Source organism: Manacus candei, unplaced genomic scaffold (assembly GCF_025592945.1).
Source record: "Manacus candei isolate 608988 ecotype Guabito, Panama unplaced genomic scaffold, ASM2559294v1 h1tg000061l, whole genome shotgun sequence".
Taxonomy (NCBI): domain Eukaryota; kingdom Metazoa; phylum Chordata; class Aves; order Passeriformes; family Pipridae; genus Manacus; species Manacus candei.
Genome location: NW_026138109.1, coordinates 3,122,069 through 3,194,157, shown reverse-complemented (window position 1 = coordinate 3,194,157; position 72,089 = coordinate 3,122,069). Strand labels below are relative to the sequence as shown.

At 39.1% G+C, this 72,089-nt stretch overlaps 1 protein-coding gene across 1 annotated transcript; it reads left to right on the top strand.

The window, feature by feature from the left end:
- The first annotated feature begins 39,916 nt into the window (after positions 1 to 39,916).
- On the top strand, positions 39,917 to 45,362 carry MRPS30 (mitochondrial ribosomal protein S30). The gene is made up of 5 exons (XM_051804800.1): positions 39,917 to 40,624; positions 40,871 to 41,016; positions 42,087 to 42,189; positions 43,490 to 43,666; positions 45,055 to 45,362. The coding sequence occupies exons 1-5, from the start codon at positions 39,949 to 39,951 to the stop codon at positions 45,321 to 45,323; spliced, it is 1,371 nt and encodes a 456-aa protein (XP_051660760.1). The 5' UTR covers positions 39,917 to 39,948; the 3' UTR covers positions 45,324 to 45,362.
- The last annotated feature ends 26,727 nt before the right edge of the window (positions 45,363 to 72,089 follow it).

Sequence of the window (72,089 nt, the reverse complement as noted above, 5' to 3'; positions counted from 1 at the left end):
ATTTTGAGTTCTTCAGCCAATGGAACTGGTGCTTGGTTTTGTTTTCCTCTGTAAACAAATGCTTACAAGCTTTAATTTAACACTTCTTTTACAGGGGTTTAAGTAAAATGGGAGAGCCAGCTGTTTATGGCTTCCATAGAGTAATTATTATCTAAGTGCCTGAGGTTTAGTAATGATGTCATGTGTTCTTTTCACCTTTTTTTTGATCAAGTTCTGTGTTTGTACAGTATCAAATCAGAAGAAAGAGAAAGATTAGCATAAGACATGGCAAGGCATGACATCTGAATCAGAAATATCTATTGATGGACCTCTGCACTACATCAGTCCATGGAGACCCAAAATGCAGTTTGAAACAGTCAAACCTAGTTGAGTCACCTGTGAGAGATTGTTGAGAAGCATAATTATGCAGTTGCCCATGCAATGTGAGGTAAATCTGAGCCAAAGAGAGATGCTGAGTAATAATCAGTTAAGTAAATTACTATCTCATATTTTTACCACCATTTTGCTTCAGGCAGTCATTTGCACAGAGCATTCTGTGTTACTCATTTCTGTTTGCCATTATGATTTAGATCTGCCCATACAAGTAAAAAAAGCAATTTTCCATATCTTCTCTGGAACTAGAGTCTGCCACTCTACAGATGCTGTCACATGAAAGAGGGGTTTCCTCAAACCCTTTATGTTTGATCAGTCTATCAATGTGCCAAGACGGACAAAACTCTTGTGCCCAACCAAGCATGTCTGCATCCTATTATGGAGACCCCACTGCACAGCCCACTGTATAGGAGGGTGGTTTGACTAGCCTGTTCAGGGACATGCACTGACAGCATATCAGAGTCAAATCCTTTATTTACTTTAGAAAGATCCCCTTTCGGGATCTGCACACTCTTAGATGGTATATTATCAGTTTTGTCAAGTATGTTATCCACTGCCAAGGGCTGCTAATGCCCTTGAAGGACTCACTAAACAATTTACAGAATAACACACAAACACAGTGATAACAGTAAACTGTGGCAGATTAAGCTCAAAGATTGATATTGATAGTATACTGACTGGCAAAAAAGAATTTGAAGCAATTTACAGACAAGTTCTAATCACCAACGAAAGCCAGCTCAAAATAATTATTTAGCATACATAGAATAAGGTTCTTACCCAATAGATGTCCCTGTGGAGAGAGAAGACAGGTTCAGCCCGTTGACCGATCCCAGAAGTTAGAGAGCAGTCTCCTCTGACCTCCCTTCCCACTTAAAAGTATATTTATATAATTTTTCTTTTAGCAAGAGGAAAGGTAAATTTCGAGTTGATGTTGTTTCATATTTAGGTGGATTCTGAGTGATTTTAGTTGTTAGCATACGTAGGGCATGCAGAGTAATATGTATATTCAAGTTAAACAAAGTTCAGCTTTCAGTCACCATCTGGCACATTCCTATGGCTTAGTTCCCATTAGGTGCATTGTTTTCCACAGAATGTGATCACAAGACCATTGTGTTGCTCCAGTCTCTGTTCCGTATATGCATTAATTTCAACAGAGCATGACCACAGCACCTCCGTCCTTTGATTCATGTCTCCCTTAGAGTAGTACACCAAGCTCCCTCAGTGTTCCTGCTTCTGAGGTGTACAGACAGTTTGTCCCTGGTGAGCTATAGCCAACACATGCACTCCTTCTTGCTGAACTTTGTTTGTCAGTACTCTCCCCATAGCTGAACACTTTAATTTTCATCATCCCTTCTCATTGTTCCAGTAAAACTGAATTAGTAGACTGTGGGAGTCTGGCAGTGCACATTGAGAGCAGTGTAGCAGTTGGGCACATATATAAAATTATGTACTGGAAATGGATGACTGAAGGTGAGAAATCACTGGTGTACCTAACACATAGGGAGTTACTGGGAGAATGGAGTGGCTGTCCTGAATATTTGTTTTGGATCTGTGAATAAAAGGTAGGAACAGATGCTCAGAATGCTTTAGCACTTTGAAGTGTAGGAAGTGGGTTTTTCTATTAAAAAAAAAAGTTACTGTCTATTGGCACAAGAGATAGTATTTTTACATAAAAGGACCCCAAATATGAAGAGCAGTGGTTGATGGTTTGGCATCAAAACCCAAAGAGTGTAATTAAACCTGTATGTATACAAAGTGTACGCATGCAAATATAAATACATTCATAGAAACACGTTTCCACCTGTACTCCAAACAAAGTCTGATTGATATGCTATTGAAGACAACTCATGCTTTGCTTATGTTGGTCTGTATTTGAAGAAATTCTACATGTGCAAACAATGCACTGTGCATTTTGTATGGATGAATGGATGAATGCAGATTACAGGAATTACTGTTAAATTTCTGAATCTGAACACTGTAATTTGTCTTATTATCAGTGGAGCTAACCCAGCAATACTACAGGAAACCCTGATCTCTATATGATGAAATGAACTTATCATCATCATTATATGGAAACATTCCTTCCTTTGCTGCTAAACAGTGATTTCAGGCCTGGGAAGCAGAACAGCAGTAGCTAATTCCTCTCTCCAGAAGTCAACAGATCACTCTCTTTTGCCCACTCACTGATAGCCCTGGATCCTACTATCCTGTATTACAAGATGTGATAAAGTGCAAGAATTTCTTCCTTAAAGCTTAAGCAGTTGACATTGGTTTCTTATGCTTGAGACAATACTGTTGCCAGAATCTGTCCCCAGAATTCCTTCTGCTGCTGTTGACTTTAGCTTTGACTCAGACCTATGGAGTCTCCAATTTTCCTTCCCTGTGGCTATTGTTCAGTCTTCTGCACTTCCTCACTAGAAGTCTAATTAATGAAGTCTCAATTATTTCCATTGTTTTCTTGATTTTAGACTTAATATTGTTAGCTAAATTTTAGACTAAATATTTGATTTCAGCCACTTACTTCACTATTGTGCCCAACAAGTTTGTCTACATTGAAATCCCTTACTATCCAGGACACTAAATTGTTTCATTCCAGGGAGAGATAGCATCAGACATTGTCCAAATTCCACTAGTGCCCAATCTGATTAGGTGAGAAACAGATAAATCAACAAACAATCCATGCTTAGCAGTGCAGAGGAAGGCAAAAAGTCTTACCAATCTGACTTGACAGTGAATTCCTTCAGAGCTGCAAATCTAGCAATTTAAATTGAAATACGTGAGCAGAAGATGTTGATTAGGAGTCTCAGGGAAAGAATTATTCGCATTGCCTTAGACTAGTTACCAACTAATTACTGAAGAAGATTGAAAAAAATTACAATGTTGATCACTTTTAGAAAACACTTAGGAAAAGACATCTTCTCTAATCTTACCAGCCAATGAACTTGAAACCTTAAAGGCTGGGACTTCATTATCTTACAGTTTCCAGGAAAAATGGCTCTTCATGAAATAAGGGTTAAAATGTGGGATTTAGTGAATCTAAGCTCAAGTATCAGACAAACTGCCTATACTCATGGGTTAGAAAACTTGTCACAAAAAATTAATATAAGCATGTTTAAAAAAGATTAGTAATAAAGACTCCATGAACTGGTAACTTCATCTCTTTTTATTTCAATTCAAATTATGCTCACTGTCTTTTATATTCTGGTTAAATTAAAATCTTAGCATCTTACTGATCTAACTAGGATTTTTTTTCCAGCTAGAATGAACCTTCTGGAAACAGGTATGCAAGGACCTACACACAGGATTCCTATTATCCCTTAATTTTATCGCTGATGATCTAGATACACTGAATATCATATCATAATGAGTATTTTCTAGTTTCTCCAACATTTTTATGTTGTTCTTTTCTTACCTACTGTCTTTAAAATTTCCATATTTTACTTTACATTTGAGTACCAGATCTAGAAATGGCACAATATCCTAATTTTGTTTGTATCAATATTATGTCAAGAATTTCCTGTTTCTATTGCGCATTCTTCTCTTTAAGTAAGTAAGAATCAATGATACTCTCATCTATGAGAGTACAAGCCCTGTCCAAATCAATTGTTTTCAAATCAAATTCTCATTCTCTGTAGATATAAATTGTGGACTTCAAGTATGTTGTCTTGCACTGGTACTGATCGACTATATGTTAATGAACTGTTTCTTTCTGGAGCTATTATATTTTTTGGAGGTGGGAAAGGCAATTATTTTTTAGTCTTGATACAGTTAGAAATAGTTCAAAAATCTTGTTTAATTTGGAATCAGTTTCCTAAGTATTTATAAATCAGATTCACTCAGTTCTTCTGTCCAGAAATTATTCCAAATAATTATGCAATTTTGAAAATTTTGGCTAATGTTTATGGCTTTCATTTGAGGCTTTGCACCAAAATACTTGGATTAGATGAAAAAATCAATTATATAAAAAACCTTTAAAATGTCTGAGAGAAGGACAGAAACCAGACCAAAATTTCAGTGAGCCCATTAGACTCTCATGTCTTTGACCTAATTTTGACTGGGAATTCTGATGAATGGGAGTCCCCACCATATGCCAACAGCTCATCGCTGATGTGTTGCCTTTCCTAATACCTGCTCACAGAAAAATGTTCTCAAATGGGGAAGGAAGGAGAGAAACAAAAAAGCCCAATCTTAAATCTCAAATTCAAATCATGGTTGTATCTGCCCACTTCAAACTGCATTCTTCAGTCCTGGGAGAAGCAGTTGCTGCTTTTAAAGGCAGGAGAATTGGTTGTAATTGAACTTGACTTTTTGTTTTAAGTCCTTACTCTTTTGTTGCTAATATCTCTTTGGACCACCTAACATAACTCAGCTATCTTTCTTTGGTGTTTATGTACTCAGAATCCGTGCAAATATTGTCCCTATTAGTCATTGCTTGGCCCAGCTACAACTGGCAAATTGAGGGGTTTGGAGTATATTTTTAATTTGCAGTCAGTTCCTTTTGAGTCTTGGACCTGAGACCAAAGACAGGATATCATACACTAAATCAGGGTAATAATTAGCTTGATATATGCTTCTTAATTGTAATTGGCAAAAACCCATTAAATTCTCATGACACAGGAGTTAATGATGTATATAAATTATGGTGTTGCTGTCCCATTAGTTGGAGTCCCAAAGCCATCACTGTGGAGGGCATATATAGCAGAGCTATAATTCTTGCAGTGATCTAGCTCTATAGAGGAGTTCTAGCATCTCACTAACTTGCAAGAGCCTGGGTGGCCCAAAACCACCATTTGGGTGGCCCATGGAGCAGAATTTCCCTGTTCTGAGTAGCCATGGTGTGTTTAGCCTAACAATGTAAATGAATACAAAAGTTCATCACCCTGTATATGGGAGCAAGGCACAGAAGATTGGGATAGCATGCAACTGAAAGCACATTGCTACTCCAGGATTTAAAAATTTCCAATTTAGTACATTGTCTACTTCTAATCCTGAATGCAGATGGCGTCAGAAATAGTTGTGCTTAAATTAGAACTAAGACAAGATGTACAAGCTGAGTGAAGGCTCCTGCAGTCCTCCTCCATTCAGAGTTGCATATAGACAGAACTAAATGCATGTGGTTCTATTTCTGCCTCTCCTCCTTGCTAGCTGAAACCCATATGTTAAGCACAGCATGCTTGAGATGTTCTGCTAATATATATCATTGTTCCAAGTGCTATGTGTGCACTTTAAATCTCTGTGTTCCTTAAAGGATTGTGTCCTTAAGGGATTAGCTTAACAATGTTTTCTTTTTGATAGTTCATTTAAAAGTTGAGAGAAATAAGAACTTCCTAAATGTGATCTATTCATGTATTTCCAGATGGACTGGCAGATATGGTAAGCATTTTGATTAGAACTGAAGTCTAACACAAGGCTTCTGAAAGCCAAGTGGATGATTTGCAAGTTATCAGCACTATTTGGATCAGACTCCATAATAAAAGAGGAATATGCCATGTCAGTTCCTAATGGTACTAAAGGATATCGATACGCTTCTGGAAAGATCAAGCAGTGAGACATCAGAACTGATTTTGCGTAGAATGGAAATAAGACACCAGAAGATTGCACAGATAGCAAGAAGATAGGTTTTCCCAAATAAATGGTATAGTCTGAATATATGTGGAAATATCTGACTTAGTCTAATCTTTAAAAGCACAAAGTGCTCTGATATTACAGAATCACAGAATCACAGAATATGCTGAATTGGAAGGGACCCACAAGGATAATAAAGTCCAACTCTTAGCCTTTGCCAGGACCATCCCCAAGAGAGTATAGTATTGTCTAAATGCCTCTTGAACTCTCTGAGGCTTGGTGCTGTGACAACTTCTCTGGGCAGCCTGTTCCAGTATCCAACCATCCTCTAAGTGAAGAGCCTTTTTCTAATACTCAACATAGGCCTCCCCTGACACAATTTCAGGCCATTCCTTTGGGTTCTGTCACTGGTCACCACAGAGAAGAGATCGGTGTCTTACTCTCTTTTTCCTGCAATGAGGAAGTTGTGACTGCAATGAGGTCTCCCCTCAGTCTCCTCTTCTCCAGGCTGAACACACCAAGTGACCTCAGCTGCTCCTCATACAGCTTCCCCTCAAGGCCCTTCACCATCTATGTTACTCTCCTTTGGACACTCTCTAATAGCTTCATGTCTTTTTTGTATTGTGATGCCCAAAACTGCACACAATATTCCAGCTGAGGCCACCCCAGTGCAGAACAGAGCAGGACAGTCTCTTCCCTTGACTGGCTGGTGATGCTTTGCCTGATGCCCCCCCTGGACACAGTTGGCCCTTCCGGCTGCCAGGGCACTGCTGACTCATATTCAGCTTGCCATTAACCAGGACCCCCAGGTCCCTTTCCATGGCACTGCTTCCCAGCATCTCATTCCCCAGCCTATATGAACATCCAGGGTTGCTCCATCCCAGGTGCAGAATCTGACAGTTTTCCTTGTTTAACTTCATCTGGTTGGTGATTTCCCAGTTCTCTAATTTGTCAAGGTCTCTCTGCAGGGCCTCCCTGCCTTTGAGGGAGTAGTCAACAACTCCTCCCAGTTTTGTACAGTTTGCAAATTTGCCTTTGTAAAAGAGCAAAATATATCTGGCCATTTTTATAGTTTTTAATTGGTGATGAAAGTAGGAGTACATTGCTATAAATATGCTCAATTATTTCCTTCATGTCCTACATATTTTGCATTTTTCAGAAATGTGGCTTCTCTTAAATTACGAAAGTCAAGGCTCTACAGACAACCTTTTTGCATGGAGAGAGCCATTTAGCTTCCTTGGTATAACACATATCTCCCTAGGACAAAAATCAGAGAAAAATTTAAACTGACAAGCATCATTTATCTGTCAGGAATAACTTTTTCTTTGAGGTTGCTATAGAGGAAACCAAGCTGTATGTTACATATTTTGTTGTTGTTGTTATTACACTGTTTTTCAAAAGCTGTGAATTTTCAGAATAATTGTATGTGGTGCGATTTTCATTGCAGCAAACCAAAAGTTCTGTTAAAAAAAAGTAAAGAAAGCCAACTAGCCAACGTACTTAAAATTGGTTTACTATGACTGTATGGGGTCTTTGAAGCGCTTTTAAAATGGCAAAATGGCAACATAACTGTGTTTCTATTGCTCTATATGGGTATTGGCTCCAATTCACAAATCCTAAATTCCACACAATTCCCTGTGTCTGTTTTTTTCTATTGGCAGGGTACTTCCTGCAGCCTAGAGCCAATCAACACAAAATACTAGGTGAAAGGGCTTAAATGGATTTAAGATGCCTGAATCTACTTTTGTTGAAATTCTTGGCCTAGGTCACCTGCCTTTCAGACTCAGGTGTGAAACAGAAAGACATTAAATTCTATCCCTCCCGCTCCTGTCTCCTATCCCTTCTTCCTCTTTTAGCATGTAATTTACTTGCTTCATTGAAAGAGCACCAAGTTGGAGGGCAGTGATTGACATAACAGCACATATAAATAGTGGTCCAGAACATACCAGTACGTTTGCTGCTGCTGCTGTTGAGAGACTGAGCCAGTTACACGCTCTATTTTAGTATAAACCTTTGCCAGTATTCATGGCAAAGATTCACGAACAAAGATTTGGGAAGGGCTCTACCCACATTTGCTACAAGTGTGCTGGTGGCTAAAGAGGTCAATGTGAGATAGACAAATCTGGTTGCAAAAGGCACAGCAGAAGGACTCCTTAGGTGGTATAAGCAAGACACAATTCCTTCTGCATTGTCTTTTCTCCTCGAGAGTGATCCTGTGTCTGTTCTCAAAGGCATCAGCAGTGTTATAGATGGTGTGTCTCCCAACCTGCCGATTGGAGGCCAGAGTAGACCAGTTATGTTGATCAATGTGGCAAAGGCTGAGATGTTGTTTCAGGGAGTCCTTGTATCTTCTCTTCGGGGCTCCTCTCATGCGGCAGCCAGTGGCAAGTTCACCATAAAGCAGGATCTTAGGGAGGCGGTGGTCCTTCATCCTTGAGACGTGTCCTGCCCAGTGCAGCTGTGTTCTCAGCAACATGGCCTCAATACTCGTAACTGCTGCCTGTTCTAGAACAGACGTATTAGTCACATAATCTGACCAGTGGATGTTTAGGATCGTATGGAGACAGCGCTGATAGAAGTGTTCTAGGAGACACAGATGGTGGCGGTAGATGACCTGTGATTCGGACCCATATAAAAGAGTAGACAGCACTATGGCTCTGTAAACACTGATCTTTGTACTTTTCTTCAGGTGTTCATTTCGTGAAACTCTTTTATGGAGTTTTCCAAAAGCTCTATATGCCTTTGCTAACTTGTTGTCTATCTCTCCGTTGATCCACCATCCGAGGAGATCATGCTTTCCAGGTAACTAAAACTACTGGACTGATTTGAGCTCTGATTGGTCAATGGTGATATGGGGATGATGGAAGACTTCCTGAGGTACAGGTTGATAGAGAACTTCTGTCTTCTTTAAACTGACTTCCAGCCCCAAAAGCTCATCAGCCCCAGCAAAGCAGGATGTTAAACGCTGCAGAGCTGCTTCTGTGTGGGCAATGAGGGTGACGGCGTCAGCATAAAGCAGCTCCTGGATAAGACGGTTTAAGGTCTTAGTGTGGGCCTTCAGTCGCCTTAGGTTGAATAGGCTTCTATCGGTACGATATCTTCATCAGGGTCTGCTGTGGCCCTTTGGGGCATCGTGCTGAAAAAGACTGTGAATAGGGTTGGTGCAAGAACGCAGCCTTGTTTCACACCATTCTTTATTAGAAAGGGCTCAGAAAGTGCATTGCCATACCTGACTTGGCTGTACTGATCCTCGTGAAGTGAGATGATCATTTTAAGGAACCTGGGTGGACATCCTAAACGTTCCAAAATCTGCCATAGACCGTTTCTGCTCACAGTATCAAAAGCCTTGGTGAGATCAACAAAGAGACCTTTGTTGTGTTCCCTACACTTCTCTTGCAGTTGTCTGAGAACAAATACCATGTCTGTGGTACTCCTGTTGGCTCTGAAACCACATTGGCTTTCAGGTAGGATTCCTTCTGCTATAGTGGGTATTAGTCTGTTCAAGAGTATTCTTGCCAGGATTTTGCCAGCAATGGAGAGCAGAGTAATACCTTGGTAATTTGAGCTGTCTGATTTATCTCCTTTCTTCTTATACAAAGTGATGATGACTGCATCACGAAGGTCTGATGGTAGTTTACCTAGTTCCCAACAGCGCACCACAAACTCGTGAAATTTAGCATGGAGTGCTTGGCTCCCATGCTTCCAGACTTCAGATGGAATTCCATCAACCCCAGCTGCCTTGCCAGTTTTCACCTGCTGTATGGCCTTAAGAATTTCTCCCATAGTAGGGGTAATATCCAATTCATTCTTCACTGGTTGTTGTGTAGTGTACTGAATTGCTGAGTCTTGCGCTACATGGCTAGTGCTGAAAAGAGTCTGAAAGTGTTCAGACCAATGATTCAGAATGGAGGTTTTATCTGTCAGAAGCATTTGACCATCTGCGCTGAGTAGAGGGCTTTGGACCTGCTATGTAGGCCCATATGCTGTTTTCAAGGCCTCACAGAATCCTTTGTGATCACTCATATCTGCACATAATTGTGTTTTTTCAGCTAGATTGATCCACCACTTGTTCTGGATGTCACGAAGTTTCTGTTGAAGCTTGCTGTATGCAAGATGAAAGGAAGCTTTTCTTACACGACAAGATGGCTGTGCAAGGTGTGCTTGGTGAGCAGTTCTCTTCTTCCTCAACAATTCCTGGATCTCTTGATTATTTTCATCAAACCAATTCTTGTTCTTCTTGGAGGAGAATCCCAAGGATTCTCCAGAGGACTGCAGGATGCTGTTTTTAATATGGTGCCAAAGTGTTTCAGGAGAGGGATCTATGGAATGATCTTCGAGTCCAGTTTGAAGATTTGCCTGGAATCTGTCTCTCACTGTAGCTGTTTGAAGACTGTTAACTTGGAGTCTCCTCCTTGGGATACTGCCCCTTTTAGGTTTGAACTTAAGGTTGAAGTTAAGTTTACAGCGCACAAGCCGATGGTCTGTTTGACATTCTGCACTGGGCATCATGCGGGTATGGTGGACATTGTGAAACATCTCTCTGTCCCACCAAGACATAATCAATGAGGTGCCAATGCTTAGATCTGGGGTGCATCCAGGTTGTCTTCAGACTATTTTTCTACTGAAAGATAGTATTAGTGATGGTGAGCTGTTGCTCCGCACAGAATTCTAGCAGAAGTCGACCATTATCATTGCAGTTTCCAACGCTATGCTTGCCTAATACTCCTTTCCAGACTTCAAAGTTCTTTCCTACTCTGGCGTTGAAATCACCAAGGATAATGATCTTATCATCTGCGGGAATCTTTTGGATAAAGCGGTGCAGGTCAGTGTAAAACTTATCTTTTTCGTCAGGGTCAGCTTGGAGAGTTGAGGCATATATACTAAAGAGGACAACATGTTGGTTGTTGTGGAGTGGAAGGTGTAGGGAGATAATGTGATCAGAATGACCTGTCGGCAGATTTTCGAGTTTAGGAACAATAGGGTTTTTAATCATGAAGCCAACTCCTGAAAGATGCCTTTTGGTTCTGGGTTTACCTGACCAAAAGAGTGTGTAACCAGCACCATGTTCTCTAAGGCTGCCTTCCTCATGGAGACGAACTTCACTGAAAGCAGCAATGTTGATGTCGAGACATGACAGTTTGTGGAAAATTAGGGCAGAACGACGCTCAGGATGTCCACTATCTGCAGTATCAAGCATGATTCTGATGTTCCAGCATGCAAGAGTCGATTTGGGTACACCTTTGAAGGCAAGTGTATACCTTTGTCTCTTAATCTTTGTTTGACCGCATCAGAAGATGCCTCTTGGCTGCGGTTAACCAGCCGGGTGAAGGGTGGAGATGAGCTTTGGTTAGGCCACCTTTTCTAGGCCCCTCTCCGTGTGGAGCAAGCAGTGCTCTCCTTGAAAAAGGCTGCTTGGTCATTGAGGATGCTGCCGAATGAGACTGTCATCTCCGGGGTCAGTCTCAGGTGACCAATGTCCTGAACCGCCTGCATGCAGGGTTGGGTCTGCGGCTTCCAGTGCATCTTATCACCTGCCGTTTCGACCCTCGCCTGTCACTGCAGGGCTTTGCAAATGTGGGTAAAGCCTTCGAGCCTGTGCAATGGGTTTTTTTAGGTGAGACGCAGCATGAGCAGAACTGGACCCACCCTTTAATCCTAAGGTTCATCTGCCACGGCCTAGTGAGCTTGGACTTCTCTTAGCCTTACAGGGTTAAGTGAGCTCCATCTGCCCAGGTTTGGAATTAGAGTTGTCCTTCTCCTAGGATGACTGCTGGAAGGCTAGTGAGCCCATCACGCCCATGGACACATTTTATCTGACCCTTCAGTTTTGACCTGTCTGGCATGGGAAATCATGCCGAAGGCATGTACCATCTCCAGCATAGCTCACAACCTCATAGGGGCACACAAGCTACTTCCCCATTAAAATGGTTAGGACAAGTCTTTCACTCCCTACTTTTCTGCCAGCCACCTATACTCGGACTCAGGGATGTTCCCAGGGACATTCCCTTGCCCTGAGCACCCTTTCAGGACGCTATAGTTCCAAAGCAAACCGTTGCTGGACAGCAGCCACAGGTGAGCCAAAAGTGAACCGTTGCAGTCCCCTCACCCACCTGGGGTTCGGGTACCTCCCATGGCCCCAGCCCAGCCTAAACTGCTCAATCCCCTAGAAGAAGCCCCTATCCACCCTGACCTTACCCTCCTCCCACTGTGTTACCACAGATCTTCCATCGCACTGCTTACCCGTGACACCCCACTCAGGACTGCCCCGCCTGCCTTCCTGCCAGTCCGGGGACCCCACGGCCCACCCATCCCTCTCCCCTTCCCCCAAATTGGACTGGCAAACCTCTGTGAGCTCCAAAGTTCCTGCTCTCCTCTCCCTCGAGGGCACAACCCCGGGCACTGCCAGGCAGTGCAGCACGGCGCAACCAGTATTATATTTGCTTTATTATATGAAAGTTTCTAACAAGCCTTTAAAGCTGTTACAATAGGATATTACTTTTTCTTCAGATAAAATATAAATGTTCTGCTAAGAAAGGAGTAAAACCCATGCTATAAGGTTATATGTTAAACAATTTCTGCATACTTCCAAGCACTGTAAGTTAATCTTAGCATAGTAAGGGCACAGGTTTGCTATGTTGCAAGATGTGAAATGTTTATACAAACCACAGTTAAAAGAATTTCTATGCTCAAGTTCAAGAGTTTACACTTTCGAAGTCATTTCACCAGGGCATTCATCATGATCACACAGTTGCTTTGTCTGAGTTCTTTAATTCTTTCACCCCTCTGAAAACTCTGTATTTAAAAACCTGTCACAAGGATTCCTAAACAGAGAAGGTCAACTAGGCGTTGTAATTGCATCTCTTCACCGAGAAAGCCATATGTAATCAGCTGAGCTGTGGCTCCAAATTGTTTTAAACTACCAACTCATATGAGTATTACTGGAAAGAGACCTAGTGCAACTGTCTGTAATGTCTACTATCTCTGTAATAAACAGAGTTATATCTATCATTAGCACTTAAGCTAATAAACACTGATGCTTTTATGGTACCTAAATATTTTTTTTTCTAATGGTCGCCAGGACTGCTGCTCAAAGAGCTTGGGCACCCTGGCCTTGGTGCTTGGAAGTGGGGGGTGGGAGAGTAGGAGTGATACCGGCTCTCTGGCAGCACTTACGTTAACGTATTGTGTTTGAGAGGCAAGGTTGTGGTAGCAGAGGTGCTGCAGGGGTGGCTTCTGTGAGAAGGTGCCAGAAACTGCCTCTATGTCTGACAGACCCAGCACCAGCCAACTCCAAGACAGACACGCTGCTGACCAAACTGAGCCAATTGATGATGCTGGCATGCCTCTGAGATAACATATTTAAGAAAGGTTGAAATCTGCTGCATAAGAGCAGCTAGGAGAGAGGAGTGAGGGTATGTGAAAGAAAGAGCCCTGCATACACCATGGTCAGTGAAGGAGAAATTGAGGAAGTGCTCCACAAGCCAGAGCAGAGATTCTTCTGATCCCATAGTGATGATGATGCTGAGGCAGGCTGTCCCTCCAGCTCAGAGGACAAAGCAATCCAAGGTCTGTCAGTGTTATTAAAATCTGAGGGGGGGAAAAAATCATTGAATGGCTCCACTTTTTCTTCATCCTGATTTCCCAGGTGATCATTTTCAGCAAGTAATCTCCCAATCTTTTCTTTAGACTTCCTTTACTATTAATGTACTTTAAAAAGGCCTTCTTGTTGTGTGACACAGCACTGGCCAGTCTCAACTCTTAACTGAGCTTTGGTCTTTCATGTCTTCTCCCTGCATATATGAACCATAGCTCTGTAACTTTTCTGCAAAGCCTGACCTTACTTCCACACGTATAATTTCCTTTTCTGCTTGAGTTCCAAGACAAGTTCCCTGTTCAGCCTGATGCTGAACATGGTGGAATTGCCTGGTCCTATGCTTTTAAAAGGTGCTTCTTAAGAACTGATCAGCAGTCACGGACACAGAAGCCCTCAGAGGTAGATTTCATTGGGACACTGCTAAGTAGCTCCCTGAGTAGCTTGAACCTTGTCCTCTTGAAATCCAGGGTAACAACTCTGTTGACCTCTTTTTCTCATTACACTGAAAAGTTAAACACAACCACTTCATGATCACTGTGGCCAAGACATACCATCACAGCCCCCACGAGTCCTTCTCTATTCACAAAGAGCAATAATGTAATTTTTTTATTACCTCTCTATGTTGAAACACCATATAAACAGATTGTGGCATATTGAAAATCTTGGTTTAATGTAATTTTGAAATTATCGATAGAATAAAATTTAAAATCAAGTTTTCTATATCCTAAAATTAAAAAAATCCGAGACTATAATTACAAAGGTTACTTTTGTAAAAAGTCACATTTGGTTTGAACTGTCTGGTGTTACAGAATTTACCTATTTAGTAATCCTAAATAATTTCTTTTTTTTCCATTGCAATATATATATATATACAGATGATAGTAGAACTACTTAAAGAAATTTCAGTGTAAAGTAATGATAGGTACTAGAACAATGCAACCAGAAATGGACTGAAACCAATAATTCTGTTGTCATATCTTGTCTGATTTCTTTTTAATTATATTAAATAATCAGTATATTAATTTAAAGGTATTTAATTTAGTTTTACAGCAAAATGTTGCTCTTCTGGGTGCTCTTAAAGGAATGAAAATGATTTTTAATATCAGCTTGGTATATTCATTAACCTTGGTTTTCTTCTTCTAATACATGAAGGAATACAATCTCTAATTGTGATGTAAATGTTGTTTTTCCTTTCAATATTTTCAAATTAAAGAGTTCAATGCTGATCTCATCTTTGGGTGCCCTGCCCTAACAAAGTTAAATCTGTGCAAATGAAAACATCTCTTTAGGCTACATTAATGTCTTGAATTAAATACAGTAAGTTCTGTGTTGGTTTATAGCCTGCATAATGAAGTCACCTTCCATGGGGACTTCTCAGGTTGTAATTCAGCATAGAATCTAGCCTGACTAAGATGCATAGGATAAATGTTGTCTTATCAAACTCACAATTCAAAATTTTTAGTTAGGTGAAAATTTGTTCATATAAGCCATTTATAGCAAAATATCTAGTTTTAAAATATGTCTTTACTTCAGTGAATGTGACAAAATGTGTTTACTGTGTAGAATAATTTTAAAGTAGTTATTTTTTCTGATATAGAGCTTCTAATGGGCATTCTTGCTCACCTTGAGGAGATTATCTAATCACATAAATATATTTTATATATATATATTTGTAAATATTTCAATGCAGTTTGTAATATTTTAAAGGTTATGGAGTGTTTGGGTTGTTTGTTGGATTTTGGTTTTTTTTCTAATGCAGTGATAAATTGAAAAATCTTTTAAGTTTCCTATTTGATTTTTCAGACTTGGTGTTAAAAGCACCCACACTGTAACTGAATATACTGCATCTATAAGTCTGAAGATATCTAATTTTCCTATATTACCCAGTTTTTGGATAATTCATTTATTACCAGCTTCTACTTTTCTTCCAGATTTCCCCTGATTGAATGACATGAATCTTTTAGTTTGTAAATTTGCAGGATACAAGTATCATCATATTCCAAACAATTTACAGTTTACCTAGAGTGATGGCTAAAGATCAGCATGTATTACATCTATCACATAGCCCATGCTAGAGTTCATCTTAATTTGTTCTTGATGTCTCCTCCCTCAGCCTACCCTTCTCCTTCTTCTGGCAGTTTAGGCACCTGCAGGGAAAGATGTACATGCGTCCAACCTCTGTTGACTGAAGCCTCCAGCTGGGGTCCTATAATTGTCTGGTCAAACAGGGCATACTTGTTGCTCTTGGAGTGGAGCTGGATGTGATCTTTTCTGCTTGTTCTGAACTTCTGACATTTTTGAGGCTGTGGCTGCATGATGCATCTGTGTCAAAGAAAAAGGTTTTGTCACTCTTTCCTTTGCAGTCATTTAATTGCTTGAACTATTCAATGGGCACAGGAATACGAGTAATTTCTTCTCTGTTTCTCAGGGTGGAAGATGTAGGTAGCTGAACCATCTGATTCAAAAGCAAACACACAAGTAACTATGTTCACCATTTTATATAGTGAAAACTCTGCAGTAAATGAACTGAAAGGAACAAGAAAGATATTTTAGAGGAGAAACTGTTTCTTGGCATAATCTAGGTAAAAGAGCTGCTTTACTGTCACTGGCTCGTACATAAAGGTGAAGAGGTCCTCTGGTATGTTTGTAACATCAACCCTCTCTTTGTCTATTTTTCTTTTCTGCACAGAGCTTTTCCTAAAAGCAGATAGTATAAGTCTCAAGGTTACAGCATGTCGCTTTACTGTGTTATGTGTTCATGTGGGCTGAGGCAAGAGATATTTGAATTCCTTGGTGTTCACTGATTTCTCCTCATCAGCAGAGCTGAGAGAAGTACAGCACCTTAGCATTCAATGGTGCCTGTAACATAACAGATCATCTGCTTTGAACAAGTACTATCAACGCAAAGTAACACCTTCAAGTGTCAACAGTATTACTCATAAGAGAATACATTAAGTATGTCAGTCCACCACCTGTGCTTCAACATTGAAAAACCAGTATCAAAGTATTATATTTAAGAAGGACAGTGCCAGATGTTGGCTCATTGTTGGCTTATTGTATGTAAATAAGATAAATTCCTTGTGCTTAATTAAAACAAAAACAAAACCCAAAAAAAACCCACACAAAACCCGCAACACTGTTCTCAAAGGATTTGAAAACTGAAATCCATTTCTTTTACTAGCCAAGACAGAGAGGAGGGCAGTGGATAAAGATTACCAACTTTTGCATCCGCACTGATAAACTTGCAGGCCTTTGTATGCCTTCCCCCATTAAAAACTTCTGCTGCTGAGACCATAAGCACCTCAAATTGACACTTATTTCTTAAGGGAGGTGAGCATAATGCTCTGGATCAGTTTATAGGTACACTACTAGAGAGACAATCAACTAGAGACAAGTTCTGTCATATCTTTTTTCCACTTTTCCTCTTTTTTTTTTTTTTTTCTGCCAAAGTACCTTACACTATGATGAATAATAATGAACTACAAAACTAATTATTAACAAACCCAGTTAACTGATGCTCCAAAGTGGACTGCAGCAGATTCAAGTGCACTGGCTGAGAAAAAGCCATTTATGCCAAGGAATACTGACTATGAACTTGCTTATGATCATCCAAATTACTACAAAACTAACTAATCAAAATGTCTGCATACTTTTTATAACTTTCTGAAAGTCAGCCATTTGTTTTTTTTTACCCAGTTTGATCAGATTAATAAAGACTGAAAAATGTTGGAAGGCAGTAAAATTTTAAACCAGAAATTTCATCATATTCTACACCATTTGTACCATTTTAACCAAGACCAAACAGATTTTTATTACATTACTTAATCTTGCTTTTCTTTAAAAATCTTTAACAGTATTTTCCAATGTTTTTCTAGAGATTGAGGTAGCTCTAACCAGCAAAGTCACTCAAAATATAACATGATTCAATCTGACAGAATGATCCTGCTGACTCAGTGGGATTCATCTTGGAAGTTCAGACAAAGTTAGTACACTCAAAAGAGAGTATAAGGACACAACTGATTTCCAGCAAAGTAGTTGAGTGACACTTACGTGTGTATCTGACCGGTTCTTCATTTCATTTCACATATTGCACCAGTGAACTGCCCTCTGGATATTTCTCTCATAGTCCATAGACTAGAAGGCTTAAACTTCATCTCCCTGAATGGGGAGAGCATAAAATACACAAATTAGGAGAAATAAATCGGTATAGAAGAAGGAATCAGAAATTTGTCCCATGACCCAATAACCAGAGCAACTAAATCCACAGAAATTGTAGTGGTCCTCATTTATCTGTCTGTTTATCTGATATATTCAGTGAATCTTCAATTTGCTTATAAGGCAGATATCACATGTTCGAAAACAAAGGCCAGTGAACTATTTCAGATGTGAGCAGATTTATGTTTTATCAAGACTGACTAACAAAGTTAGCTCCCAAAAGGCAGGATTTTAGATTCCAGAAACATTAAGAATATTCAAAACTTTTTGAAGAACAGACAAAATATCATTGTGAGAGTCTCGATAATTGAGAAATGTCTGGCAGATGTCTTTACAAACTTTCCAGAACAATGTACTGCCAACTCAAGGTAAATGATTATAATACTTTATCCAATTTTTAGTAGTGGGAACACCAAAATATGTTCCATAATGAGAAACAAACTTATTTTTTTATGATATAATATTTTAGTTGTGGTTTGTCTTTTGGACAGTCAGTGTTTGCTCTATTTAGTATTTAAGATTTATAAGCAGTTACTGTAATTCGCCTACACAATTATTATTGGTGAAACATTTCTATTGTGCATTCATTTCAAAATAATACTTATTTAAAACATCTTGCTTTTTCTTATCCCTAATGTCAGAACCTTAAAATATTCCACTATATTAATTTTTCTTCTTTATATTGCTTCCAATTGCTTACTGAAAATTCATGGAATTATACCAATAGGTTGCTTTAAAAGCTCAGACTCAGACAGTTCCGAAAGCTTTGTACTAGTATGATATGTAATAGTATGATTACGTATCATATGTATATAAGATATATATATATATATATGATACTTGTTAGTATCATTGTAGATAAGTGCTCTCTGCCTGCTTAGGAGTTGGGGAGCTGAATATGCACTAATGCTTAATCATGGCTATAACTGCTCCTATGGAAATGTCTGCACCTATTTTTAATTATTTACTAATAGGCTGTCTTTTTTTTTTTTTTTTGGTTGGTTGGTTGATTTTGTTGCTTTGTTTGGTTTTGGTTTTGTTTTTTTAATGTAATGGACACCTACCCATTATATTATTTTTCAGAGATGAACTTTACTACTGTGGAAAATAAACATGGTCAGCTACTTTTTCCACTTACTGCCCTGGTCATTCACAACAATATTAAATATTCCCATGAAGTAGTTTTTGTTTGTTTGGAGTTTTTTTGTTGTTTTTTTTTTTCCCCCTCAAATGTTGTTCCTCAGCTCTGTGATCTTGTTTATAGGAGAAACTGCAGAAGTAAAGTCTGTTTTCTTTGTGAAAAGGTAACTATGAGTTGTGCTGACTGAAGTATACAAAATTCAGAAGGAAATAAGAGGGCAGATGTGTGGTTTTGTCAAATGTGCAAGAACTCAGGAGTATGGTTTACAGTAAAGAGTAGGTCAAGCCTGCAAGGAACTCAAGTGGGATTTCTCTGGGGATCATAGAAAATAGACAGAACAGACACCAGTCAGCAATAAAAGTAATTAAAACAGAGGAAGGTAAAAAAACATATAAGATATAGAGAAAATGTTGTACAAAAATTTTATGCTCAAACACAGGAAGAACTGGCCCATCTGCCACCTGCACACTGTGGACCTGAGAGAGAAGTGACCTTCTTGAATTCTTTTATCTGTATGCAAACTTAAAAATGGCTTTATAAACTCCCCCCAAAAATTAACATTAATAAAACAGAGAGATTTGTTCAAAGCCCTGCAAAGCCTACATGAATTTTTCAATAGACTTTGATTAGGTAAGTGCATGTGACGGTAACAAACAATATATACAGAAATGCCTGAAATGTTTTTGTGCCATATAACATTTTTTTTTCCCTCTCATTTCCTGGGTATGTGGTAAATCTAAGTATATTTATTTATTAGCAATATTTATGACTATTTTTCCTCATTTATATCAGTTTGCACGCAGTCCTAAGTATTATTATTATTTCTAAGTCACCTTTAACATGAAAAATGCTTCGCAATGTAAAAAGTGTACAGTCTTTTTTCAGGGAGATTGTACAAGAAGACTGTAATGTAGGAAGGCAACACATGAATAAATTGTGGGAGGGAGAAAAGGATTATGACAGAGCACAGCATATCACATCCTTATTCAGGGGAAAATACTGTTGGCAAATTTGATCAGGCGAGTGTAGCGAAGAAAAGGTGAAAGCAGGTTAACTCACAGAAAAGTCTGCTTCTTGGGTACAAGCACTACTGTAATTTCTCTTGGATACAAGCACTAATCCAAGTTTTATCATACTTCAACTTTTAAAAAAAGGGACTATTAAAACAATATTTCTGGCTTCTAACATGTGGCACAGTTCATGCATTTGAGATTTTCCTTTCCATGAAGCTTCTAATAGAGATTGAACCTTATAAAACTTGGAAAAATAATAACATGGAACTAATTGGATAGAGAGCATAGTGAGAGGGTAGAAGGAATGTTGTTGCTAAGTTCCTGAAAGGGAAGTTAATAATCCTAATAAGAGCACTGCTTTGAGGTCCTTATGAGTATATTCTGGCAAACGGGAAAAAAATTTGGATTCAGAGACAATAGGGAGGGGAGGGGAGGAGAGGGAAGGGAGGGGAGGGGAATACTGTGGGTCTAAATCATCATGGGATGAATCAAAAGACAGCTCATTTAAGTGTCTGACTTTCCAAGCTCTGCCAGTGACTTACAGAAGGAAATAGCCTTAACCTTCTTTACAATGCCAAAAGGATAGACATAGAAATTTATGGAAAAAAATGAATGTGTCCCTTCCTCCAGCTTCAGGCCTTCTCAATTAGAAAGCTGGAGGGATTCACGCCCACTTGAGGCATGTAGTTTAGCCAGCTATATGAATAAGTCTCCCTGAGATCCCTCACTGATCATGGGAGACATGTAGTTTTCTGCAAAAGCAAGGCAAAGAGTTTAAGTTCAGTGCCCAGTTAAGAGGAGTCTCAAGAACAAGTTGTCTAACCCATAGCTGCCGGTGGTAATATTCCTTGTGTGAACTGAAATGCAACAGATTTTATGTTACTTGACATACAAACAGGCATTTTTTAAGCTGAAATCAGAGATCTTCACTACTGGAGTTAGGGTCAAACTAATGAGCTGAATATTTTTGCAAACTCATCTACCAAACACAGCTGTGGCATCATAAACGCCAATCCGTTAGGCATAATAACAAAACACAACATCACATTAGGACCTAGCAAAAAAGTGAAGTATTTAGAGTTCTAAGGCACTAAGCTATAGAAACTATTAATCATGCTAAGAAATACATAGGAAGACTGAATTGGACGCACTGATGTGAGGCACAATCTTACAACAAAAATGCATTAACACTACTAGAATTGTGCCACTAGAGCTTTCTCTGAGGGAGGCAAGCTTTAGAAGTTACTTCAGGACAGAATGCCACAAGGTTTGTGACCTGATAAATCCAAGTCTACCAGCAGCTTACCTGATGGATTCTTAAAACTGCAGACTAAGTGTCTAATGCATGATGACCACAAATTCTAATCATTTCATAATGGATGTCTGCCTTTAACTTGAGTGACATAATGAACTAAAGCTGTAACTTCCAACTGTGGTCTACTTCCCAGTAAACTGAATTCATCTTGACTTGTGACTGTTTTCAAGGGATAGATATTGCCTTTGATTTGTGCCATGCTTGCAAAATCCTTTATGGAATATAATAAAACAGGTCCAGCAGAAGCTGAGAACCATTATATTAAAAACTATAGAGGTTGAGTTCTAGTTTTGCTTTTTAATGGAGCTTTTATGGAGACCTGTGCCAGCAAAATTCCAATGCATGTGCCACATGTCATAATTACTTGTAATCTGCTTTAAAAGAATGTTCTATTTTCAACTGATCAAAACCTTTGTCTTCGATCCATTTTGGATCTGTATCCTGCAACTGCGCAGGAGACTGCATGTATCTCCCCAGTAATAAAATAATGAATTTAGTCCCAAGAAAAACACTGAGCTGGAAAGAAATACAAAAGAACGTTTAACATTTATGATCTGAGTCACAAAGAAATATTTCATAACAATGGACGTGCTTTTTTAATGTAAGGAGGAGATAATTTCTTGCACTCTGTGCCAGAAGACAGTAATAGTAGAGCACAAATTACTGCCACGTCCCCTGTCATATAGTAACCACACTGTGCATTGCTCTGAGCATGGCCACATGTAGGGGAGACCTTGTTCTTTTCTTTCCTAGCATGGGCTTCTGCATGAGGACACCCGTCTCAGGGAGTACAGGATTCAATAATGCCTGAGTAGAATCTGCATTAGAAGCCTGTACAGGCCCAGCAAGAGGTTGGCCACAGACTGGTAAAAGCCAGTTAGAGCAGCACACAATATCTAGCTTTCATTTAAGCAATATATTAAATATCACAGGTCAATTTTCTTCTTTCTTTTTTTAAATTTGTTTATTTAATAGCAATATTCCTTCTCCCAGACACATTTGTGGCCCATGAATGTGGTCTTTACTTTGCCTTTCCTTTGCACTTCTCAGTATGGTAAACAGGTATAGGTGTTAATGACAGAAGTCTGTCTGCTCTGTTTTCAAGGACAGACAAAAACTCCACCATCACTACAGCCTATTTCTGCATTGCTCAAAAATATGTTCATGCCGGGAGTTTAGAAACTGCACACAGTACTGCAACATTGATGAATCCTCTGTCAATCCCTCTCTCCTCCAATAATTTTTTTTGCAGAACTGCTTCCTAGTCTGTTGTTGCCTGTCTTCTATTCAGGTAATGAATTATTACAGTTTGTATGCAAAGCTTCAGACTTGTCTCTATTGAATAGGATTGTTTTACATATCATGGCTAGGCTTCGCGAATGAAGATTTGGGAAGGCTCTATCCACATTTGTTACACGCTGGTTGCTTATGAGGCCAAAACGAGATAGACAAATCTGATTGCAAAAGTCACAGCAGAAAGTCTCCTTAGGTGGTATATTCTGCAAGACACGGTTCTTTCTGCGTTGCCTTTTCTCCTCGAGAGAGATCCTGCGTGCGTTCTCAAAGGAGACAGCAGCGTTATAGATAGTGTCTCTCCAGGCCTCTCGATTGGAGGCCAGAGTAGACCAGTTATGATGATCAATTTGGCCAAGGCTGAGATGTTGTTTCAGGGAGTCCTTGTATCTTTTCTTCCATCGCTGGCAAAATCCTGGCAAGAATACTTTTGAACAGACTAATACCTGCTATAGCAGAAGGAATTCTACCTGAAAGTCAGTGTGGTTTCAGAGCCAACAGGAGTACCACAGACATGGTATTTGTTCTCAGACAACTGCAAGAGAAGTGTAGGGAACAAAACAAAGGTCTTTATGTAACCTTTGTCGACCTCACCAAGGCTTTTGATACTGTGAGCAGAAAAGGTCTGCGGCAGATTTTGGAACGTTTAGGTTGTCCCCCCAAGTTCCTTAAAATGATCATCTCACTCCATGAGGATCAGTACGGCCAAGTCAGATATGGCAACACACTTTCTGAGCCCTTTTTAATTAAGAATGGTGTGAAACAAGGCTGTGTTCTCGCTCCTACCCTATTCACAGTTTTGCATATATCATCATCTAAGTCATCAGTGATTCTAAAGAAACTCAGATGAAGTACAAGTGTATGACATCTATTTTCTTTCGTGTCACACCCCTGGTTTTTTGCTCTTGATAAACCCAAATAGATTATTAGTATTTTCTATGTTTTCATGTAGATGACCATGAATAGCTTTTTCATTTGCTCCAGTATTTTTCTAGGAATTTAACTGAAGCAGAAACCCTGTAATTCCACATGTTGTTTTCCCATCTTTTAAAGAGTAGTACTGTATTTCCCCTCTATTCATACATTCACTTCAATTTATTTACAGATAACTACTAATGGCTGCTAAGTTGTGTTTGATGGCTCTTCAGTAATGACAAATGAAATTTAAGAATTCCTGATAACATATTTAAGATGGTCTATTCCCACTTAAAGCTGAGAATTTTTCTCTGTTGATGTCATTAATTGTGAAAACATTATTTGGTAATGAAAACTAGTGCAAAAAATATTAAATGTTATGGTCCTCTTTATCAAATTCTCTCTGATAATTCTGATCCTTTGCAAGATAACAGGCCTTTTTTTCCTTGTTCTTCCCCCTAGTATCAATGCCCTTATGGTTTCTTGTTTTACCTGACGGACATTGCTTATTGAATATTATTTGTTTCTTGACTTTTGCCTATTTGCTTGAACTGTGTATTTATTCTTGTCCTCATACTCTGAAGAAGAAGTCACCAGATATCACAAGTTCTGTTTACTTCTACAAGCAGCAGTTGTGAATCTTAAATCTTCTGAGCTGTGCAGGTATTTTTATGTGTCACTGAGGTTAGAGGTTCCCCTGTCACCATCACAGCACACTAAGGGTGACCTTAACAGCTTCCCTCCTGATCCTAATTTTAACACATAATTTTTCTATTAATCTCTAACCTTTGGAGGCTATGCTGTTGTTATCATGCTGTGCAATGGAAACTCTTACTTCATTCTGGTTTTAGAGAGAACACCAGTTTAGTATTTTAGACCGCTGGAAGTATAGGAAACACCATTAGAATCTGCAGCATATCTAGGATTAATTCATTGTAACAAACATCTAAAATGTCTCTGTTACACTTCTCTAACATTATTCAAAACACAGACACCTCCCCATATAGCAAGATAGACCCTGTCTCAACGTGACAGTGGCATTTAGGCACATAAAGAATTCCATGGATCTGGACCCTGGATATATTTTGCGAGTCAGTGGACAAAGTACACTAAAACATTGATACAATATCCCCTTACTTTTTGCAGTAGCGCACACACACCAAATCTCACACTATCAGCAATGCTTTTTGGCAAACTGTACTATTAATGCAAATTAAATTAGGCTGCACGACATTAAGCCACTTGGGATTTCTCCAGGACATTAATTTAGCAACATGTGCTTTCAATCACTATATGTTCTGTTCCCTTGGAAACAAACAAAAAACCCCACACCAAAACCCAATAATTAAACATAAACTACAGTTTTTTCTGTGTGAGTGTGCAAAAGTCAGAGTTAATTTTCTTTTTCAAAATCAAGGGCTTGCCATAATTTCAAATATTATGCTTGTATTTTTCTGAATGACAAAAAGGAGCATCAGGAGCTAGCAGACAATTCCTGTCTGCCACTGAGGCTTTCTTCACAGATTGTTGCTCTTTGCTTGTCTCTCCCTTATTCTTGCTGTTCTGTATGCCCTTCCCGTACCTCTCCAAGGGGAAAAGTCTCTTGTACACCTTTCTTTCCCCCAGTACCCCTGGATATTTCTGCTCAGAAGACAAATGGATTTAGGGCTCAGTCTCAAGGGAAAACAGGTCTTATCTAGCAGAGATTTGAGGTCTCTGGCCACACAGCTGTACCAAATCTAGACTCCTGTGAAAATAGGCAACTGGATCCAGATGGAGTCCAGATGTGTTAGTGCGCTGAGGCATCCAAGATAGCAAGCCATTGGACAAGAACATTAGTTCAGGTGAAGTGTTGGACTGACATTTGCAGACTGTATCTGGAAATCGCTTATGCTAGCTTGTGCAAATGTCTCCAGTACTTCCAGTTTTGGGGTATTGATAGAAGGCTTGTCTGCAATTGTCACTGTAGTGGTGCTCCAGCATGTAAGTGATGCAGAACTGGGTCAGGCTAACCCCAAACTGTGACCCTTCACGCATCAATTCAGATAGAAGCTCAACTTTCTTGATGCCTCAGTTTGTGAACTTACCCGTCCATTTTCTGATCATGTCCATAGCTCTCTTGAACAGCCTTTTAAATCACAGATATTTATACTCTACTGCCATACAAGAATCAGAAAAACTAGGAAATATGACAGTTTCCCTAGGGGCTCAATTGATTAGTTGTTATTAGAATGTATAGGGGAAAATAAAATGAAGCACTAAAAAGCTTTTTTTCCCCCATAAAACTTGAGAATAATTGGAAGAAAGAGGGAGAAGGAGAAAAGAGGCTGCTATCGGCAAACTGTGAGAGTTCATGTTGGAAGGTGGGAGGGGACTGGCAGCAGCAAAGAGATGGCATGGCAGCACTAATGTGGTTGTGTACATCTCTGAGGTAAACACAAGGAAAAACAAGCTAATCAAAAAAGGAAAACATCCTGGAGCAAGGGAAGAAATTAAGGAGAAAGAATTGTGAAAGCCTGTGATTTTCTCATTATTCTTGTTATTTTTATGTCTTTTTTTTTTTATTGCCCTTCAGTTCTTAGAGCCTTCTGCAAGTTTTCAGTGAAATGTAAAACAAATAGTTGCAACTAAATGGAACTCTGTTCCCATTCTTCCCGCAAAATAACCTGAAATCTGAAAGACCATATAAACACAATCCCAATTTAGGTGCTTTTGAAGTGCCATGTTTTTTAAACTAATTTTATTACAAGGAGGGAGATGATGGGCTGGCACATGAACTCTTGACTCCTTTATTCATAAAAACTAGTGCCTCACAAACAGCAGCCCTCCTTACAAAACTTGCACACACAGACACACACATGAATGCACATCTCGAAGGTGCTGAGAATGTGAAGCAGAGATAAAAGGGGATGAGAACAGAAGAAATGAAGGCTATTCTTTTAACAGGCTTTTACAGAAAGCTTGTTTAATCTCATGCTTATTTCTAAATTAGGGTGATTTGACTGTCTCACGTAATTCAATCTCCAAAAATGTTTCCATAATGTAGATGGTGAAGGCAAAACATAATTATGGGTACTGCCCCTCAGCATTTCTCTATTTTCTTTTGAAAAACCTGTCAGGCAATTTGTAACCTTATGTGGGTATTATCTTTATTTCACATTTTGTTTTTGTAGTTAAGAACACTGTAGCACTTTTTAAGAGTCTCTATAACTTTACTTTTAGGAACATATTCTTAATAATCAAAATCATCTGTTTGGCTCACAGTCTGTTTTCTCTGCAGAAGTGTTTTTGGAAGCTTAACAGTGTAATTCCAGGGATGGTATCGGCCCTAGTATTTTAGAATCTAGGCCTGCAGAGAGACTTTATATAGCTCTTTGGGAGGAAGAACTTATACTGCCAAAACATAGTTCTTTGCCAGAATTAGATCCTGATTCTGTAAACTACCTAACTTTAAGCATGTGTGCATTAACATGAATATTAAATATTTGAATTCTTTACACACTGAGGTCCCCAGAATGACCATGCTTGCTCAGGACACAGGGACAGAAAGACTCAGAATCTACAGACCTTCTCTGGCAGGTGATGATGTGGGAATAGACTGCTGCTTGGAGAGCACACCTGGTGTGTCATGCAGCTCCACTTCATACGCCTTGCTCCACTTCCAGATGAAGAGGAGGCAGTGAAATCAGAAAAAAGGAAGGAGTCAGCTGTACAGGCAGAAGAGCCTTGTTAAAATGTTGTAGTAGGCAAGAACTGGGTTAATGTTGATTGCAAAGGTGGGTAATGTTCATTTTCAGCTAAACAAGCTGGGATTGTTTAGCCTGGAGAAAAAGAGACTGCGAAGAGTCCTTATTGTTCTCTATAATTACCCAAACCTATGTTTTAATGAGGTGGGAGGTGGCCTCCTCTTCCTGGTAACAAGCAACAGGATGAGAGGAATGATGAGACGTGGGAGTTGCACCACTGGAGGCTGACAATGGATATTAGGAAAAAGGATTGTCAAGTATTTGACCAGGCTCCTCAGGGAAGTGGTGGAATCACCATCCCTGGAGGTAGAGAAAAGGTATGTAGATGTGGCTCTTGGGGACATGATTTAGTGGTGCATTTGGCAGTGCTGGGTTAACAGTTGGACTTGCTGATCTTAGAGATCTTTTCCAACCTAAATGATTCTGCAATTCTATGAAACACAAAGCCTTTGACTTTACAAATCTCAGTGTATGTGTTCTACCATTACTCTGCCCTCCCTGCTGTAAGAAGTAAATCCAGGTACAGGTTACTGCCGGTATTTTAACACTATCTACTGACTTTGTGCCGAAAAGTAAGATATCTATGTCAAAGGATAAGTTTAGACATGCTCATAGTAGTGAGGAAGACCAGGCTTTCCGTCCACCCTGACTAGAGCTGTATTTCCTTCTGTTTGAATGGGAAAACTGGGAGCTTAGACACTCAGAAAGTAAAACTGAGGGAAGCTGGGCTTTTCAAAAGCATTTTTGGAATTAAATTTTTAAAGGTATTCTGAAATCCAGAGAAAGATACATCTTGGAGGACAGAGTTAGATTTTGTTAAGGAATAGAGAGTAAAATTAGATAGAACTAAAGTAATCACAAGAGAATATGTATTTTTTTAGATTAAAGCCCTAAACCAAACAGTTAATTTGAAATGGAGATACTTTGGTGTGGAAGAGAAATATAAGAACAATAAATGCTATAAATATTCTACCCTGTACACCATGCTGTCAAATAAAAACAGAAAAATGAAGGACATTGTCTGGTTCCAACTGCTGACTCCACTTTTTCTGGAATCAAACAAAAATACAATTTTTTGATACATAACAGGCCATGTGTGACAGAAGCAGGATTTTAAAAGCATCTTATTTTTATGAAAGAAATGTGAGAATGAAAAAAGTAAATCAGGCTCAGTAATTTAACATCTGAGAAGAAGAATGAGATAAAGTGCAAATTGCTAGACACAAAGAAAGGTACAGTGAAGGCATAAGGAAGTATATTAGAGATCACAACATTTCAGGTGTCATTCTAGTAAAGGCCTAAATTTAGGGGAAAAGAGATACATTTTCCAACAGGAAATTTTGATTTGTTGAAACTCATTCCCATTCTGGACTGGCATGAAAATATTAATTTTTTTTTCCTTTGAGGAAAAATAAGTGTTTTACCGGAAGTTTCTGTCTCATATAATTGTGGAGAACTATTAAAAAAATGCATTGTGAGTGACTCCAATTTCTCAAAATCCAGACAGAAAACAAAGTTGCTTTTTAAATTCTCCCTTCAGTTTTGGTAGCTGCAATCTGTTTTATCTAAATACTTGCTATTAGTTAGTAATTAACTAATGAAAACAGTCTTTTCAGAAACCTGAATGATGCACAAATCTACTTCAGAATATTCTGAATGAAAATGCACCCTTTTCATTGCTTCCTATAGCAGTGGGTTGTACCTCAGCACTATAAAGGCCCAGAGTTGCACACTTGCTGCAGGAACAATGACCCATCCATATTCTTGCTGTAGATAAATCACAACCCCAAAGTAAGCCAGCTGCTACTGGGATGGCTGTGAGAGGGGCAGGGGCATGCAAAAGAGATTATGTCATAGGACCAGAGCATTTCCTCCAGAAAGCGAAGTACTGCCTCATTCCTGTGTCAGAAAAAACAGCCTTATTCATGTCACAGTAATGGTCGAGTTTGCCTACACTGCTAAAATACCTTTAGCCAGCTTTGTCCAACCCTGATACGTTATTGAGGAAATGATACTATCTGTCTAAGTGATCAGGGGTGGATTCAGCTCTGATGTCTACCATGTCTGCTATGGTGGCTGGACACACAATTTCCCATTTCAGAGAACAGCTGAGAGCTTACTCAGTAGGTGTCTACCCCAAAGAGAGAGAAATTGCCTTCTAGACCACACTGACTCTCTTTACCAAATATCCTTGGATTATACAGGTAGTCTGGACAATTTAGCTAATGTAAATACCTGCTTAGATGTAGATACTAATAAATTGATTAGATTTATTTTACCAAAGCTCTCCTTCAAATGACTACATAAAATACAACATAAGTAAACTTTAAAACAGTAAAAATAAAAATAGTTAATGTTTCTTTGGTTAGCCCTAGGGCTGCCCATTGAACATCTTAGATGATGGTTTTAGGAGCTCATTTAAAGTTTATGATTTCTTGAAAAAAACTCATAAAATGTCAATTTGCATCCTTCATTCCCATCTAAAACCTCCTATGTGTATGTTCATGAATTTTGTCACAAAAAACTATGGAGTTCCTCTATTTTGAAAGTATCCCTGTTGTTATAGTTTTACAAACACATTTAAAATCTAATACTGGAATATAAAAATTATTGCTTTGTTCATTTCAGAGTGTAAAACACTAGACCTGTCTGTTTGCAAGAAAATTATGCATGATGGGTTGGGATTGTACTTACATGGTGCCTATTTTAAACTAAAGTATGTGAAATCTTATTCAGGTTTATTGCTGCTTTTTCTGCACTCTGTGCATTGTCTTCCATTCTGTGCCTCATTCCAAACTGAACAGCCTGTGGGAAATAGTGTGGACTACTATTTTGTGTTGTCACCTAGTGTGCTGACAGGATGAAGAAAAGTGTTTGGCACAGCCTTTCATTGGTAACATATACTGATAGACACAAGCATATCTAAGTCAAGCTGTTCAACATTTAAATATGTAATTAAATATAATCACTATCCCTATTAGGGCTGACAGTTTATGTTCTTTTTATAGTAACCTTTGTACTTTTCCTCATCAGTCACTTTTTGTCTTTCTAGTAATTCATCCTGCAGTGGTAATGGAACAGGACATTTGGCTCAAAAAATCTTTTTCTTCTTCAAATCCAAAATATGATATTCCCATCAGAATGTGAAAGGAGCCTTTCATGTTTGGGGTCTTACCTGCTCATACCTGATAATATAGGAGCTCAGCTCAAGGAGAGGATTACTGCAGGAGTCAGAGGGGACTGCCAGTGGGAAAATGAGAGCTTAGTAGATCCATTTTGAATATATTTAGTTGGTTCCGTGGTTGGAATATATGTACTTAATTTTACCTTAGCTGTGGTCTTTTCTGTGGTGGATATTGTGCAGTTATTCTGTGCATTTGTCTTTGAAGCATAAAAGCACCTCACGGAATAAGACAGGAGAAAATTCAAATGCAGGGAAGGTTACATTTGCTCCCTTGTCCTGTTAAAGATGAGAGTAAGTATTTCCCCTTAAGCTCCAAATGAGTGGATCTATCTATGAGAAAACAGAGATCCTGTCAATGAGGCATTTTTATAAAGTTCCACTTAACTGTATTTCTGTGAAAGACAGTGTGAAAAAAAATAAGTAGGAAACTCCACCCTGGATCAGAGTAGATAAAAGATGACTGGCCTATCCAGGAGATTAACTGAATTCAGCTCCTATCTCTATCCGATATGATATTACAAACTTAAACCTGAATGCAATGTTATTAATTGAATAATATGAGAGGGAGCAGGAACTGATGACTTCAGATGTCCTGTACTAAGTACATCCAACAAGTCCTCTAATCCCAGCTCTGACTCCAGGAAAGTTTCAGTGATTGCTCAGTATGGGGGCTAATAAGTAAGTCTAGATTAGGGAGTGGATCTCTCCCTCCAGCATTTTTCTCAGCTGGATCTATATGACTATTTTTTTCAGACCATTTGTGCAATACCTGTCACTGAATTAAGATAAAGATGTTCCAACAAACAACATTTCTGGGCTTAGTTCCTGCATGGAGGAAACTAGTGTTTATAGTAAACTGAAAACAGAAAAGCTAAGGTGAAATGGCTTGCCAAAGTCATACAGTACATCAGTAGAAGAGATGGGATAGGATCTTGACTTCATACTCTCCAACAGTGCACTGCCAGCTGGACTGAGCTGCAGTAGCATTATTGGGTGAACTTAACCATCAGTGTTTCCACTTAGATTCATGAATCTGGGCCTCAACCCCAAACCCGGGTTTTCACCTGAGACTTAGGATTTCAGAACCAGCTAAATACAATGCCATCAGAAACAAATGATACCACATAACTTTTGATTGCAATATAAAGCAACAGAGTTGGCAAACCACGACTTCAGATTTTATGAGGCCAGTTGCTGATGAATTTTGGGTGGAAGGATGGCGACATCTAGTGGTATTGCTCTTCTCACAGCCCTTCACATTATATCTCGAAGCATGTTGTTTGTAGTACAGCGACAGGTTATTTTACAGACTCAATTAATTCTCTTTCTGAAAGTTCTAATACATTAAGCAGTACTGACTTTTCATCAAATAGCGGCTGCCTCTTAATTTTTCAAACATAATTGCCCCTTTTGTTGTTATGCTTCAAAACAAAAGTTGTCATAAAGAAGTGATTCTGCAGTCTGCAAATAAAGCTGCATCATAAAACACTGCAAATACCGTGATAACAACTTACAGTTTTCTCTCTAAATCCATGACTTAAGTTCAAGAGTTACTTTCCTCAGAAAGACGGGCTCTGTTTCAGTAGGGACTTAGCTCCCTCCAGGGAGTGATGTAATCCTCATTGAAAAAAAAAATTGTTAAGAAAGGATGGAACAAATCACCCTTTAGGTGCTTTTTGCTCTCTGGCTTGTTAGTTAGACTGTCTGACTGTGACAACTGAAGTTAGGTAAGATGAGTAATACTAAAATGTACTTCTCTCACATTAGTGAATATAATAAAGTCTAATTTGCTCAGTCATTGAAAGAACTGCTAGAAATGTGTCTTAAAGAGAAATTTGGACAATGAACGATGAAAGATATGGGTATGCAGAGAAACCAAAGTATTATCTATAACAGAAAAATCACGTCCTCCGGGGCTTGTTTTTATTGTTCGAGCTCAAATATTTGAATTACTGACCTGCCAGACCAGCCCCTGATCTGGACTCTCCTAGGTAGCTGCTAGGCATGGGCAGGGAACATTTCCAATGAGTTGTATGGGCCTCTTGCTTTGGGAGCTAAACCAGCTTCACAGTATGTAGATATACTGTCCATGCCAGATGCTGTACTAGTACACGTGTAACCTGTTATTCTGATGTGATATGTATCAGTGAGATGCTCTTCTCACTCTTAGCTGGCAGTGGGGAAGAAGACTGGCCAGGCTGAACAGAGAGCTTTAACTAGGACTCAGGGGAAAAAAATAATATGACCCTTAGAAGAAGGGGCAGGAAACTCAGGAAGAGTACAAGGATGTTGTTAGGTCATGCAGAGAGAAAATTAGAAAGGTGAAAGCCCAGCTAGAAGTCCATCTCACCACCATGGTAAAAGATAACAAAAAAATGTTTTTACAAATAAATTAATAACAAAAAGAGGGCCAAGGAGAATCTCCAACCTTTATTGGATGCAGAGGGAAACACTGTCATGAAGGATGAGGAAAAGGTCGAGGTACTTAATGTCTTTTTTTGCTACAATCTTTAACAGAAGGACCAGTTATCCTCAGGGTAGTCAGACCCCTAAGCTGGTAGATACGAACAGGGTGCAGAATAAATCTCTCATAATCCAGAAGGAAGTAGTTAGTGACCTCTGAGCCACCTAGACACTCACAAGTCTGTGGTGTTGGATGGGATCCACCTGAGGCTACGGACAGAGCTAGCAGAAGAGCTCACCAAGCCACTCTTCATGATTTACCAGCAGTCCTGATTAATCAGGGAGGTCCCAGATGAGTGAGGGTTGGCCAATGTGATGCCCATCCACAAGAAGGACTGGAAGGAGGATCCAGTGAAAACCAGGCCTGTTAGTCTGATCTCAGTGCCAGGCAAGGTTATGGAACAGATCATCTTGTGTGCAATTACACAGTGCATGAAGTACAACCAGGGGATCAGGCCCTGCCAGATGGGTTTAGGAAAGGCAGGTCCTGCTTTACCAATGTGATCTGCTCTATGACAGGGTGACCCACTTAGTGGATGAAGGGAAGGCTGTGGATGTTGTCCACCTGGACTTCAGTAAAGCCTTTCCCACAGTTCTTCAAATTCCACCTTCATAACACCTTTCAAGAACAAATGCATGCTTGCCACCTCAGTAATACCATATATAATAGTATTTATGTACATAAATACAACTTTATTCTGTAACACTCGTGGTCTACGCCCAGTCCTTCGTTATCATACTGAACCAAATCTACTCATCAGTCTTCTCTTTGCATGATCTTTTGAACCCTATAGCTGGCTCCACAAGTTTTATCATAAAAGCACGTATCTTTCACCAGCTGAATATTGTAGCTGTGCAAATGACAAACCCTCTTACTGCAAATGTTGCATTATCACTTAGCTATCACATCAGCATTCAAGTAGCTCAATCCACCTTTCAAAATTACAGTATATTATTTCCTCCTGTCAAATAATTTGTTTCTTTCAGAAATTCCTTCTTATTAATTTCACAATAAAGATTTTTTGTTTAGCACTAAGTTATCTCGAAGAGTAGGGGTTGAATTTAGATGGATTTTATGTACATACAAAACAGGCCTTGGGAAAACTGTATGCAATAGCCTGAAACAGTCCATATGGGATGCCCACTACTTAGATGTTCCCCAAAATGCACAGGGAATATGTGAGATATTCTTTTGTAATTGCTACAATAGCACTGAAATACTATATAAAACTGACTAAGAAGTCTAGTTTTCCCAAAGGATTTCTACTGTTGTTGTTTTTTTTTTTAGCTAATGGGTTTGATGCCCAGTGAAACTAAGCTTTGACTAAGCATGTCTTCAAGATAAGCTTTTATCTATATGGCCTTATGAAGTCAGAGTGGTCTTAAATATCACCATTCTCAACTGCCCTTCTGTAATGGTATGTAGAGCCACAGAGGGCAGAAAGTGCCTGTGTACCTTTTGAATTCCCAGTTGGAAGTCTCCTTGCCTTGAGACAAGGAGATTTCATTAAATTCATCTGGACTCTTAACTCTCACATAAGAACTAGAAAGTGGTCCAACTTTGAAGTTAATTCTTTTAACTTGTTTTCCTAATTAAAACAAAGCTTTAGTTAGAAACGCAGCCCCCTCCCCCAGCCCTGTCATTTCCATAGTCCTGTAGCAAACGTGCTTTGATTTTGCTTTAAATGGGAAATGGGGAGTGGTGGTGTGTGTGGTAAGATCTTTGATCTATAGAAGAACATTAGGCCATTTTAGCCCAAAAGGAATTTGTTTGAGAAACTACATGAAAATAGTAGTTGAAACATAATGCAAACTTAATTCTAACTGATGCTGTTTTGAATGCTATGCAGTTCTAGTAGTACTTTAATTTTGAAGGTTACATAATGGCATACCTCAGTCTGTCAAATATTGCATTTTATATTCCTATAAAATATTTGAAAATTGTATAAGAAAGATGTCTTTATCCACAGATTTCACTTAGTAAAGACATTAATGGTTTTTCCCTATGGCATGTATCTATGCTACGAGCTGCATTATGCTATCATCCGGTAGCTGTTGTTGTAGCATATAATATCTTTTAAAATAAGCCAAAGATATAAGTTGTAAAATAATGAACATCTTCTCAGATTATTAAGATTGTGTCTGTTGCAGTATGTGGAGTTTTACATGGAGCATGCAGTCCCACTGATGTTACCTAAGCTGGAATATTCAGTATCATATTTGCTCTGAAAAATAATGAACTTTTAAACTTTTAAAATGTCTTCTAAAGAAAGCTGGTGAAAAGATCTCCTGGAGTGATCTATTCTTTTCAGTTTTGAAATACGCTGTACATTTTTGGTTAGTCCATTAACTTTGGCAACAAAAAGATGTGTTCCCCACTAGTCAAACCTTTAGGCTTGAGAGGGTGAAGCAGAGACCCCACAGAAGTTCTTTTGTGGACCTAGCCTTGAGTCACAAACAAAATAAATGGCTAGGCAGAGAATTTAACCTTAACTGGTTAAACCTGGAGATATTCCTGGTTTTTTGACATCTGATTCTCATCCTCCAAGATGAGCACCAAAAAGTAAGGATATGCCTTGTCCAAAACCTGTCCCCAGATTGAGAGACATACTGGCTAACTAAGCTGCAGAACTTCTAAAATAAAACTCAGTTGGTAGAAAGATATGTGTCTGCCTGGTACCGTTAAAGAGTACAAGACACTCAGCAAGTACTTCTAAGAGCTTCAGAGTGCCAGTCCTGTCTACAACTTAACTGACATTACCAGATGAAGAATCACTTTATTTATTATACAGTTGTAGGATGCAATGTTTAGTACAGTGAAGGTTCACTCTTCCTCCAAGGTCTTCACATACTATTACAAGAGGAACACCTGGTATTGATTAGTGACCTTGTTTATCACAGGTTAGAGTCAAGAGTCAAGAGACTCTTTTGACTATGAACTTTCCTGCACTGACTTCTAACATGTTTTTTGGCTTACCTTTGGACTAACTTTCTAAGAGAACTAGAGCAGGACATCATCAATCCTCAGCATGTCCTCAGATGTGCTGAGGGTCTGTCATCTCAGAGGTCCTTTTCAACCTGGCTGATTCTATGATTCTAGGATCACTGCTTTAGAATCAAACTACAGTATCTTTTGTTACTCAGTTTACAAGAAAATTCATGTCTAGCCTGTGGCTACCTTCTGAAGCTTCCTAATTTGAAGAGCTTCCGTCTCACCGTTAACTCCTTTCCCTACCTTCTAAAATAAGATGTAGGTCTCTGAGAAGGTGCATGGTACCAGCACCATAGCACAGGTATGGAACAAATGGCTTAGCAGGTGGAAGGACTGAACCTTTTCTCACTGGTTGCAGATCTGGCAATGACTCCCATGGGACACAGAGCAACCCCACCACGGCCAAGTAAAGCAGACTCAGACCTTATATCTCCTGCTAGGTCTTGGATAAGATACACCTCTGTTATGCGATCCCTGTGATCCATTTGGATTGTACCTGCACTTCTGGTGAAGATTACTGAAGAAGTATGTGCACTTAAGCAGCTTCTACACTTGCATACAGGAGATACCAAGCTTGCCCAGTAATTAATGTCTATGAAACCTCATCTCTAAATGAGTACATTGACTGTACTCTGTCTCATTTCTAAGTTTTAGAAAAAGAATATGTATATCATCGCTTCCTACAGAGGAGATTCAAGAAGGTGAACTGCACTAGTTTCTTGTTGGAGGCAATGAAACCGACTGGGAAAGATATGAAGCATGGAGGAGGATTTATAACACTTGAAAGGACATTTACACACCGGACTTGACTTATAATACTGAATGTGACACTTTCTGAATTATGACAGTTGTACCCCTGTTATCCCCAGTCTATTGTTATGCTGTTCCAGTGTTATACGTACCCCCAGTTGTTGTTTTTTGAATTCTACCCTCCATATTGTCTCCTTCCTCCCCTCACAGTTTTCCCGCCTAAACCCTGTTTTCCCGCTCCTCTGCCTGCCATTGGCTGATCCTTGGTGCAGTGCAGAGGCAGCTACCATTGGCCTATTCCCCCGGTGATACCCAAGCTCCTCCCCTCTTTACTCAGCTGCCCAATCACCATGTTCCCCAAGTTGTCAGTCTCTTGCTCCTCCCTAGCCCAAGTTCCACCCACCATCCTACCCTATATAAGTTGTTACCCCTCAAATAAACTGCGGCATTGCTTCACCAACCTCCACTGTGTGAAAGACCCTTCCTTGCAGTGCCCGACCCCATTCCCTTTCCCTGATTCGGGTCATGGCAGTTTCTGAACTACTTTTGGGCTTCAAAACTGATGACCTTCACGTTGGAACTGAGATACAGGGCTTTTTTCTAGTTTCAATTTTAGAGATGTAAGGCTATGACATCTGCCTTAGCATCTGTACTGAACAATTTAGGCAGGATAAGCTTTCTAATCCAGGCTCTCTTTAGGTGTTCATTTAACCATCACAAAGACGCTCTGGGTTTGTACGTTTAGGATAATTTGGATACTGCACGTTAAGTCAGTAGAGAAGGACAGTAGGTCCTTTCTTAATTGTCAGTTTGCTTTTTTGAACCAACTGACCTATGGCTGCATAATATACTTTAATCAAAAGCTTATGACAGAGCTGGCAGCAAAGCACCCCAGTACCTTTACCCAGGCTGTCTATTGGGACATTTTATCCAAGCCCTTGCAGCTCCTACCTCAGGATGAATGATACTACAAGGTACACCAAGCAAATAAAATTAAACTGTGATCAGAACATCAGTAAATCAGAGATTCTAAGTGTAGGTTAAAGCATAGCACTGGTTCCTGACATCTCTTACCTAATGTTATAGTTGGTATCAGCCCTTGAACAAAGTAGAGAAAATGAAAATGGTCTTTTAAACATTCACTTACTTCATCAGTTAGATTCAGTTTTTGTATTGAACTTCTTGAAGGTTTAAAATATCCCATACGAAAGTTGCTCACAGTATCGTATCGCAGCAGGGCAGGCAATTCTGATTTGACAACATGATGAGAAAGGTTTTTAGTGGTGGCAAAATGTTAGTAATCCTGGTGTAGGTAACACAGACCCTTGTAGGAATTAATGGGTTCTGTATGGTCACATATCCCTGAGAGAACTGCAAAACTGGAGGGAATGAAAGAAAGGGCTGTTAAGATGATCAGGGTAATGGAGATCTGCCTGTGTGAGAAGAGCCTCCGTCAATGAGGGCCGAGAGGTGATATGACTGGTCTCCATCAATATTTTAAAAGGCCAACATCAAAGAGAACAAAAAGCTAATTAAACTAAAGGACAATGTTGGCACAATGACAAGTGGGTATAAATTGGCCATGAATACACTGAAGTATGAAAAGAGAAGAATATTTATAATTAGCAAAAGAGACAAATTTTGAAAGAGGAGGTGCAAAGTGCCCAAGAACAGTACATGGTGATTTTCCCTAACAGCTTCTGTAAGTTTGACATGGCTGGCCACAATCGCAAGGGAAGAGATTCAGCATCTTTTCCTTTGCCACATCTGGTCAATGTCCTTTATCAATCAAGAGAAAAACAGGCACATGCATATGCACTTGGAGACTGCAGTACGTGGAATTAAGAAAAGAAGGGTGGCTGCTTCCTAAATGGTCAATCATCTGATCTAAGGCCTTTTCCCCTTACCCATCTAGTAAAGAGAGGCTAGTTTCAAATTTAAAACATCAAAATTTTAAATACTCGATACTTAACTGAGTTGCAATTTAACATTTAAATCTGTGTTTTATAACATACTTTGTAAATCTTAAGCTAAAGGACAGCTTTTCTTTAGCTATGCATTAACAATACTTTAATTTCTATTTTTCTTCCTCTTAAAGAAGATGATGGTTTTATATTCTATATTCTTTGAAAATCTCAGTCCAAACTCTGTATTTACATCTTCATCATGTATTCCAAAATTTCCTCCAAATTCCAAAAATTCCACCACTGAAGAAGTGATCAGCAATTCAGCAGAAAGCTAAAATGAAGTTAAGGAAAGAAGGTAGATTATCTGGGATGCATGTAATGTAACTCCTGTCCCAATTCCACTCATAACTTCCACTCCTAGTCACGTTTCATGGAAATACAGGAAAAAAACTAACCAATCTCCCAAGAATTCTGCAAATCATCAAGTTAAAACAAAAAAAAAATGAAGTTTTAAGAATAAATAGTGAAATTCATCTGTCCACTAAAGAGAAATACTTGGCTATTGAAGTGTCTCAAAGACGAACATGCAGTTACTGTGGCACTCTTACAGTATCAGTATGCCAATTCTAGCTTATTTCGTTTCACAAACAAAGGTTGTAACAGATCATATTTAGCAGGGTTGAATTCCTTTATTAAAGCCAGACTCTGTCGGCTCAGAAGGTTCTGACAATCAGTCGTTTCAGTTTACACTCAGTGCTGTGGGCACCCACTGTCCTGTACAGAGGGCCCTTCCCTGCAGCTGGAACGCGCTCCTCGAGATCCAGACCTTTGGAAAACTGTGTCCAAAGTGTTCTTCTCTAGAGTGGAAGCAGGTAAAGGCTCCTTCGAGACTTCACAGTGGGTAACAGAGCAATAGGATATAGCCTTAAGCTGTGCCAGGGGCGGTTTAGTTGGACAGTATGAAGAATTTCTTCAATGAAAGAGTGACTGGACATTAAACTGGACTGCCCAGAGAGGATGTGGCGTTACTGTCCCTGGGAGTGCCTAAGAAAAGAAAGGACGCGGCATTGAGTGCCACGGTCTCCTTGACAAGCTGGTGTGCGGTCACAGCTTGGACTCGAGGATCCCAAAAGGCCTTTTCCAAACTCCGAACTGATTCTGCGGCTCTCCGGGTGGCATGACAGCCCCACCCGGCACTTCCGGGTCGTCCCGGCTGTGCATCCTGGGAGTTGTAGTTCCGGTGCAGTGATGGCACAGATTCCTCTTTTGCGCATGCGCATGAGCCCCGCCGTGTCGTACCGCGTCGGGAATGGGCGCCATCAAGTCACGTGACTACCAAAGGCCCCGTCTCTTCCTGCACCGGCGGCACCGCCAGAGGAGGAGCCGCTCCCCCATTGGATGACTGGCTAGCCACGTGATTCCTAGTGGGCAATCAGGTGTCGCGGTTTCCCGCTCCGCCCCTCCCTGTGCCGCAGCTCCGGAGATGGCGGCGCTGGGGGCGCGGCGGCTGCTCCGGCCTGGCCGCCGCTGGTTCTCGCAGGCCGAGCCCACCAGCCCCTCGCTAACCTCCGGCCCGCTCTACCCGCCTGTGGTGGCGTCCATCACGGCCAAGAGCAAGGCGGCCCAGCAGCGGCGCCGGGAGAACTTCAAGCAGCGAGTGCACGCTGCGGCCACGGTGGAGGAGAAACTGCGGCTGTACGAGAAGCTGCAGCGGCCCAAGTACATGGTGTACCCGCAAACCTTCGCTATCAACGCCGACCGCTGGTACCGCAGCTTCACCAACACTGTCTTCGTGCCGGGCATGCCCCCGGGAGCGGTGGCGGCGGAAGCGGCGCCCAAGGCCGGCGGAGGCCCGGGAGCGGGAGCACCGGCGGCTGCGACAAGCCCGGGGACTGCGACAAGCTCGGGGGATGTGACAACCTCGGGGACTGCGACAAGCCCGGAGCCCGCGGCGGGAGCGCTCCCACCCCTGGATATGGGCGAGCTGCGCTCCCTGGCCTGCGACGCCCTCCTGCAGGAGAGCTTCTATCAGAACAAAAAGCGGCCGTTCCTGTACCGTGACCAGGAGCACACACCTGGTCCCTTCCTCACGCAGCTCGTTTCCACCCTCGCTGCGTTCCTGTCCGGCCACAATCCGCTGCTGGCGACCTCCTCCCTCGGTACGGAGTGGGGCTGACAGAGAAGGGGATGCGGGAGCCTTAGGGCGGTGGGGTCAGTCCCAGCCGGCAGCAGTGTCGCTGGCGTAGCTCTTCAGATCGGATGTTCAGGCCATCACTAGTAATTTGTCTCCATCATTCTATTTGGATTAGGGATGTTGTGTTTGGCTGCAGCAAAAGAAGAATTGGGAGAGTTTCAAATGCCCAGAGGCAATCAACGTTTTTCTGTATTCTTCTTTTCTGTTTCAGATCTAAAGCCCGAAGTTAACTATTACTGGCATCATGGTGAGGAAGTTGTTGCTCATGGACATCGGAAGGGTAGAGTTGATCCTGTGCGATTCCAGATAGACGATAAGCCACACCTCCAGATCCGTGCGCCAAAGCAGCTTCCCCAGGTGGGCATGTTTCCAACAGCAAATTAATAACATTCGTTTTCATTTTTGTTTCAGGCAGCCTCTGAAACCATGCAGCAGGTACTGTGTGGAATAACTGGTTTTTCAGACATGTGGCACATTAGTGTGTTTTTCAATTCTTAGCTCCCTTACTACCCTGTGGTAATTGCTCTGTAGATATTGAGACAGTCTCCTGAACTCTAAGTTGATCCTCTTTACACTTTAAATTGCACATTTAATTAAATTCAGTTTTTAACATTTTATGCTTGGAAGTGGAGGCATAAATAAGGAATGTGTTGTGAAATGTTCTCTTTTCAGTGGAGAAAAATAGTACGTTAGGAATGGTGAAGAACAGAATGGAGTAAGAGAGAGCACTTATAGTCTGAATGTGAGCTCTGTTGCCTGTTGGTACTAATTAACAGTTATTTTCTTGAATGCTCAGTTTTCTGGAAGTATATTTTGTTTCAATATACTAGTATTTTTCTTGCAGGTTCATACAATGATAGTTGTGTAGGCAGCGTGGGTCTGGTTGTTCTGTTTACACCGGAAACAAAAAACTACTGCGCTTTCTGTAAATGCAGAACCTTTATTAATAACTTAGTTGTAAAATTTGCTTAAGTTAGTACTGTCAGATGCTACAAAACTTGACCTTTTTGGAAGAACTGTCTAGGCAATTAAAAATGTACAATGCAGAACACCGAATCTGTAAACTCACTCTGCCAGTTCAAGTTAGTTTATTAGCTACTGCTAGAAATGTTTTAGCTGTTTTTCTACATAAGCAGATTCTGATTTTGAAGATAGTACCAACTGGCAACTTTGGTAGCATCATTTCTCACATTGATTTTGTATGTTGCAGAAAAATAAGACTTCAGTGTAGGATGACTGTGCTAGCACCCATCACAAGGCAAAAGGTTCTGTTGCAAAAAATGAATTTCAGTTGAGGTTATCTATATGGTGTATGTAAGCAAGATTTGCACTTTCTGCTGTCTGACCAGAGAGTGCTGTAATATGTAAAGCTTGATGTCAGAAACAGATCTTACATCATGGTTTTTCTTTCTTCTACTGCCTTCAAGGTTGTACCCCTGGATTCAAATCTGGGAGATGTTCCCGTTATTAATCACAAACCATCCAAACTGCCGTTGTTCAAAAAGCAGTATGAAAATAAGGTGTATATAGGTAAGAGCTTCTAATCATGAAATGTTAACTTTTTTTTTTTGTAAAAAAACCCCAACAACAAAAACCAATACCCAAACAAAACCCACCTAAATTCTTCTTTTCCCATCAGCTGAAAAAAGTTGTGCATTTTTATATGTAGCTATCATCATGGCTAGGCTTTGTGAATGAAGATTTGGGAAAGGCTCTACCCACATTTGTTACAAGCATGCTGGTGGCTAATGAGGCCATTACGAGATAGACATGTCCGGTTGCAAAAGGCACAGCAGAAAGACTCCTTAGGTGGTATATTCTGCAAGACACGGTTCTTTCTTTGTTGTCTTTTCTCCTTGAGAGTGATCCTGTGTGTGTTCTCAAAGGAGACAGCTGCGTTATAGATGGTGTGTCTCCAGGCCTCCCGATTTGAGGCCAGAGTAGACCAGTTATGGTGATCAATATGGCCAAGGCTGAGATGTTGTTTCAGGGAGTCCTTGTATCTTTTCTTCGGGGCTCCTCTCTTGTGGCAGCCAGTGGCAAATTCAGCATAAAGGAGGATCTTAGGGAGGCGGTGGTCCTTCATCCTGGAGACGTGTCCTGCCCAACACAGCTGTGTTCTCAGCAACATGGCCTCAATACTTGTGACTGCTACTTGCTCTAGAACAGATGTATTGGTCACATAATCTGACCAGTGGATGTTTAGGATTGTACAGAGGCAACATTGATGGAAGTGTTCTGAGAGATGCAGGTGGTGGTGGTAGATGACCCATTATTTGGAACCGTATAAGAGAGTAGACAGCACAATGGCTCTGTAAACACTGATCTTGGTACTTTTCTGCAGGTGTTTATTACGCCATACTTTTTTATGGAGTTTTCTGAAAGCTCTATATGCCTTTGCTAACCTGTTGTCTATCTCTCCATTGATCTTACCATCCGAGGAGATGAGACTGCATATGTAGGTATACTCTATAAATATATGCAGCATATAAATCTCTATTGAGATTTCATGTCAATTAGGCAGTGGGGAGTAGCATCCTCCTGCACATGGTATTGTGTCCAAATTTTCTTGAAAGAATTGAGCTGAATAGAAAATTAACGCAAAACTACCTTTGAATTTTGATACATCTCTTCAGAGACATTTTAGTATGTGAACTCTTAACCTTTTGGAATTGGGCAGCTCCTCCAGTCTCACCCAGAATCTCAACATTTACACAGATCCACAGTAGAGGTTCAAACGTTACGTTTAGAATCTGATAGTGAAGATGTATTTGTGTGCATAATAAAAGCGGTCTCTCTCTTTCTGATTTTTTCATTTTGGGGAACACAGGATCGAAGGTGGCAGATCCATGCTGTTACGGGCATACCCAGTTTCATCTTATTCCCGATAGACTAAAGCGGGAGAGGCTCATAAAAGCACGTCTTGAGGATCAGATTGAAGTTGTTTATCGATCAAATGGTATTGCAAGTCTCTTCGCATGGACAGCAGCACAAGCAATGTATCAAGGTGAGGCAGTCAGCTTTACAAATTCTTCCTGGTTGTGAATGCCTGCTGTGAAGTTCTTTAACCTTTTCTCACCACCCCCTTTTTCTCATGGTTTTGCTTCTGAAGACCATCTTTTAAGTAGGTCTTTACAGATTAAATTGAACTAATGAATGAAGCAGACCTTACAAAAGAGAGTTAAAACTTTGTCTTTGAGTACTTTGTTTCAGGGGGAATTAATTACAGAGAAAAATATTTTTTCATATATAATGCTAAGCCTGTGCAAAACCCTCAATTCTTCTTTCACTTGCTCTTTCCACCGTAGTTACTGGGAAATGTGGTAGGTATCAAGCAGTTTTGTTTTTTTTCCTCTGAAACAACTATGTTGCTTAGCCCCTCTTTTCGTAGTTCTTCAATTCTATGAAACTACAGTGAGTGAAAGAAAAATGTCAGCAGCCTTACTTTAGGTTTTTATGCCTACTTTGGTCTAAAACTCCCACAAGACCTGGATGGATAGATCAGATCAGTCTTTTGCTTATTCTCATAAATATAATGACTGCCTAGTGTTACTGTAAGATACCCGATGGTTTGTAGTTTCACTTTAGAAACAACACATGAAAGAAATTCCTTTGACTATGAAGTATATTTCTGGCTCTGCATCAAATTTTTCATGTGACGGTGTCTTAGAAAGCTTGACTTAACTTTGTGGACCTAAAATGTTCAAGTAAATCTTGGCTTCAGAGCTGGTTGCTGCTGTAAATACATCACGAGTTAAAAGGGCAGCATGATTCAAATCTGTGACTTTTTTTTTTCTGTAACAGTTTCTAACATTGTTCATCGCACTTGATACAAGTATTTTTTAAGAATATTACTGTGCTAGTGCATAAATGTAATGCATGGATAAATAGGTAAATATTTAAAAAATACTAATAATGCTTACTGGAGGTTTGAAACATTAATACTAACACAGTGTTCTTAGTGTTTGGTTGGTCACTCTAGTAAGTTATGTTCATGGATACATGTGCATGCTTCTGTCATGAAACAAATGTTCTTGCCCTTGAGCAGCATGGAATAGTTGAAAGACATTTTCCCTCAGCTCATTTGCAGGACTTTGGATGCATTAGTTGCTTAACTGATTGGGAGAAGTCACTTGGCTGATCAGCAAGTGGTTTTTATCAGTTGGTGATAGGGAACTGTGTTCAAAACACAAGTATGTCCACATCTTGGACATACCCTTTATTGCTAGTTGTGTTTTGTTTAGTCTGTATGAAAAAAGCAAACAGGACTTTTTCCCTACTAAGCAGCTGCTGCAATTCCCAGTATTTTTCTGTATTTCAGGACTGGGGTTTAGATATGTGTGCCAATAGAAATTTCAAGCCCTGTATAACTAGTTGTATTTGTTTATTTTGTAGGATTCTGGAGTGAAGCAGATGTGACTCGTCCTTTTGTATCACAAGCAGTAGTGACTGATGGAAAATACTTTGCTTTCTTTTGTTACCAGCTAAATACTTTAGCGCTAACTGCAGAAACTATTAAAAATAACCCTCGAAAGAATATCTGTTGGGGTACAGAGAGTAAGCCATTGTATGATGTTGTGGAAGATGGTAATGTGAAAGATTTTAATGATGAAGTTCTGCTTCATTTGGTTCGTTTTCTACTAAATAGACCAAAAGAGTTGTAAATCATTAATCAATAAAGTGTTGCTTTGTATGTGCCTGAACTTCATTGTAACTCCATGAAGTATGAACTAGAATATGCCTTATTTTTAGCCAGGTATTTTTCTAGCAAACACTATATACATATTTTATGTTATTTGGATGTCATGGTTTGAGAACTCTAAAATCCACTTCCCTAGTCCAAGCCCCCCTCCCACATCTCAACCCAGTGTGAGATGGGTTTTCCAGACACTACACGAGACTCAATATGGGGGGGAAGGGAATATATATTACAATGACTGTACAAAATAAATACTGCAATACATTATATATAATCTTAACTATTTCTATCATGACAAAACAGTATTTACAATGGATCAAATCTCTTCTCCCTTCCAAAATATCTCTTGGCTCTCTGCCACTTTCTCCAGCCAGTGTTGTTTTTGCTGCCGCTTCTGCTGCTCACGGTTGAGGAAACTCCTTCAGCTCTCAGCTACAGAACCTGACCCAGTTTAACACTGTTCCAAGTCTGTGTAGCCTCCCAGCGGGGCTCCTGCCCCTCAGCTCATGGCTTTCATAACATGGCTACTTCTTCAACAACAACTACCACTACTTTCTTTTCCGGTCTGCTTGTGATATGTTTATATTTTGCAGAAGCACTCATTGGCTCAAACTCCAAGGGTCATCACCCCCTGGGGTTTTACCATTTTATAACTTCAGGGGGAAAACTCTTTTCCCCTACCACAACATATTTTATGTTATTTGGGCCTTATTTCTTTTTAATGTATACTACTGTACACTGACAAATAAATGTCCAGTGTACCTGAATGTCTTTTATTTACTGTTAAAAGCCTGTTGCTCTACACATGAGTACTTTTAGCAGATCCACAGGTTTATATTGAACTGTCACAGCAAAGTGTGAATTTATGTGACCATCTGATAGTATCACTAGGAAACTACTGGGTTGATATTCATCACAGATGATAAATTTCTAATTTTGTACCTGAGAGAAGTTACACATTCTAAAGAGAAAGTGAGTTCAGAATAAAAAATGTTTCTTAAAAGTGAATGGTTGGCAATTTAATTTTATAGTAAGGGAAATTTCTAGACATGGAGCAGGAGTTATGATGAAAGTTGCTTCCAAAGATTGTGTTGTAAACTTGCATGCACATTTTTACGTTGTCACCTCCAGAATCACACAGAGTACTCTCAAATGCATTTGGAGAGTACAGTTTTCCCTTTAGTCTTTGATTTCATCTGTAGATATCTTGATGTTTTCATTGCTGATTCTTGGGTGTTTTATGGGTGTTTTTAGTAGACCACAGCTGAGCCCCAACCACAGCAAGGATCTCTGATTCATAAGCTACAACATCATAGAAATATAGAGTAGTTTGGGTTGGAAGGGACCATTGAAGGTCGTTTAGTCCAAGCCTGCAATCAGCTGGAATAGTTTCAATTAGATCAGGTTGCTCAGAGCCCTGTCTATCCTGACCTTGAATATTTCCAGGAATGGGGCATCCACCTACCACTTCTCTGAGCAACCTTTTTTTACTACCCTAATTTTTTGCAAAAAGTGTTCCATATATCTAGCCTGAATCGACCACCTTCAGGCTTAAAACGTTACCCCTTGACCTATTATAACAGGCCCTGCTAAGATACAAGGACTATTTAGGAATGTTTGCTTATCAGTGAAATGTATCTGGTTCTGAGATAATTGAACATGCCTAGGATTTGATGTACTTTCATCCACTGCAACTGACCTCGGAATTTTCCAGTGTGCTTGTAAAGAGTCAAGTAGTTTGTTTTTAAAGAGACCATACTGAGTCATATATAACTAATGTTGAAATACTGGCCTGCTTAGTCTTCAGAAAGAGCAACAACCCGCCTTCTGCTGTAAACTGGCGTACAAAGTATTTTGCTAATGGCAGATGAAGTAGTTGCAGGGTCTTATTTGACTGGTACTTTTCAATGTTGGAAAGCATTGCCACTTTCTCCACCAGAAAGGGATAAGTTGAATAAGTAAGATGTGCACAAGCATTGGTTATGTTTTAAGAGAAGTAGGAAGTCCTTAAATACTGATTTTTTTCTTAACCAGTTCTGATAAGTGCTGATCTTTGAATTAAAATAATGATCCGTATAGAAATAGATGATAAACTGCTGGGTAAGTATGTTGGTTATAGAGAATGTCATGTGACCTGGTTTAAAAGGGGGCGGTTGATATTTTTTCTCTAGTGTGTTAAAGGGACAATGCAAAATGAATGGAAGAATACGAAAAAACACCGGTTGAATATTCTGACCCTATCACAATCTTTATAGTTGGTGCAATATGGTACTGTCTTCAGCTTGAGACTCACAGTTAAAGTGTACCTGTGAAAGCTGACATGTAAAGTCCAAGAAAGCCTAGCTCCCAGAGTTTAAAAGCCTCTAATTTTTCAGTGATTTAGTGTTTTGTCTATCCTATGTGGCTTCAGCTGTAGTAGTGCAAATTCAGAGAACTTTTTTCTATTCTTCAGCTTTCTTATTGACTGAAATATCACTGTAGATGTGTCTCCTGTTAGTAGAACCCAGAGCTGGGAGTGAGGGAGGAAGGCTTAGCATGAGCTGGCACTTTATCAATTGCAAAGTACCAACTTAGCTTTCTGCTTTCTGCAACAGGGAAAAACAGTGGGTGGCACTATTTTACCTTCTGGTGAGGAAAAACTAATGGGCGTTGTTCTGCTTTTTTGTCACTGACTGGCAAAGTTGAGATATCCTAATGTATGCAGCTTTGTACAGGAATCTTTCATCTCCAAGTCCAGGTTGGATGGTGCTTAGACATTGCTTAGACATTAGTCACTAGACACTGTTCTAGTGAGCAGTGTCCCTGCCTATGGCAGGTGGGTTGGAATAATATGTTTTTTAAGGTCCCTTCCAATCCAAAGCATTTGATGATTCTATGTCGTACTCGTCTATTCAGGGTGCTCAATGCTGCCTTACAATGATAAAGTAAAAAAAACTGTTTTCTTTTGGGCTTTTTTTTTTTAAATATTGTATACCTACTAAATGTTTAAAAAATAGAAAACTGAGAAGCTGTTGTGTTCCCATTCTTCAGCTTTGCTCACCAGAAACCTCCCATGATTTTACTCCTCTGAGTCTCATGAGAGTGCCATTCTTTAGCACTCTGTATTGTTGAGTTTGCTGTTTAAAGGAAACAAAAAAAACGTGATTCAAAAACACAGGATGGAAGTCTCAAAGTCTGGATCCTTTTTCCTGTATTAGTTTCTGCTTAGGCCTATTGGAGGACAACACAAGGGAACATAAAGTGGACTCTTAAAAATTGGGTTTTACATAATGAGGCATGAATTTTCTCTAGTACTGAACTATTTTACTTGAAACTTTTATCACCTTCAAGTGGCTAACTGATCTATGAAATTCTGCGTGTATTGTTGTTTCATATTATAAGACTACAAGTGGTGACTTGGAATAGAAAATTCAAGTGGAGAGGAGGAGATGGGAAGACTGAAAGTTTCTTGTGTCTCCGCAGGGTCATGTTGCACCAAGTTGTTTGGATAGATAGCTCCATTTCCTTTCAGGCAGGAGAAATACCTTCAGCAGTTATAGCCTTATTTTGGTCATGCAGAAACCTCTCCCATTATTTCTTCTGTACTCAGGTTTTTTTGTCATTGGAGAAGACACCCACTTTTGTCTCAGATGCAGATGAAGGTTTTCTGAGGCAATAGCAGCTCTTGGAGTCAGCTATTGGTGAGAGAGTCAATTGATCACTTGACATACTGGCAGTATACCTCTGATGGAAGCAGTGAAAGTGGGTTTCCTGTATAGTATTAAAGAAGCTCCTCCTACTCTGATTCTGGAAATCCTGGACCATGAACTATAGAGGATGTTAGTAAATGTAGGCCAGTAATGGTTACAAGGGTTGTGCTGCAGCCCCTTTCTAGTATCCTGACAAATGGGGTAAACTTTACTTGATAAATACCCAGTAAAATAATTTTTTAGAACTGAGTTTCTTGGAAGATCTGGCTGTCCTACATCTAGAAATGGACTAGGAAGAATTACAAGCTACAAGAAGTTAGTATATGGACACTATTTATACATTTATTAATGCATGTTGTGATTCGAAGGGAGGAAGTTGTGAACTTCACTACATCCTCCTGCAGGAGCAGGAGTTTACAATTAAAGGGATTGTTCATATCTAGTTCAGAATGAAGGAAGCCAGTCTAAAGTCTGCCATGCTATTCGGCCTGGCAACTAACCCATGGGTCTTGAAGCTGGAGTTTGAATATGTGAACTTATCGATTGTTTCCGTAGCTTTGAAAATGATCTGGGTAGGCTACTTAACATTGGTAACAGATGCTTTATGATGAGCTAATTTATAACTGTATAAAAAAATCCTTGAAGAAAGCAAAGAGGCAGAAGAACACTTGGCATGCTTTTTTATGTCTGCAGTACTAAATGAGTATAGCTTATGCTATGGGAAAGATAAATAATTCTATACAGGTCAGCAGCTTTATGGTGTCTGCTCAGCTGTATTGACCTATAAATATCTGCAATAATTTTTATCCTCTCTTTCTATTGTGCCTGGTTTCTGCATAGTTTGAAGGTTTTGTCTTTAGCTAAAGTATTCTTGGAATGGGCATTCATTATTTCTTTTTTTATAGATATTTGAAGTTCAATTTATTGAACTAAATCTCCTACAGAATCTTCTCTGTATTACCTTTCTCATTCCTAGTAAGCAATGCTTGACTTCATTAGTTGTATAGCAAGAAGAGTTGATCTGAAAGTGTCTCCTTTAAAGGAAATCTTCCTTCTGTTTCTTTTCTCTTTTTATCCTTTCAGCATTCCTTTAAATCAGTAATCAAGTCAGTACACTTTATCACTGCTCTCAAGGGACACAATATAGGATTGTTTTCTCTGTTGGAAAGTGTAGCTTGTAACACAAGACTACCTGCACTGCAAATATGCATGCTTTTGTCAGTCAGATATCCTAGTGCAGGTTTACATTTCAACCTCGAATTTCAGCCTGTAAAGGCCTTTTGTTTGGTTGGGGTTTTCTTAATCAGTTTCAGCACTGGCACATTTCTTTAGGTAATTGGAGTTGATTACGGTTTGGAATTTTAAAATTCAAGTTCTGGGATTATTTAACCTCGAGAAAAGAAAACTCAGGAGACATTTGATCACTGTGTAAAAATACATGATGGGAAAAAGTGAGAAAGATTTGGCTAGGCCTGTTTCAGTTGTAGTGAGAGGGCAAGAGGAATTGGTCACAACCTGAAAAACAGGAAGTTCTACTTAAACTTTTTTTTTTTTCTATAATGACAGGTGAACTCTGGAACAGGTTGCTCAAAGAGGGATGTGGAGTTTCCATCCTTGGAAATAACATCAGACGGATCAGGTTGGGCAACCTGCTGTTGATGACCCTGCCCTGAGCAGGGTGAGTGGACTAATCAACAGGTGTCTTCCAACTTCAACCATTCTACAATTCTGTGAAAATAAATTAGTGGTCAGCTTATAGATAAGACACTGTAGATGTGTAGGAAGAAACCATGTGTGGAGACTTGGATAAACAGTGAGCATTGGCCTGAACCTTCTCTCTTTTGGTCTTTTTGTGGCCATCCATGGTTATGCGTTAATTCAGCATAAGTTTTACTTGTCATGCAGCTGCAAATGGCTTCAGCAGAAGACCCTTATATTACATCTTCCTTTCTTGGCAGAGTACTGACACCAAGAATACAATTAAGAATACACCAAGAATGTACTGAATTACTGTGTCTGCAAGTTTATATCAAATCACATTTGTGTCTGAGTTTCCTATCCCTACAGTAATTCCTTACATGTGACCTTTTAAAGGCCCAAGTGTCTTCCTCACTCCAGAAGCCAACATGGGGCAGTGGTGACTCAGCCTGTAGTGTTGGTATAAGAATGTCATTGGTTTATGCTGTATGCAAGCATGCATAACAAATTCAAACATTTCCTGAAACTCCCAGTGTTAACTGTCAGAGTAGGATACCTCTCTTTCTGCAGGTATATAGTGTTTCACCTATGTGATTAATGATCCCCTCTAATCCAGTTGTGGCTAAGAAGTTCATGTTAAATATTTTATTGTTGTCTTAATAGGGCAGATACACCAATTCTTTGGGAAATCTTGTGCAGATACACAGACAGACCTTGCCATGAAAAGCTTCTCAAGTTGAAAGCAAAGAAAGATGGGGGGAGCAGCAATGCCCCCTTCTTGGAGAAAGTATCCAAAAGCATAAAGATTGAGGTGGAGTTAAGAGTCAGACTCTTTGGTAGGACAATAAGATATAGGTCTGTTACTGTGTTTACACAAGAGATTTGCACTATTAGATGATTTTATAATTGAAAGAAATAAGCATTAATAGCATTTTATTCTTGATTTGGAACTGGCTGTTGGGTGAGGATGATGATGATGATGATGATTACTATTACTACTATTACTATTCTCATTTATGACAGGATATTTAAAAAATACTTACATACCTAATGTTTCAGTAAGGTAGGTTCCCACTAGGATTTTTCAAAGGTATCTAAATAGGTTAGATTCCTAAATCCTAATAATTTTAATGGAATTTTGTTTTAGATTTCTAAGGTACATAGATATTTCGATGATTTTTAAATGCACTTCTAAAGTCACTAACCTGCTTTTTGAAATTGTTCAATCAGATTTCATGACAATACAAATCTACTAAGTATTGAACTTTGCTCAGACTGGGCAGTACATTATTTCTGAAGTGTGCTGCTTTTCCATCTTGCAAACATAGTATGTTATGCAGACCATGAGCTGAATTAGTACACTGGCCTGACAGTTACAGTTAGTACATTAGGCCTGGCATCAAAGAGATGCTAAACAAAATTAACATAATGACTATGTGTTTGGACAATTGCTCTCTCTGGAGATATATCTACTGGGCTTTTCTGAAAATGTCGCACATGCACAAAGAATTATGGCTTAAATAAATTAACTATATTTTTGTTGCAAGCCACTGGATTGCATCTGTGGATGGCTGGAAGCAACTGGGAGCAATTTCAAAATCATTTAATATTGCAGTTATTGTTTCCTGTGGAGGATAGAACAGTTGTTATGGCATATAATCTATTTGACAGAAGAGGATGAAGTTTAAATGTCAAATGTGATGTTACCATTTTACCTTCTGTGTTAAAAGATGCCTAGGAAAGGGCAGGATGGACTGAAACACCTCACTGAGTACTACTTGAGCCAGACACTGTAAGGAAACTTGGGAAGACAGGAGTCTCCTAAAAGCAGACTTCGAGCTAAGTGGACTAAAAGTGAATTGTGCATCTTGAGACTGTAAAAGGAAATGTCTTTATAGGAGAGGACAGATTATTTATATTATCTAAAAGTGGTTACTTAGAAAAATATTAGCTAAAGGGATTAAACTAATGCAAAGTGTATTGCTCCACTGGTTAGGTATTAATGTATTTAAATTATATGGATGTTAAGTAACCAAGATAAGGCATCTCTGGCTAGATGCCTTACTAAAACTCGTGACCAAAATCCTTCTGACACACACTAGGGAAGAGATCATCTGAAAGAGTGGTCTGCTAGCAGGTGTATTTGTGTGTTCAGAGACAGGGGCAAGTGCCACAGCATTTGGGTGCTGGGAGTAGAGGAAAGGGTATGGTCCACCCTCAGGCTTTCCAGCCTTCGGGAGCCTCCCTGGCTCTTGCCAGTCTTCCCTCTGGAGACTGTACACCCTGTTTCTCCCAAACTCCTTCTGGGTAGACCCTTTTGGGTGCCTATGAGCTACAGATCCTGCATTTCAGTTCAGGTAGGATAACCAGGGCAGCAACCTCTCCTGTGAATTCCAGAAATTGACTCAGTCTCACAAATCCTGCAGGGGGTCTTTGCTTCTCTCTCTTGCCCTTTTAAGGTACTTTAAAATTTTGGTATCTAGTTATGGTACTAAAGCAGGTTTAAGAAATATTCAGTTGAACATGGAGTCTTATCTTACCTAATGGAAAAACTTTGACTGAAGCATAGTTGTTATATGTTGTAATTTCATCCCTTTTGGAGTCAGTTGAAGGGAGAGACTCCTTTGAAGAGTAATTCAGTCCTCCTGAGAATTAGTGTCTCTGCCACTGCCAATTCAAAGATAGTGATATTTTCAGTCTCCCTCTTTCTTCCAGTGATTGTAGCTTTGATTCTTTCTGTGCTGTAGATCTTTGTTGGAAGTGTTTTGTAATGCTTTAAATATGGTAGCGATATGCTCCATGGGTCCTTCTGAGCTGGGTATTCCAGTCACCTCAAGGAAATTGGTCTGGTAGTCAAGCTGACTTCCACTGGGCATTCGTGCAGAAATATGTTTCTCCTTCAGAACATCGAGCACTGTTGTATGCAGAAGAATTAGCAATTATTTAAAAAGAATTATAATAGCATCTGATAAACTTTTCTTGTCTTGGTCTCAGCCAGTAGAAGGAATAGCTGGATAGACTTCTATGTATTCTTTGTTGCTTTTTTGTTTATTTTTTTTTGTTTCAGCTTTGTGTCTGTAAGTTGACTGTGGAGATTTTTTGACATTCCTTTTTTTTTTTTTTTTTTGCTTGGGAGTCTTCAGCAATGTTTGAAGGAGAAGGGATGTGGCATTATAGCATATTGAAAGCTTTTTATCATGTTTGGGAAGGAGGTTACTGAATTTCATTAGGGAAAGTCAAGTCAAGAGAAATTTAGGTACATTCAAGACTTTAAAATAAATGTGTTCAGCTCCAGTCTACAGAAATTATATTTAATTTCAAGCCAGTTTTGAGGTAAGCAATTTCAAAATCATTTGATATTGCAGTTATTGTTTCCTGTGGAGGATAGAACAGTTGTTATGGTATATAATCTGTTTGGCAGAAGGGAGCAAATCATCAGAGGGTAAGAAAAGGCATATGAATGGTGTACAGTGCTGGAGCTGAAGTCTAGAGGGATGCAATGCTGACATCAGGTCAAATAAGGTTCAAAGATACTAACATTTCCATGGAGCTTTTACTGCCAAATATTAATTATTAGTTTTTACTTCATAAGAGTTTTTCATGGTGTTACATACTGTTAACTTCAGAGATTACTCTGTTGTTTAAATCTGATGCAGATTCCTCATGTGTAGTGTGGAGAAAATGTGAGGCCTTATAAATTTAGATGCTGTCCTTTTTGCCATGTAAATATTAGAATGAGATAAGTGTTTGCAGCATGACTTTCAGAGGAGAACCTAGTGGAAGCAAAGCCCTTCTCTTGAGCAAAAGAGTGATTTTTTTTCCTTCAAATAAACACCCACTCTTTTCACTTTCTTCTGGGGGAAAAAGGAAAAAAAAGTTGGAATAGGAAAGTGTTTGTGAGGAGTGTAGATACAACCAAGGAGGTAATTTGCAGTTGGAGTTTAACCTTATGTTCTTTACTTCACTCTCACTAGTCAGAAAGCTATTCTGAAAAGCTTCTGCTGCAGTTAGTAGAATGCAAATTGTAGTCTTAGTTACACTGGTATAAATTTGGAGTTACTCTATTGAAGCTTTTACTAGAATAGCAATTCTAATACTTGGCTTCTGCATTACTATATATAAATGTATCATTAAAGCTGGAAAAAAAAAGAACAAAACTTACGTTCATTAAACAAACTAGGAATAGTGGCAAAATAAACAGCCTATGATGAAATTTGGAGGAGAGTGCAGAACCACATAATTCCATAACTAACCATACTTAGAACTAGCCACCCCCTTTTTTATAACGTATTTTCAAAGGTATACATGAGAAAATACTTGCTGTCTTACCAAATTTGTGAGTGGCAGCTCTATGGAGTCTCTTTTCAAGGAAGTGCTTTAGACCTTCAAGCGATACCTTCATGGATTTGCTCTGAAGACTAGGAGCTGGCCTATCTTTATGACTAGTGATGTCTTCTGGTTACAGTGGAGTAGGGAATAAAATATTAATATTCATGTTTGTTTCTGCCTTCTGAAAAAACAGAGGAGCTAAATGCTTTGTGTTTACGAAAAACCAACAACAAAAACCCCATCTGGACTTCTACAAAGGGAAGGAGAAGGAAAGTGATGCTAAATTGCTGCTCTCATGAGTGACACCTTTCTCATGTTACCTCTCAGAGAATGCAGTTTGAAAGAATGTCATTGAGATTTTTCATTTCTTATTTATGTTGTAAGCTTGCATTGTAGGTATAGTATGGTTTCCTAGACGATGTATCTAATGGCATTTCTGCCACAGAACTGTAAAATTATGTAAGTTGCGTAGAGTTATAAGTAGATAACAGTATTTTTAGGGGAAATATAAATTATTAATAATTGGGACTGAATTTTTAGATAATTGCTCATTTACTCACTCAAATTCTGAAAATTTATAACAGAAGATGGATGAACAATTCAGTATACACTTGGGTAACCAATTGTTTCTCTCTAAAAGAGGTTTTAGTCACCCTCTCAAGAAGGAAAATCAATCTGGTTTGATTTAGGCAGGCAGTCACGCAAAGGGCACACGGGCAACAACACAGTTCAAAATGTTCTTTCTGAAAAGAGCCCCATGTACTGAAATAATTTGGGATAAGCTTTTGGATGTTTCATAAGCAAAACCAAGGTTTAACTTCACCAAATAAATGCTTCACAATGAATAATGCACCCAGCTGTAGCGGTAAATGCCATTTGCTCAACTGCTTAACTATTCATCCTTCTGACCAAGGTTTTTATGGTGGTGTGAAATGAAGCTTAACTTTGCAAATATGGAATGTATAGTAAAATTATCCCCTTTTGTGAAATTAGAAGGAATAAGCTTCTGATGGGTGTTTATGTACTGTGCTGACAGATTATAAAAGATTAAAAGGAAATTTTAATGAAGTGAAAAGCAGCCCTTGCAGCCTCTAACCCTCATGATTAGAGGAGCAGAAGCTAGGGGATTTAGGAGGATTTAGCAAGATGAGGTTGATGGGGTAGGGAGATTACAACCTGCGATTGGAACCAGTTGCTTGTCTAACTCATGTTTCCTTAGATAATGCATTTAGGGCTCCAGTTCTTTCAAGAACAGTGAGGGTGAGATGGGTCAGGAGAAGTACAGTCTTGAAATAGTTTGAGGCCTGTTATCATTAATCAAATAACAAAACACTGAAGGCAAACACAGAGTAGAAACAGTGCATCAAACAACAAAACAGAGAAGAACATACAGCATTTACATTTATATGAAGGGGATTTTGTATGTCACAGACCAATGCAATTGTTTTGCATACTTTTATAACAAAAATCACCAAAAGGAGGTCTAATACAATGATTGGGATTATAGCCTGAACTCTTCATCATGTTTTACTTCTATTATTGTCATAGAAAAGAAAGTTGGTGTATAATACAGGTATAAATTGTTGTATAAATTATTGAAAAGGAAACATTTGGTTCAGACCACAAATTGTGTAGAATACATATTAGAAAATAGTGACAGAATTTGAAAAATCCAAAAGGATATTGATGAACAGCATTCATAATTACTAATGAATGAAAGTCATTAGTAAAGAAAGTAGTCCTTAGAAAAACTTAGCCATTAGAAAAAACTGAAAGTATTACTGCTATAATGCAATTTTTATAAAACTACTGAAGGACCACAAAGGAAGAGTCCAGAGCAGTTATTTTGCTCCACATTGTTACATGGATTATGTCACTCATTATTCATCTAAGCTGAACCCGAGTTCTGGGCAAACATCACTTTTGCACATAGGCTTACTTTCAGTCCTTGTAAAAGGCCTACCACAACAATGGCCCAAAATAACTGGGCTTCCTCTATCATCAGTGGAACTTCCCATTTTGCTGCAGTCAAAAGCTGTCCTGGGCTAAGAGCTCTGTGGAGAAATTTTTTACATGGTACTTACTGTTTTGTATTTTAAATCTCCATACTTTCCTGGGAACAGGACGGATAAAATTAGTTTTTATAACATCAGGCACTCAATTTCATAAAATTTCAGACCATGTAGTTACGCTTTGTTTTTTGAATGATTGCAGATCTTGTTTTAGGACCTTTCTCATTTTGTACTCTCTCTCAGTACAATCTATTCTTCAAATCCTAAACAAGTAAAACTGTCTATCAAACAGAGTTTAGAGATCCCCTTAGGTTTTCATGTTTGAAACAGTCAATCCAAACCCTCTTACAAACCAAAGCATTATATTGGAGCATGTGGATTGTTTTACTCTAGCACATGTAATGAGTAGTATGAATTGGTTTGGACGTCTTTATAAGCTCTGCTGGACCCTCAAAATAGATAGATGCCTATGGCTTTAGGCATCTTTAGATACCCAAGTGATTAGATGTGTGTCATTAGAATTCTAAATTCTCAGCTCACTTGATAGTAGTTATATCATTTAAGTATCTACCATTCCATATAAGAGAGTAGACAACACTATGGCTTTGTAAACACTGATCTTGGTGCTTTTCTTCAAGTGTTTATTACGCCATACTCTTTTGTGGAGTTTTCCAAAAGCACTATATGCCTTTGCTAACCTGTTGTCTATCTCTCCATCGATTTTACCATCTGAGGAGATGAGGCTACCAAGGTAATTAAACTGTTGGACTAATTTGAGTTCTGATTGGCCAATGGCGATGTGGGGATGATGGGGGACTTCCTGAGGTGCAGGTTGATGGAGGACCTCTGTCTTCTTTAAGCTGACTTCCAGCCCAAAGAGCTCAGCAGCATCTGCAAAGCAGGATGTTAAACGCTGCAGAGCTGCTTCTGTGTGGGCAACAAGGGCAGCATCATCAGCATAAAGCAGCTCCCGGACAAGATGGTTTAAGGTCTTGGTGTGACCAATACATCTGTTCTAGAGCAAGCAGCAGTCACAAGTATTGAGGCCATGTTACTGAGAACACAGCTGCGATGGGCAGGGCACGTCTCAAGGATGAAGGACCACCGCCTCCCTAAGATCTTGCTCTATGGTGAACTTGCCACCGGCTGCCGCATGAGAGGAGCCCTGAAGAAAAGATACAAGGACTCCCTGAAACAACATCTCAGCCTTGGCCATATTGATCAACATAACTGGTCTACTCTGGCCTCCAATTGGGAGGTCTGGAGACACACCGTCTATAACGCAGCTGTCTCCTTTGAGAACACACGCAGGATCACTGTCGAGGAAAAAAGGCAACACAGAAAGAACCGTGTATTGCAGAATACACCATCTAAGGAGTCTTTCTGCTGTGCCTTATGTAATCGGATATGTCTGTCACGTATTGGCCTCATAAGCCACCAGCGTGCCTGTAGCAAATGTGGATAGAGCCGCCCAAATCTTCGTTCGCAAAGCCCAGCCATGATCTGCCATTCAAGTAGTACAAAGGTATTTAAGGACTGATGTCCCTGCAGGCCACTTAGAACCGTATCTAAAAGCAAAGACTCAGAGACCACCCTCAGCGAGTCTCAGATGAGGCCTTCCCTGGTCGATCATGCATCTGAACACAAACCTGGAGAGATGAGATAAAGCAGAAGTGGCCTTTTCTGAGGCCAAAAGATGAACTAGACTTCGCAAAACTTCACTCATGGCTAAGGAGTTGTCCTAGGATGCAGAAGGTCATTGCTGAAACTCCTGCTCATCTGGGTTTTGCAGGCAATTTAAATCCCTGTTTCCCAGAATCTAGAGAGCTTCTTAATCACTGGCATACAGATTTTGTGTTTTGTCCAGTTAATACTCTATATAACTTCTGAAGAGGATCTTGAATGATCTACTTTGGAAAAATGAAGCAGTATCAAGAAGAATCATCTTGTATAGATATTGAAACCACCAGTTTGGAGCAAGTATGTCAGATATGGAAATGAAGAGTCTTGCCATGGTCTAACTAGAGCATTATTCTCCAAGCTGATAGATATTTGTGATGATTTCCCCTCTTATTTTTGGAAGGCGAGTACCTAATTTCAGGACTGAAGAGGATGTCTGATTAACAGCAGGATCTCCTATGACCATCATCTCTGTAAGTAACAACAGCCCTAATGTTAATCTTTCCTGATTGTTTCACTCCTGGCTAGCTTAGATGTTCAAGTCATCGAGGGTTAGATTCCTCTTTCTGCTGAAGTTACATGGAAGCTGTACATCTGAACACACCTCTTGAATTGAAAGCTTAGCAATAAATAGGCAAAATCACTGTTCCAACTTCTATGAAAGCACTGAGAATCTTTGGTTTAGAACCTGAGACAACTGTACTGTGTTTCCTGAGACCATCTCTAGTGTAAATGTCAAGCAATGAATATTAAACTGTTCCTTAGATCTGCAGAGTGTTGCAAATGCAGTTTTCAAACGTTGTTTTACAATATTGAAAGAGTGCAAGGAAATTGGTTTTCAGCTTAATGCTGAAGGGAGTTATAGTTCAAGCTATAATTTCTGTTGAGTGACACTCTAGTGAATTATTTACCTGTTTACTTTTGAAATATTGTATGTAGGACTAGGGAAATATGTCATTTTCAGTCATCACAACTAAGTTTGACAGTTCAGATAATGAAGAAATAAATAAGTTTGCACTAATGGGAACTGGCTTTAGAACTATGACTTGACAAAACAATGTCTATAGCAAATTTCCCATGAATACTAAGCTTCAAATTATACCTCCCCAATTGTTTGAGGGAAATACAATTTGGACAACATTGCAGACCTGAACAAGTGTCCAGAAGATTGTCTAGTTTTATTCTGGCTATATCATTTGGTCCAAACAAAGATACTACATCCCTACAAACTTGCCCAGCTTACATTTTTACACCATTCTGAGTGAAGTATCATTATTTTTATTATATGTATGTAAAATGCACTTTTTCAACTAATGGTGATTGCAGCAGTAGCTATGATATTGTCTGCATTTCTATCTTAAAAGAATCAATATCAGTGAGCTTACACTGATTTTCATGAAGTCAGAGGGTTACTACAACTAGTATTTGAACTAACTTGTTCAGTGTTTTGTTGGTGTCTGTATGTTATATTCTATATACTTTACAGATGCATTTAAAATAAATTCTTTTAATTTCTATCTACTAATGCCACAGTACAATACTTGAGAATTAAAAGTTACTAATAAAACTTGGTTTGGTGGGGTTTCCTATTTTCATATTCAAGTAACTGATATTACAATTTGACACAACTTCTTTTAGTTGTACATATGGAAGGTAAGTGACCTAATGTGCTGTTAAAAGCAACAGCAGAAACAATTTGTGGTCCTCTGCTCAAGGCAAAGACCAGGTTACTTTTTTCGACTTCTATGAGGCAGCTATAGGATATTATGTTAGGAGCCAGCTTCTAGAATAACTCACAGCAATATTCTGAACAAACGGTGCTGGAATAGTTAATGGAACCTTATGAAGAAATGAACCTGTAGAGTGTTCATTTTCTTTCTCTTTATCTTTCTGTTTTCTCTGTGAGAGTAGCTGTGACTTTTTAATTTGGAAACAGTGGAATTTTTTTTAAATTGGTGCACTGAGTCCCTTGTTCAGACATTTGAATGTTTTTGATGTCCTTGTAATCTTTCCGCTGAAGCAGATGTGTTCACAGCCTTCTTTGTTTTTGTTGAGGGCTTCTCTACAATTCCTGAAAGAAAGATGAGTTGTTGGTATTCTTTTCCTCCTTGCTGCTTAACAGAGTACATCTCAGATCTCTAAACTCACCTTTTTGACAGTCAAAGCAACACTCCTTTGCAGCCTGATGTCTTCTACCCACCGGTGATGAAGACTAGTGAAGTATGGACCAACTAGGAGAGCCCAAAGGTGTCTATAATGCACATCAGGGATGAATGACCACTTGAATGCCTTTGATATTTGTTTCACTCACAGTTATATGGGTGGTGTTCTGATATTCTGAAATAAATTCAGGTCTTGGTGCTGTTCTCCCCTGCATGTCTTGAATGCAGTTCATTATCCTTCTGACTTGTTCTTTTTCCTGTAGTTTCCCCTCAACATAACTTACTTGCACAGGAGTATTACAGAACACTTGTTTTAGTCTCCCATTAAGTATACCATGCTTTGATATTTAAACTGTGACTTCTACTATGAAGAGCTTATAGGATGGTTTAAAAAAATAATTTTAGAAGTCAGTGAAGCCATTAGACTTGTACACATTGACATATTCCTTATCTGGATTTTTTGCAGTCATTGAAAGATCAGTTGCAAAATATGCAGTGGAACTGATGTTTTTCATCTCAGCTCTTGTTTCCAGAAGAAAAAAATTAGATGGTGTAGTTTAAACTGTTTGTTATCAGTAATAAAAAAACGAATAGAGAAATACCCTCTAAATATGTTTTATTTTAAAAGAGGTAAAGATATCACTGCAAATCAGTATGTTACAATCATTTTCATTTATAATAAGAAGAATGGGATTTTTTTCATGGTAATGAGCCCTTTGGATCTGGTATTTAAGTCAGATGTTAAGACCTTGGCAGAGGTAAACTCCATCAGACCACTATGGTTTAGTCTTAGAGTCTGGTGAAGTTCTATCACAACTTTAAATAAACAAAAAACTAGCTTGTGAGGCTGGAGTGCTCAGCATTTGGGAGAATGTATGGCTTGCAGGGATTCTGAATCCCCAAAGATTTAGGTTCTTCAAATGCTAAAACATACCTTCATGTGCAGTGGTGCTTTTTTCTAGTGGTACTGAAGAGGAGAAAGCATCTCTTGGATATTTGATATATGTAGGAAATCTGTGGATGAAAGAGTGCATTTCTGCTTTTTTGAAAAATAGACAGGATGCTAATTCAACCTTTCTTGTGAAATCAAGTTTCAAATTGAGAGAATCTTCCCTTTTACTCCTGACCCACTTTTTTTGATTGTATTCACCACCTTGATGGTTATTGTTGTCTGGGAGAAAGGGATGTACTGTATAATTGCCTAAAACTGGGATGCCAATTTAACCTTTCACAGTGCTTATATTGTTGTGATTTTGTAGATGTTATCATTCTGATTTAGGAAAGGAGCAAGAAGTAAAGCTATTTGGATAGGTTGACCACAAGTTAATTCATAAAACCTCTTTGATAGAATTGGGCCATTGAAAGAGATGGTTTTACATCTTAGAAAGCAGGGTTTTATTATTAGTTAGCATATAGTGTCTAAAATTGTATAGCCAGATTTTGAGCTGTAGAGAGTTGCCTAGATCATTGTGACTACTTGAACAACAAAAAACAAATGAAAAAAAAAGGAGAACAAAATGGAATGCTTTTTTTTTTTCCTTGAAATGGAAGAGAAGTGGGAATATGTCATAAACATTCATCCCTTCCTGCCCTAACCTTGTGGTCCAGAAGGGAGGAAAGCAAAAGAAAATATCTGAAATAATGATTAGTCATTTTCATAAATGTAATTTCTTTTCTTTCATCTAATATTATGTCTTCAGTACTTGCAATTTAGAGATAACTCCATGCAGCACAAAAAGAAGCTAAAATAATTATTTGCTCAGCTCTAGTTATGCAATTGTTCATGATGCTGGGTATTATGAGGACAGTGATGTATTAGTTCCAGGAATTGTGTCCTACAGCAAAACTGCAGTCAGCCACTGTGCAAGCTGTTTGAAGATGTGCAGGATTACCATTCAAAATCACTGCATGAGCTTCTCCAGTGGGGATTTCATGTTTTTATCCAAATTAGAGGGAAGGTCAGTGCTCAGTCTTTGCCACCAGAGATCTTCAAAGAACATATTATAGATTTCCAGAGGCTGCAAATGAGATGTATATCTTCCAGTCACGGCTGACAGAAGTAGTTGGGAGTAATTTACTCAAGTACTTCAAGACATTATTTGTCTGAGATAGCATTTGCACCTGTCAGAATTGCTGCTGGAAAATTGAAAACAGCTTTGCTTGCTTTCCATCTCTGGATGCAACATCCTGGCTTGATGATGTAGAGATTTTGATCGTGATGAGTTAACAAGAGATTCTGGTTGTTTCTTGAACATATGTAAACTGAAGGAAGATTTCAGAAAGCAAAATTTTGTATTTCCTCAGCTGGTCAGTGAGGGATGCGGTGTACAGGAGTGAGTGCAGAGGACTGAGGTGCTGAGGGTGACCTTGTGGAGGAGGGTCTCCCAAGCCAGGCCTTCCCACAGCACCACTGCTCACAGTCCTGCCAGTGCAGAGCCTAGATGACAGAACTTTTTCTAGTCTTTCCCTGGAGCCCCCTCTCTGGTTAGGATGCATAGCCTGGTATTTTGGATCTGCCTTTCTGAATACCATGGGACAAATACATTCCTTGAGCTGTCTTTGTACCTTTCTCCCATGCTTAAGGAAGGGAAAAAAAAATTTGGCAAAGTAATTAATTTTCAAAACTAGGTACTTCCTTTTTCACTGACATGTGATGACCATTTACAGTACAATAAGGCAAAGGAGAGGCAATTGTGTTTCTGTTATGAGATAAATTCCCAGTGATACTGCAGGTCTTTTAAGCTCATCTGAATGAAGTCAATATTTCTGTTGAAAGAAGGTGTTAGATCATGTAAATATTTACTGGTCATCATGTATTCATAAAATACAAGAATTTTTTCTTCATAAATGAAAACAGATTATTTATGTGGGGTTTTTTCCCCCCATTTTTAATGAATGAAAAAAGCAACAGGGAATGAACAAGGGAATGTGATGATTCTGTTTTCTGTTTGCTCTCCTTGTGTCTGAAAATTGTCATTATCTTGGCTGTGAATATGGTAGGGTATTGCTGAGAGTTATTAGGGTGAGAAGGAAATCAAAAAGGGACGGAGCCTAAATACTGCTGTACTTGGTGATGTGGATATCCTGAAGAAAAGAAAAGCTGCAATATTAGACACTAGTTCTGTTACAAATGAGACCAACCTTCTTTTTACCTCTCCCACCTCTCTGCTTGAGTCCTTTTAAAGCCAGAGAAATGCCACATGTTGGCAGTGGGTCTCCCACAGAGAGGAACTTGCAGCAACCTGGAATGAAATAAAAAGAAATGCAAGACAGACATAAACTTCCACCTTCCTTTAAAACCCAGATGGGACTGTTTCCAGCCAGTGCTCCCTCTGCTACCTAAAGAATGTTGAGCATGCCTGGGCATAGGGTATAGTTGTTTCTGTTCCCATAAGGGCCTTCTGTTTCAATTTTGCTAGAGAAGTGCTTTTCTAAACCAGCACTTTCAAGATATATACTGTTGGCTTCATCTGAGGCTTTGATGCCATCACAGAGCAACAGTTTTACTGTCTGATTTTTGGAATTTGGGAACTTTTTTATGCCACTTACATGAGTTACTGCTACTATCATGAAAGCCTTGGAGGAAGCATCAGCCTCCAGCTATAGAACTGGCACATTCTGGAGTTGGATGTAGTTCTTGATAAGGAGAAAAGTTAAGCAAGCTATCATACTGTAGCTTAAACTCTTAGGAATAGTTTTCAGTGCAAGTTTGGAGAGGGTTCCTCACAGAACAGGCAGTTCATGAAAATACTAAATCAATGTATTTTATCTCATCCATTATTAACTTCCTGGTGGGACTAAAGCATTAGAAAACCAAAACACTTTCATTTAGTACCATATATTTGGAGCTTGGATATATGTGGTACCAACTGATTTTTACTGTTTAAAAAAAAAAAGGAAAAAAAAGATCGTGCTTCATTTAGCAGACAGCAATGAAATATGAACAGTTAATAGGCTTTAATAGAGCATACCAGATAGTTAATAGAACATACCAAGAAGTAATAGAAGATACCAAATACTTGGAGCAAGACTCAGGTCTACATCTGATATGGTAAATGAAATCTCAGATCCATGAATACCAGAGTCGTGTTGTGCAAATATGTCTTCTGAGCAAATCTACAGAGTCTGTCCTTATAGGACTTGTTGGCAACATTCAAACACCAACATTTTCTCCATGATAGATATTTTTAGACAGCTGTGACAGCTAAGAGTTCTCTGAAATCGTCTAAATTTACAATAGCTTTTAATTGCATTTGACTAGCATGTTGTAAGAAAATATTAGTTCAACTTGCCTGTATTAATACTGCTGATGCCTTTTTTGGTGGTGATTTTTATTATATATATCAGTAAAACCAGCAAGTAAATGATATGCTAAAATTTGGGTCAAAAAATTGCAAAAAATATTCACATCTATATAGAAAAAATATGTTAAAGAAAAGCTACAGATGTCAGGTTTTAGATGTATCTGACTTGATGGAAACTCTAACACAACTTTATAATCATGTAGTTAGAAATCAAACACACGAAACCAGTGAATATTTCAAAAAGCTTAGGTTGAAGCAGGTACCATCTTTCTGTTCTTGTCTCTAAAAGAGTTAGCTGTTGGGTGAGAGGAAGGAAGGCTTTCTGAAATATGTTAATTTTCCCTACTTTAGCCTCTAGAAACAAAGCTTATGTGATTGTGGTCCAAATGTGTGTTTAGATAACACAGGTATGAAAGAGTAAGGAAGACAAGTTTGTTCCACTTCTGTGAAAACAGCAAATTTGGTAAAAAAGACACTAGAAGTGCAAGACCTGAATAAAAATTTTCAGAATTTATTGTTAGGAAAGATCAGCCTTAGAAATACCTCAGTTGTTTCATGGGACACCCAAATAAATCATTAATCAAATGCAAAGCATAACCTGTATTTAGTTAAGAATGAATAATTCAGAATCCCAAAGAATTCCACAGATTTGCCTGAATAACAGGTAATAATATATTTTTCATTCTCTACAGGCCGAGATACAAATTCAAGAAACTACTGTAGTCTCATAAGGTGTGAAGGTGTGCAAATCCTGAACACCAGTATGGAGCTATGACAGCCCAATAAACCTTGACATCCTTGGGACTGTTCTTTCTCTGAGGATTGATGTTTGGGTTAAATGCTTATTCCCTAAATGTAAGAGATGCTGATAAATGACTTCATACAGCTTCAAATGCCCAGTTGTTTAAGAACAGACATTTTGATTTTCAATAAAAGAAAACTCTGAATAGAAGCAAGATATTGATAATATAGTTTTCTTTCATAGAGTGAGGAAATCTTTTTCCTAAAATGATTTCAGGGGTTTTGCCCTCCTTCTGTTAGGAAACAGTTTCAGAACATATTTCTTTGATAAATCAAGAACCTTGTTTTCATTCTGAGACTTAAGTTGTGCACAGTTAGTTAATGTAGATTTATTCCGTTGTGGGATATGATCTTGTAAAATACTGAGTGCTGCCTGTAGGAAGCCAGGCAGGTCCAACTTCCTTAACTGAATTATGTCCAAAGAAGAACCAAATACAGAAATGGAAAAAGAATCTGATTGGTAAAGAAAAGTGTATGTTGGAAGTCAAAAAGGAGTAAAGTGAGACTTGTGAGAAGTTAGACTAAGTTTAGCCCTACAAAGAAACCCAAAGCAAGTATTCTGTTTGTTGGGAGTTTTTTTTGGAGTGGGTATTTTTTTTTTATACCCATATGTGAAGGAAAGAGGGGTTCAACTGCCGGAGGAGAAAAAGGGAACTTGATTAGCTCCATCCCACAAAAGTGAGCGATATTGGATTGTTTCCAGCAGGATATTGGATTGTTTCCAGCAGCATTATTGTGGTTTAGGACCCCATCACCAAAAAATAGAGTATCCAGGTAAATGTAAAGATGGAGAAGTGGTTCAGGTGATTACATACTTCTTATATTATTTCAATAATTTTAAAGAAAAATATTTCTGGGGACAAGGATGAAGACAAAGAAATCATAATTGATCTAATTTTCTCTTTAACAAAAGGTAGGTCACATTGTACTAACTTAATGCTTTTCAGGTTGAAATGATTCACTGAAAACAAGAAGGCTGCCTACATTTGACGTAGTAAGAGCTATTATATTAAATTGCACTAGAGAAGGGGGAGATTAATGAGGAACTGTAAGACGTAGGTTAGCTTGGGTAAAATGAGCCTAATGTGCCAATAGGGTCTCTGAAATGCACGTTTAGTTTGAAAGATTTTCTCAAAGATTATATCTTACAGTCAATGTCATTTAATGGTTTCATTAAGGATTAACAGTGAAGGACAGAAGAATTCTAAGAATTTTTTGAGACAAAATCAGGAGAAAACATCAATATAAGAGCCAGTACCTGACATAGGAAATACTCAATGTATTTAAAAATTGGAGTCCCAGAAATAAGATAAATATTATTAATATGGTTTGCAACATTTCACAAATAGGTGATGCCACAAACTGGGGCTCCTTAATTAGAAAAAAAAAAAAATCTGATCTATTTGTCAATCACATAATGTCTGTAAGTCAGCAGTTGGCCATTGCTTCTGAGGGGAGAAAACAACAACAAAAAAGGCATATATAAGTGTAAAATAGGTAGCAAGGTGTCTTTATATATACTCAAAGGAGTAGTGTTTGAGAGTATTAACAGTGGTGCCCAAGCCACTAATAGTTTTTTGGAAAACTGCTGTTCAATCACCTGCCTGGAGCAAGAGCAGAAAAAGTCTTCTAAGGTAATCAGGGGAACACAGAATAAACTGAAACATTTTGTTTAAACTGTTAAAACAAAGACCAAGACTTACAACACACTGCAAAAATTACAGGAAAGTTTAAAAGTTTTTACACTTGGAAAAGCATTCTAGAACAGGAAAAAAAATTAGGTGCTTGCAGAGTAGTAGAATTCAAAAAGGTTTCCAAATTTCTTATAGATGATACTGTAGTTTTATCTGTGTTTCACTAGCCTTATGTTTCTTACCAGTATAAGTAGTGAAAGCAAGTAACATATATTCCAGACAGAAATTGAGAATTAGGTTATTACAGAATACTGTTGCTTTTAGCTGTCTCTAAGCACAGTTAGTTGGTATGTGAGCTGACTGGACATGATACTAAATGTATAAGTAAAAGACGTGTCTTAAAGCAGTATGATTTTTAACAGGTTAACATTGCTATATTGTGAGGCATGCTATATTATGACGTCTTACTCCTCAATTTATAAGATGTTAATAATTTGCTTACATGCATTTCACCCCAAAGTGTGTCCATGTTGTTGATCAATGACTATTCATCATTTCCTAAGGTCAAAGTCTTGTGGTGCAGTACTGTAAGGTCTATAAGACAGCAGAAGTGAATTTTCCCCAAGCTGCATGCATTGGCCAGAGAGACAAAAGCCAGGAAATGGAACTGGCAACACCGTAATTAAATGAGGGAACAGCCTGGATCTCTCAGTGACTAATAGTGGCATAACAGCTGCTAATTGTTGAAGTTGTACCTGAAATGACCTTATTTATAAAAGTGGTTTTCAGAAAAATTTTATGGAACAAAAGTCTGGAAATTGAAAATGTGTAGTTAAATAATAGGTAAAATTTAGCATAGTCAAGGTATTTTTATTTGAGAGGTAATAAGGTACACCAAGAGGTGCCAAAGATGAGTAATAAATGCCAAAGATGAGTATATATGAACACACCTGAGATGCAGAGATTTCTGAAGAACACCAAAATGAATTCAAATAGTTTAGTAATCCTTTTATTTGAAAGTGCAAGTCCTAAAATGGCTTTTCCAGGGCTTTCTATAATTGTTATATTTATCTTTCTAGTATTCAGCTTCATTGTCACAGTGAAAAAACCCTCACAAATATAGTGAGTAAAAATCAAATGGATTCTTATTAATTCTTATCCTGTTTATTTAACCAACTTCCTGTGACATGGATAATCCTATCATTTTCCTGTATTATTTCACTTTTTCATTTTTTGATAAATCTGTATCCTCTCTATTCTATTAAGTTCCTCTTATTCCTCTGTCTGCTGCTTAAGAATCTCCTTTACCATCATCTCTTCTTATTTGAATTTTTTCACATGTATCCATGGGTCCTCCTTTCCCTCTCTTTTCCTTTGCTATTCTTAGTGTTTGAATGATATAAAGCACTGTGAAAGCTTTTGCTAGCTTCTCTTTGCAAACAACTCCCAAGCTTACCTCTTCACCCCATTCTGTCTCTCTCAATTTAGTTTCACGTTTCAGCCTGTCTTCCCAGATGTGCTGTTCTGAGTTCTAACTCAAAATTCTGCAAATGAACTATCTTTGGGGTTTTTTTTAGATTATCAATGTTGCTCAGTTCTTATCCTAGCTGGTAGTTTCATTATTTCTTTGGTGATTTAGACTGTGGCATGTGTCCTTTTTCAGCTGCTTTTGTGCTGGCTTGAAGAAATCACTGCTATCTGTTCCCAAACCTCCTCTTTGCTGAAAGCATTTGTCTTTCCCACATCCAATAGCTGAGGACTTTTAAAACATATCATTTAGTCTTGGTCAGAATGAACTAGGTTATTTTAAACAATGAATTTCGAGTTTATTTTGATGGAACAGTGTTGAGGAAAAATTCCATCAGCATTTCGTGTGGATGCTAGACTGGTCCGTAACCTCTTTCAGAGGTCAATGACAGGCAAAAAGGAGTTGTTTGGCAGTGTTAACTGTAGTCAGTAGCAATCTGTGCACAGAACCATAGCAAAGGAATGTTCATATAATAATAGAATCATATCAGAGCAAGGGCTTTCTTGTATTTCTTTTCTTCACTCTTATGGTCAGATATGTGTAACAGATTTGTGTTAATTTATTAATTTCCTGTCATGTAGGCTTAATTTAAAAAAAAAAGGAAGAAAAAGAAAAAGACAGGGACAAGTGGCATCCACAGGCTGGAATAAGAAGCTGAAGGAGAGGACTCAAAGCCTCCCCAAGCTAGGCAGCAGTGAACTCTCCAGAAAGGGAGAGGCCCAAGATTCCAGACAGATCTTTGTTTCGCTGTCCAAGATGACACTCCTCTCTGTGTTGTGTTGCAATACAGGGTCGTCTTTCAAAACTAGATGTGAAAGGTTTATCTATGCAGGAAGTTGACAAGGAGCTTATCTTCTCTTTCAAGCTGGTGTAAGAAGCTGTACCACTCTTTTTTGTGTGCTTCACAGCTCAGTAGCTGAAGAGCTCATCCCAATGTCGGAGGGTCCTGTGCTAAATTCTCCTCTGACTAAGGAGATTTAGACCGCTGTTTCTCTCCATGTCCTGATCAGCATGTATTTTGTTCTTTAGCTATCTTATGGATAGAAGAATACGTCTTTGCTTGGGAAAATGGCAAACTGATTGAGCACTTGGGCAAGCCCTCCACTTCATGCTCCATCTATTGGTTATGTTTTAACCTTCCATTTAGAAGGCCAAGAAGGTATGTATCTGATCTTCTCTGTCTTCATGACTGATGTTGCCACTGGACTACTTAAAGACTAAGACAGCATATGAGATGAAGGGATGAGACATCAGCTGCAGGTAGCTGCTGTCTCTAGAGTGAGGTTTGAGAGAGCACCACCTGCTTCATGACGAATTTCTTCTCTGAAAGAGTGGTTAAGCATGGGAACTGGCTGCCGAGGGAAGGGGTGGAGTCAATGTCTCTGGAGATGTTCAAGGAACAGTTGATGTGCTGGTTTAAAGGTAAACCAGTAGGGTAAATGAACCCAACTCAAAAGGGAGATTATAAGTCAGAATAAGAATTTAATAAAAATAATACAATAAATACAATTATACAGACAAACAATTGGTTTTAACCCACAAAACCCAAATGTGTAACCCAGCACCCAGTGGCATGAACAGACCAGTGTTCGTCGGGCCCCCCTCCCCATGCTGAGCCCCACGTGGTCCCCCTGAGTCCAAAGTAAAAGGAGAGGAAAAATCTGTTGGTGAGAGTGCTGTTGCAGTCTGGTCAAGAGTAGTGACTGCAGTCTGGTTGAAAGTGGTGGTTGCAGTCCGGTTGAGAGCGGTGGTCTCAGTCTGGTTGAGAGTGGTGGTCACAGTTCTTCTCTGGATCCCTTGAGTAGTAGCAGAAGTCCCAAGACCCCAAGATTATATATCCACAGGTTCAGACAGGAATGCCCTGTACCTCCCTCAGGGTGGGGAGTTCCACAATGGGTGTGATGACAGGAGCATCCTCCTATCTCGCAGGCCTCTTAACACCCATTATAAGGCAATAACCCTTTATAGTCTGAGGGGTCTGGGCAGCTGCTGTAAATGGTCTATTGTTAACAGTTTCTGGGAAATGGCATGGGGGTGTAGAATACATAGTTTTGGGTTACACCCACACAGTGATGAGCTGGTCCCAGCTGTTCTAACTAGGACAGTTGACATGACACTTAGTGCTATGGCCTAGTTGACAAGGTGGTTTTCAGTCAGAGGTTGGACTCAATGATCTTGGAAGTTACATCCAACCTTATTGAAGGAGAGAAAGAGAGACTGAGAGAAAGTTGCACACCTGTGTGTATTCAGAAGACATTTAATATGCAGGGTACTCAGAAAGATTAGATAGGGTCTGAGCATGGGGTGAGTCTGTCTGTACCAAACTGTACCAGATCAAGGCAAAGGCCATTCTAAACAACATCTTCTGTGATATTATATACGAAGGAAGCCTGGGGAAAAGGGTAAGAATATGCAGTGATAGGCGTTTTCATCAAGCCAGACACGAGTGTCTTTTTAATTTATCATCTTTGTTGTGTTATTCCTCAATTAGTCCAGTTGGGGTTTTTTTAGACATTGAAAATGTCTACAGAATCCTGTGGCAGAGATTTTCACCATTAATTGCACACTGGAAACAACCTTTTCACACTTGTTTTGAACTTGTCACCTGCTGTTCCTATCTGGTGCCTATTGGAGCCTGAGAGAGGGTTCACCTCACTGGCATGGCATCTACCATGTTCTCCTTAAATGTCTGTGCCAGTAAGTGAGTAAGATATATGAATCTTTTTTGGTCAAGCTGGGCTGTTACACTAGGGAACAAGCAGTGCCCAGTACATTGACAGGATTTGTTGAAAGTTAAGTTAAAAGATGTGGTTAAATAAATAAACTGCTTATTTTTTTCCAGTATGCCCTCATGTTTGAGATCTTGGTATGTTTTCATCATATATCTGCATCTA

Bases quoted from the DNA above. Each gene is read 5' to 3' on its own strand.
- MRPS30 (XM_051804800.1), top strand. From the start codon at position 39,949: ATGGCGGCGCTGGGGGCGCGGCGGCTGCTCCGGCCTGGCCGCCGCTGG. The intron at 41,017-42,086 runs GTGGGCATGTTT...ACTGCCTTCAAG, and splicing joins CGCCAAAGCAGCTTCCCCAG to GTTGTACCCCTGGATTCAAA. The intron at 43,667-45,054 runs GTGAGGCAGTCA...TTTATTTTGTAG, and splicing joins AGCACAAGCAATGTATCAAG to GATTCTGGAGTGAAGCAGAT.